Genomic DNA, 72,089 nt, shown 5'->3' with positions numbered 1-72,089 from the left:
GCCCTGCGTCGGTAGCATCATCATCACCATCATCACGCTGTCGTGCTGACGGAACTCTCCCTCGAAGCTCTGCTGGATCGGAGTTCGTGGGACGTCACCAAGCTGAACGTGTGTTGAACTCAGAGGTGCCGTACGTTCGGTAGTTGGATCAGTTGGATCGTGAAGACGTACGACTACATCAACCGCATTCTCATAACGCTTCCGCTTATTGTCTATGATGGTACGTGGACGATACTCTCCCCTCTCGTTGCTATGCATCACCATGATCGTGCGTGTGAGTAGGAATTTTTTTGAAATTACTGCGTTACCCAAAAATGAGTTCCTCTAATGAAGTCCATCTTGGCCATTTATTTGCACTTCATATGAACTTAATCTTGGTCATATTTGGTTTATTCATTGATCCCATTCTGCATGCCTCAAAGTTCTCTTCACTTGGTTCTTCTAGATCATAAAGTATTCTTGATCATAATATCCAAATCTTGTATGCCTAGACTACCTTACTTTATGGGAGTACATAACATCCCCCGTTTAGCCAGTCGAGTGCCTACTTTATAGCCTAATCAAGGTAGTCTAGGCATACAATATATGGATGCTAAAAATAAATGTGTGATTATAAAATAGTTGTTTAATTATATACAAATGAGAATGTATGGCCAATCGTTTATCCAAATTATTACTTGGGACAAAAAACAATTTTGTTGGTAAAAGCCCTTCCTTTATTTGAAGGATCTAATGCGAGTCCAAGAATCTTTCTTCTATCCTGGCTTATTTTGAGTCAAAGATGGTGAAGCAGTGAGACTCTGGGGTACATGCGACTAGTGGACATACAATTGTGCAATATGTAGCCTATTTGAAATCATCCGAGAGAAACACGACGTGGTTGCTTTCATCACCTGTGTGGCCTCGCTTATTTGTTGTGTCATGGCCACTGGGTGAATAAGTACTTGTGTTCGACTATTTTGGTTAGGGCTACAATAACTTTTGCTCCATTTGGTTACATCAGAATGATATGGTTTTTGGTGGACATAAAAGATCCAATCATGTGCGCAGATGTTGTTCTCATGTACCACTTGGTTATGGTTATGGTCTTACGGACTTTATTACGGCCATCCCAACACAAGGATTGGAAGGTTGACAGAGCTTGGTGCAAGAGCCTCGAATTGCTTGCCAGGGAATTTATATTTCAGTTTGGTTAGTGTGCATAATAGTCATGGCTTGTCCCATTGATAAGGTTACTTATTTATCGATTTGTAGTGAAGTATTCAATAATGTATAGTATACCTCATCGGTGCAAGGGCGGCGGGTGGTAATGGAAGATTTTCCTTTTAATCAAAATCAGTTTCCATCCCTCAGACATCATCATAGGGTGCTCAAGTTTCATCCCAGAGACTGCTTGCGCCACATATGTGCGTGTATTAAGTAAGATGGAGAAGTCCTTGCAACACGGATATCGCCCAAGTGAATAGAGGAGATTAAACACATGCAAATGAGGATACCACCACCTGCATAATGGCGCAGTGTGGAAGGTCCTTGGCACATTTTCATATATTTTTTATGTAAATGCATCATATCTGGTATGTTAACTTAGCCTATTTCCTCCTAATCTTCAGAGACGTTTTGTTCTACTACTAGGACTGTAAGAGCAACCCCAACACATGATGTATATAGGGCACTCAAAAAAAGTTTTAGGACATAAATAAAATTCTGTTGTACAGCCTTTCCCTACATTTCTATAGGAGGCTGTTTTCAGGACTTTAACCCGTGACCTTATGGTCACAAGGCAACAGTTTTACCACTGCGCCAAGGCTCCCCTTACTTATCTCAAACTCATCTCGAATGAATCCAAACCCATTATAACACAAATAGTACTTAATTATTACATACTCCTGATGGGGAACGTAGCATGCAATTTCAAAAAAATTCCTACGGTCACGCAAGATCTATCTAGGAGATGCATAGCAACAAGAGGGGAAGAGTGTGTCCACGTACCCTCGTAGACGGTAAGAGGAAGCGTTAGGTTAACGCGGTTGATGTAGTCGGACGTCTTCACGATCCAACTGATCTAGTACCGAACGTACGGCACCTCTGAGTTCAGCACACGTTCAGCTCGATGACGTCCCTCGAACTCTTAATACAGTGCTACCTCTTGAGCATGCGTTGGTTTTCCCTTGAAGAGGAAACGGTGATGCAGCAAAGTAGCGTAAGTATTTCCCTTAATTTTTTGAGAACCAAGGTATCAATCCAGTAGGAGACTACACGTAAGTCACCTAGTACCTGCACAAACAAACAAGAATCTCGCAACCAACGCAATAAAGGGGTTGTCAATGCCTTCACGGTCACTTACGAAAGTGAGATCTTATAGAGATAATAAGATAAATATTTTTGGTATTCTTTGTATAGATTTAAAAGTAAAAATTGCAAAATAAATAGTAAACTAGAATTGTAGATCGGAAACTTATATGATGTAAAGTAGACCTGGGGGACATAGGTTTCACTAGTGGCTTCTCTCAAGATAGCATATATTACGATGGGTGAACAAATTACTGCCGAGCAATTGATAGAAAGGTGCATAGTTATGATGATATCTAGGCATGATCATGAACATAGGCATCACGTCTGTGTCAAGTAGACTGAAACGATTCTGCATCTACTACTATTACTCCACACATCGACTGCTATCCAGCATGCATCTAGAGTATTAAGTTCATAAGAACAGAGTAACGCATTAGGCAAGATGACATGATGTAGAGGGATAAACTCAAGCAATATGATATAAACCCCATCTTTTTATCCTCGATGGAAAGAATACAATACGCGCATTGCTGCCCCTGCTGTCACTCGGAAAGGCACCGCAAGATTGAACCCAAACCTAAGCACTTCTCCCATTGCAATAAAGATCAATCTAGTAGGCCAAACCAAACTGATAATTCGAAGAGACTTGCAAAGATATCAAATCATGCATATAAGAATTCAGAGAAGAATCAAATAATGTTCATAGATAATCTTAATCATAAACCCACAATTCATCGAATCTCGGCAAACACACCGCAAAAATACTTGCATCGAATAGATCTCCAAGAACATCGAGGACAACTTTGTATTGAGATCCAAAGAGAGAGAAGAAGCCATCTAGCTAATAACTATGGACCCAAAGGTCTGTGGTAAACTACTCACACGTCATTGAAGAGGCTATGGTGTTGATGTAGAAGCCCTCCGTGATCGAATCCCCCTCCGGCAGATCGCCAGAAAAGGTCCGCAGATGGGATCTCACGGGTACAAAAGGTTGTAGCAGTGGAAAAGTGGTTTCGTGGCTCCCCTGGATGTTTTCAGGGTATAAGAGTATATATAGGCGAAAGAAGTACGTCGGTGGAGCTACGAGGGGCCCACGAGGGTGGGGGAGCGACTGGCCCCCCTGGGTGCACCGCCCTACCTCGTGGCCGCCTCGCTACTTCCTTGACGTCCACTCCAAGTCTCCTGGATTGTGTTTGTTCCAAAAAAGATCCTCGCGAAGGTTTCATTCCTTTTGGATTCTGTTTGATATTTCTTTTCTGCGAAACACTGAAATAGGCAAAAATAACAAAAATTTGCAATGTGTTTTTGGTTAATAGGTTAGTCCCAAAAATAATATAAAAGTGCATAATAAAGCCCATAAACATCCAAAACAGATAATATTATAGCATGGAACAATCAAAAATTATAGATATGTTGAAGACGTATCAAGCATCCCCAAGCTTAATTCCTGCTCGTCCTCGAGTAGGTAAATGATAAAAATAGAATTTTGATGTGGAATGCTACCTAACATAATTTTCAGTGTATTTCTCTTTATTGCGGCATGAATGTTTAGATCCGAAAGATTCTAGACAGAAGTTTAGTATTGACATAAAATAATAATACTTCAAGCATTGCTAACCAAGCAATCATGTCTTATCAAAATAACTTAGCCAAAGAAAGCTTATCCCTACAAAATCATATAGTTTGGCCATGCTTCATTTTCATCACACAAAATGCTCCCATCATGCACAATCCCGATGACAAGCCAAGCAATTGTTTCATACTTTAGCATTTTCAAACTTTTTCAACTTTCACGCAATATATGAGCGCGAGCCATGGATATAGTGTTGGGGAACGTAGCAGAAATTCAAAAATTTTCCTACGCAACACCAAGATCTATCTATGGAGAGACCAGCAACGAGTAGAAGGAGGAGTGCATCTACATACCCTTGTAGATCGCTAAGCGGAAGCGTTCAAGTGAACGGGGTTGATGGAGTCGTACTCGTCGTGATTCAGATCACCGATGATCCTAGTGCCGAACGGACGGCACCTCCGTGTTCAACACACGTACAGCCCGGTGACGTCTCCCACGCCTTGATCCAGCAAGGAGAGAGGGAGAGGTTGAGGAAGACTCCATCCAACAGCAGCACAACGGCGTGGTGGTGGTGGAGGAGTGTGGCAATCCTGCAGGGCTTCGCCGAGCACCTACGGGAGAGGAGATGTGTCACGGGAGGGAGAGGGAGGCAACCAAAGGCCTTAGGTCTGATTGCTCCTCCTTTTCCCCACTATATATAGGGGCAGGGGAGAGGGGAAGGGCGCAGCCTTGCCCCTTCCTCCAAGGAAGGGTGCGGCTAAGGGTGGGGAGGAGTCCATCCTCCCCAAGGCACCTCGGAGGTGCCTTCCCCTTTGAGGACTCTTCCCTCCCCAAGTTTCCTTGCGCATGGGCCTCTTGGGGCTGGTGCCCTTGGCCCATGTAGGCCAAGGCGCACCCCCTACAGCCCATGTGGCCCCCCAGGGCAGGTGGCCCCACCCGGTGGGCCCCCGGGACCCTTCCGGTGGTCCCGGTACAATACCGATGACCCCGAAACTTGTCCCGATGGCCGAAACAGGACTTCCTATATATAAATCTTTACCTCCGGACCATTCCGGAACTCCTCGTGACGTCCGGGATCTCATCCGGGACTCCGAACAACATTCGGTAACCACATACAAGCTTCCTTTATAACCCTAGCGTCATCGAACCTTAAGTGTGTAGACCCTACGGGTTCGGGAGACATGCAGACATGACCGAGATGTTCTCCGGTCAATAACCAACAGCGGGATCTGGATACCCATGATGGCTCCCACATGTTCCACGATGATCTCATCGGATGAACCACGATGTCAAGGACTCAATCAATCCCGTATTCAATTCCCTTTGTCTAGCGGTATTTTACTTGCCCGAGATTCGATCGTCGGTATCAAATACCTTGTTCAATCTCGTTATCGGCAAGTCACTTTACTCGTTCCGTAACACATCATCCCGTGATCAAATCCTTGGTCACATTGCGCATATGATGATGTCCTACCGAGTGGGCCCAGAGATACCTCTCCATTTACACGGAGTGACAAATCCCAGTCTCGATCCGCATAAAACAATAGATACTTTCGGAGATACCTGTAGTGCACCTTTGTAGTCACCCAGTTACGTTGTGACGTTTGATACACCCAAAGCACTCCTACGGTATCCAGGAGTTACACGATCTCATGGTCAAAGGAAGAGATACTTGACATTGGCAAAGCTCTAGCAAATGAACTACACGATCTTTTGTGCTAGTCTTAGGATTGGGTCTTGTCCATCACATCATTCTCCTAATGATGTGATCCCGTTATCAACGACATCCAATGTCCATAGCCAGGAAACCATGACTATCTGTTGATCACAACGAGCTAGTCAACTAGAGGCTCACTAGGGACATATTGTGGTCTATGTATTCACACGTGTATTACGATTTCCGGATAATACAGTTATAGCATGAATAAAAGACAATTATCATGAACAAGGAAATATAATAATAACACTTTTATTATTGCCTCTAGGGCATATTTCCAACAGTCTCCCACTTGCACTAGAGTCAATAATCTAGTTCACCTTGTCATGTGATTAACACTCACAGGTCACATCGCCATGTGACTAATACCCAAGAGTTTACTAGAGTCAGTAGTCTAGTTCACATCACTATGTGATTAACACTCAATGAGTTTTATGTTTGATCATGTTGCTTGTGAGAGAGGTTTTAGTCAACGGGTCTGAACCTTTCAGATCCGTGTGTGTTTTACAAATCTCTATGTCATCTCCTAGATGCAGCTACCACGCTCTATTTGGAGCTATTCCAAACAACTGTTCTACTTGGAGCTATCCTAAATTATTGCTCCATTATATGTATCCGGTCTCTCTACTCAGAGCTATCCGGATAGGTGTCAAGCTTGCATCGTCGTAACCTTTACGACGAACTCTTTTACCACCTCCATAATCGAGAAAATTCCTTAGTCCACTAGTTACTAAGGATAACTTTGACCGCTGTCCTGTGAGCCATTCTTGGATCACTCTTGTACCCCTTGACTGACTCATGGCAAGGCACACTTCAGGTGCGGTACACAACATAGCATACTGAAGAGCCTACGTCTTAAGCATAGGGGACGACCTTCGTCTTTTCTCTCTATTCTGCCGAGGTCGAGCTTTAAGTCTTAACTTCGTACCTTACAACTCAGGCAAGAACTCCTTCTTTGACTGGTCCATCTTGAACACCTTCAAGATCATGTCAAGGTATGTGCTCATTTGAAAGTACCATTAAGCGTTTTGATCTATCCTTATAGATCTTGATGCTCAATGTTCAAGTAGCTTAATCCAGGCTTTCCATTGAAAAACACTTTCAAAATAACCCTATATGCTTTCCAGAAATTCTACGTCATTTCTGATCAACAATATGTCAACTACATATATTCATCAGAAATTCTATAGTGCTCCCACTCACTTCTTTGGAAATACAAGTTTCTCATAAACTTTGTATAGACCCAAAATCTTTGATCATCTTATCAAAGCGTACATTCCAACTTCGAGATGCTTGCTCCAGTCCTTAGAAGGATCGCTGGAGCCAGCATACCTTTTAGCATCCTTAGGATCGACAAAAACTTTCTGATTGTATTACATACAACCTTTCCTCACGAAAACTGGTAAGGAAACTCGTTTTGATATCCATCTGCCAGATTTCATAAATACAACTAATGCTAACATGAATCCGACGGACTTTAAGCATCGCTACGGATGAGAAAATCTCATCGTAGTCAACTCCTTGAACTTGTGAAAAACTTTTCGCCACAAGTCGAGCTTCATGGGCGGTGACATTACCATCCACGTTCGTCTTCTTCTTAAAGATCCATTTATCTAAATGGCTTGCCGATCATCGGGCAAGTCCACCAAAGTCCATGGATCCGTTCTCGGATTTTATGGCCTCGAGCCATTTATCGGAATCCGGGCCCACCATTGCTTCTCCATAGCTCGTAGGTTCATTGTTGTCTAGCAACATGACCTTCAAGACAGAATTACGTACCACTCTGATGTAGTACGTATCCTTGTCATCCCACGAGGTTTGGTAGTGACTTGATCCGAAGTTTCATGATCAACATCACAAGCTTCCACTTCAATTGGTGTAGGTGCCACAGGAACAACTTCCTGTGCCCTGCCACACACTAGTTGAAGAGACGGTTCAATAACCTCATCAAGTCTCCACCATCCTCCCACTCAACTCTTTCGAGAGAAACCTTTCCTCGAGAAAGGACCCGATTCTAGAAACAATCCATATTGCTTTCGGATCTGAATTAGGAGGTATACCCAACTGTTTTGGGTTTCCTATGAAGATGCATTTTATCCGCTTTGGGTTCGAGCTTATCAACCTGAAACTTTTTCATATAAGCGTCGCAGCCCCAAACTTTTAAGAAACGACAACTTAGGTTTCTCTAAACCATAATTCATACGGTGTCATCTCAACGGAATTACGTGGTGCCCTATTTAAAGTGAATGTGGTTGTCTCTAATGCCTAACCCATGAACAATAGTGGTAATTCGACAAGAAACATCATGGTACGCACCATATCCAATAGGGTGCAACTATGATGTTCGGACACACCATCACACTATGGTGTTCCAGGCGGTATTAATTGCGAAACAATTTCCACAATGTCTTAATTGTGTGCCAAAACTCGTAACTCAGATATTCATCTCTATGATCATATCATAGACATTTTATCCTCTTGTCAAAATGATCTTCTACTTCACTCTGAATTTATTTGAACCATTCAATAATTCAGACTTGTGTTTCATCAAGTAAATATTCTCAACATCCACTCGAATCATCTGTGAAGTAAGAACATAACGATATTCACTGCATGCCTCAGCACTCATTGGACTGCACACATCAAAATGTGTTACTTCCAATAAGTTGCTATCTTGTTCCATCTTACTGAAACCGAGGCTTTTCAGTCATCTTGCCCATGTGGTATGATTTGCATATCTCAAGTGATTCAAAATCAAGTGAGTTCAAACGGTCCATTTGCATGGAGTTTCTTCATGCATATACACCAATAGACATGGTTCGCATGTCTCAAACTTTTCAAAAACGAGTGAGTCCAAAGATCCATCAACATGGAGCTTCTTCATGCGTTTTATACCATTATGACTTACATGGCAGTGCCACAAATAAGTGGTACTATCATTACTATCTTATATCTTTTGGCATGAAAATGTGTATCACTACGATCGAGATTCAATAAACCATTCCTTTAGGTGCATGACCATCGAAGGTATTATTCAAATAAATAGAGTAACCATTATTCTCCTTAAATGAATAACCGTATTGCGATAGACATAATCCAATCATGTCTATGCTCAACGCAAACACCAAATGATAATTATTCTGGTTTAATACTAATCTTGATGGTAGAGGGAGCGTGCGATGTTTGATCACATCAAACTTGGAAACACTTCCAACACATATCGTCAGCTCACCTTTAGCTAGTCTCCGTTTTATTCCGTAGCTTTTATTTCGAGTTACTAACACTTAGCAACCGAACCGGTATCTAATACCCTGGTGCTACTAGGAGTACTAGTAAAGTACACATTAACATAATGTATATCCAATATACTTCTATCGACCTTGCCAGCCTTCTCATCTACCAAGTATCCAGGGTAATCCTGCTCCAGTGGTTGTTCCCCTTTATCACAGAAGCACTTAGTCTCGGGTTTGGGTTCAACCTCGGGTTTCTTCACTAGAGCAGCATCTGATTTGCCGTTTCATGAAGTATCCCTTCTTGCCCTTGCCCTTCTTGAAACTAGTGGTTTCACCAACCATCAACAATTGATGCTCCTTCTTGATTTCTATTTTCGCGGTGTCAAACATCGTGAATACCTCAAGGATCATCAACTCTATCCTTGATATGTTATAGTTCATCACGAAGCTCTAGCAGCTTGGTGGCAATGACTTTGCAGAAACATCACTATCTCATCTGGAAGATCAACTCCCACTCGATTCAAGTGATTGTTGCACTCAGACAATCTGAGCACAAGCTCAACGATTGAGCTTTTCTCCCTTAGTTTGCAGGCTAAGAAAATCGTCGGAGGTCTTATACCTCTTGACGTGGGCACGAGCCTGAAATCCCAATTTCAGCCCTCAAAACATCTCATATGTTTCGCGACGTTTCGAAAACGTCTTTGGTGCCTCTACTTAAACCATTTAACTGAACTATCACGTAGTTATCAAAACGTGTATGTTCGATGTTCGAAACATCCACAAACGACGTTTGGGGTTCAGCACATTGAGCAGTGCATTAAGGACATAAGCTTTCTACTGTCCGCATAATCGCTACTTTCAACTTTCAACTATAATTTTTCTCTAGGAACATATCTAAATAGTAGAACTATAGCGCGAGCTACGACATAATTTGCAAAGGGTCTTTTGACTATGTTCAAGATAATTAAGTTCATCTTATGAACTCCCACTCAGATAGACATCCCTCTAGTCATCTAAGTGATTACATGATCCGAGTCAAACTAGGCCGTGTCCGATCATCACGTGAGACGGACTAGTCATCATCGGTGAACATCTTCATGTTGATCGTATCTTCTATACGACTCATGCTCGACCTTTCGGTCTCCGTGTTCCGAGGCCATGTCTGTACATGCTAGGCTCGTCAAGTTAACCCTAAGTGTTTTCGCTGTGTAAAACTGTCTTACACCCGTTGTATGTGAACGTAAGAATCTATCACACCCGATCATCACGTGGTGCTTCGAAACGACGAACTGTAGCAACGGTGCACAGTTAGGGGAGAACACTTCTTGAAATTTTAATGAGGGATCATCTTATTTACTACCGTCGTTCTAAGCAAATAAGATGCATAAACATAATAAACATCACATGCAATTATATAGTTGTGACATGATATGGCCAATATCATATAGCTCCATTGATCTCCATCTTCGGGGCTCCATGGTCATCTTGTCACCGGCATGACACCATGATCTCCATCATCATGATCTCCATCATCGTGTCTTCATGAAGTTGTCACGCCAACGACTACTTCTACTTCTATGACTAACGCGTTTAGCAATAAAGTAAAGTAGTTTACATGGCGTTCTTCAATGACACGCAGGTCATACAAAAAATAAAGACAACTCCTATGGCTCCTGCCGGTTGTCATACTCATCGACATGCAAGTCGTGAATCCTATTACAAGAACATGATCAATCTCATACATCACATATATCATTCATCACATCCTTTGGCCATATCACATCACATAGCATACCCTGCAAAAACAAGTTAGACGTCCTCTAATTGTTGTTTGCATGTTTTACGTGGCTGCTATGGGTTTCTAGCAAGAACGTTTCTTACCTACGCATGAACCACAACGTGATATGCCAATTGCTATTTACCCTTCATAAGGACCCTTTTCATCGAATCCGATCCGACTAAAGTGGGAGAGACAGACACCCGCCAGCCACCTTATGCAACTAGTGCATGTTTGTCGGTGGAACCGGTCTCACGTAAGCGTACGTGTAAGGTTGGTCCGGGCTGCTTCATCCCACGATGCCGCCGAATCAAGATAAGACTAGTAACGGCAAGCATATTGAACAATATCGACGCCCACAACTACTTTGTGTTCTACTCGTGCAAAGAATCTACGCAATAGACCTAGCTCATGATGCCACTGTTGGGGAACGTAGCAGAAATTCAAAAAATTTCCTATGCAACACCAAGATCTATCTATGGAGAGACCAGCAACGAGTAGAAGGAGGAGTGCATCTACATACCCTTGTAGATCGCTAAGCGGAAGCGTTCAAGTGAACGGGGTTGATGGAGTCGTACTCGTCGTGATTCAGATCACCGATGATCCTAGTGCCGAACGGACGGCACCTCCGCGTTCAACACACGTACAGCCCGGTGACGTCTCCCACGCCTTGATCCAGCAAGGAGAGAGGGAGAGGTTGAGGAAGACTCCATCCAACAGCAGCACAACGGCGTGGTGGTGGTGGAGGAGCGTGGCAATCCTGCAGGGCTTCGCCGAGCACCTACGGGAGAGGAGATGTGTCACGGGAGGGAGAGGGAGGCAACCAAAGGCCTTAGGTCTGATTGCTCCTCCTTTTCCCCACTATATATAGGGGCAGGGGAGAGGGGAAGGGCGCAGCCTTGCCCCTTCCTCCAAGGAAGGGTGCGGCTAAGGGTGGGGAGGAGTCCATCCTCCCCAAGGCACCTCGGAGGTGCCTTCCCCTTTGAGGACTCTTCCCTCCCCAAGTTTCCTTGCGCATGGGCCTCTTGGGGCTGGTGCCCTTGGCCCATGTAGGCCAAGGCGCACCCCCTACAGCCCATGTGGCCCCCCGGGGCAGGTGGCCCCACCCGGTGGGCCCCCGGGACCCTTCCGGTGGTCCCGGTACAATACCGATGACCCCGAAACTTGTCCCGATGGCCGAAACAGGACTTCCTATATATAAATCTTTACCTCCGGACCATTCCGGAACTCCTCGTGACGTCCGGGATCTCATCCGGGACTCCGAACAACATTCGGTAACCACATACAAGCTTCCTTTATAACCCTAGCGTCATCGAACCTTAAGTGTGTAGACCCTACGGGTTCGGGAGACATGCAGACATGACCGAGATGTTCTCCGGTCAATAACCAACAGAGGGATCTGGATACCCATGATGGCTCCCACATGTTCCACGATGATCTCATCGGATGAACCACGATGTCAAGGACTCAATCAATCCCGTATTCAATTCCCTTTGTCTAGCGGTATTTTACTTGCCCGAGATTCGATCGTCGGTATCAAATACCTTGTTCAATCTCGTTATCGGCAAGTCACTTTACTCGTTCCGTAACACATCATCCCGTGATCAAATCCTTGGTCACATTGCGCATATGATGATGTCCTACCGAGTGGGCCCAGAGATACCTCTCCGTTTACACGGAGTGACAAATCCCAGTCTCGATCCGCATAAAACAATAGATACTTTCGGAGATACCTGTAGTGCACCTTTATAGTCACCCAGTTACGTTGTGACGTTTGATACACCCAAAGCACTCCTACGGTATCCAGGAGTTACACGATCTCATGGTCAAAGGAAGAGATACTTGACATTGGCAAAGCTCTAGCAAATGAACTACACGATCTTTTGTGCTAGTCTTAGGATTGGGTCTTGTCCATCACATCATTCTCCTAATGATGTGATCCCGTTATCAACGACATCCAATGTCCATAGCCAGGAAACCATGACTATCTGTTGATCACAACGAGCTAGTCAACTAGAGGCTCACTAGGGACATATTGTGGTCTATGTATTCACACGTGTATTACGATTTCCGGATAATACAGTTATAGCATGAATAAAAGACAATTATCATGAACAAGGAAATATAATAATAACACTTTTATTATTGCCTCTAGGGCATATTTCCAACATATAGCACTATGGGTGGAATAGAATATGATGATGGAGGTTGTGTGAGAAGACAAAAAGGGAGAAAGTATCACATTGACGCGGCTAATCAACGGGTTATGGAGATGCCCATCAATTGATGTCAATGCAAGGAGTAGGGATTGCCATACAACGGATGGACTAGAGCTATAAATATATGGAAGCTCAAGAAAAGAAACTAAGTGGGTGTGCATCCAAGTTGCTTGCTCACGAAGACCTAGGGCATTTTGAGGAAGCTCGTTGTTGGAATATACAAGCCAAGTTCTATAATGAAAAATTCCCACTAGTATATGAAATTGACAACATAAGAGACTCTCTATCATGAAGATCATGGTGTTACTTTGAAGCACATGTGTGGAAAAAGGATAGTAACATTGCCCCTTCTCTCTTTTTCTCTCATTTTTTGGGCCTCTCTTTTTTTATGGCCTTTCTCCCTTTTTTGAAGAACTTTCCTCACATGGTACAATGCTCTAATAATGAAAACCATCACACTTTTATTTAATTACAACTCAAGAATTACAACTCGATACTTAGAACAAAATATGACTCTATGTGAATGCCTCCGGCGGTGTACCGGATGTGCAATGAATCAAGAGTGACATGTATGAAAGAATTATGAAGGTGGATTTGCCATAAATACGATGTCAACTACATGATCATGCAAGGCAATATGACAATGATGGAGTGTGGCGGAGCCAAGAATTTTGTGAAGCTTGGGCAAGTTTAAACCTAAGTGTCAAATTTGAGAATTGAAATCAGGTGTTTGGGTCAATTTTTTTCTTGCTACCGGCTTTCCCTTTAGGGGCTGCAAGAACCAGTTTAAAAAAATCAGAGTTTTTACCTAAAAGTATTAAATGGGGTTTGAGTCCTCCCTAATACACGACGGCCATATTTTTTAAAATGCTAACAACATTAAAATCAAAATCAGGCTGGCAAGATTGGTAGTCGATCCCATGACCTCGAAAGCACTTTCACCGAGTGAGGCGCTATGTTGTGTTACAATATGCATATGGGTTCTATTTGACACTACCTGAACATGTATAGCAAATAAAAAGTGTGGTCCGAGAAAATATCTGGTAACTAGTCGGTTTCTAAAAATTTCAAGCAGTAAAAAATGTTGGTTCAGATACACAACATGTAAAATAGCACTGAATCCTGTATCACAAATCTACATTAATAATAATGAAGTAAAATGATGAACATAATAGTCATACAATTGTAATTTCAAAGTGAACTACTCCATCCATAGATAAATATAAAATATTTTAGATCTCTAATTTACATTGTTTACAAAGGTAGTAATATATGACCTGATGAGTGATGACCAAGACCCCACGCTCTAACCTCAAAAATTAAACCCTAATAATTCTTTCAATCTTCAAATTAATTAGCAATCTCACCTAATCACCGAGGAGTGAACAAGCAGCGGCCGACCGATGATGCAAGTCATTGCTGGGATGGATCCGCTCCGGCTCAATACACCACCGGCCACGCGCCCAGCCAGGCGAGTGGAGCAGGCGAGCCTCCACTCGCCGCCGCCCCCCGGTCTATCTCCCATCTACCTAGGTGCCGCCGTCTGGAACAGCTGAGCAGCTACATCGTGGGGTTTTCTCAAAAAAAAAAAGATAATAAAAGCTACATCGTGGGGAGGTGGAGTGATCCACCGATCATGTGGTTCTTTTCGTCTGGGAGGCAACAACCGAATAGACTGCTTGCTAGGCCAGTAGCCCAGTAGTAATCCAACGCCAGGGAGGCTTGTCTCACCTAACTTTAAAGAAGCCCATTAGCTAATTAACCAGCGATAACTAGCCCAGCTGCCCGGGTAAATCACGATGTGGTGACGATTTTTCCCGCTGTAATGGATCCATCGTAGCTGGTGCCTAGCCAGCGAGCCCGGGCAAGTGCCCAGGCTCGCTGGGCGCTGGCTCCGCCACTGGTCATAATAAAAGGAACGGTGGAAAGTTTCATGGCAATATATCTCGGAATGTCTATGGAAATGCCATAATAGGTAGGTATGGTGGCTGTTTTGAGGAAGATATAAGGAGGTTTATGTGTGATAGAGCGTATCATATCATGGGTTTTGGATGCACCTGCGAAGTTTGCACCAACTCTCGAGGTGAGAAAGGGCAATGCATGGTACCGAAGAGGCTAGCAATGATGGAAGGGTGAGAGTGCGTATAATCCATGGACTCAACATTAGTCACAAAGAACTCACATACTTATTGCAAAAAATATACAAGTCATCAAAACCAAGCACTATGTGCATGCTCCTAGGGGGATAGATTGGTAGGAAAAGACCATCGCTCGTCCCCGACTGCCACTCATAAGGAAAGCAATCAAAGAACACCCCATGCTTCAAATTTGTCACATAACGTTTACCATACGTGCATGCTACTGGACTTGCCAACTTTAATACAAGTATTTCTCAATTTCATAATTACTCAACTAGCACAACTCTAATATTACCACCTTTATATCTCAAAACAACTATCAAGGATCAAACTTCTCATAACATTTAATGCACTCTATATGAAAGTTCTTATTATGCCCATCTTGGATGCCTATCATATTAGGACTAATTTCATAACCAAAGCAAATTGCCATTCTATTCTAAAAGATTCTCAAAATAATATAAGTGAAGCATGAGAGATCAATAATTTCTATAAAATAAAACCACCACCGTGTTCTTAAAAGATATAAGTAAAGCACTAGAGCAAAATTATCTAGCTCAAAAGATATAAGTGAAGCACATAGAGTATTCTAATAAATTCCGATTCATGTGTGTCTCTCCCAAAAGGTGTGTACAGCAAGGATGATTGTGGTAAACTAAAAAGCAAAGACTAAAATCATACAAGACGCTCCAAGCAAAACACATATCATGTGGTAAATAAAAATATAGCCTCAAGTAAAGTTACCGATAGATGAAGACGAAAGAGGGGATGCCTTCCGGGGCATCCCCAAGCTTAGGCTTTGGGTTTTCCTTGAATTTTACCTTGGGGTGCCTTGGGCATCCCCAAGCTTAGGCTCTTGCCACTCCTTGTTCCGAAATCCATCAAATCTTTACCCAAAAACTTGAAAACTTCACAACACAAAACTCATTAGAAAATCTCATGAGCTCCGTTAGTATAAGAAAACAAATCACCACCTTAAGGTATTGTAATAAACTCATTATTTATTTATATTTTTGTTAAACCTACTATATTCCAACTTTTCTATGGTTCATGCCCCCCGATACTAACCATAGATCCATCAAAATAAGCAAACAACACACGAAAAATAGAACAACATGTAGTAATCTGTAGGTTCTGAATACTTATGTAACTCCAAAATTCCTGAGAAATTAGGACGTCCTAAATAATTTGTATATTGATCTACTGCAGTTCGATTCAGTATTTTATCACTCTCTGGTTAAAAATGAAAATTATTCTCATGAGCGCATACTTTCTGTTTTTTCAGCAAGATCAAATAACAACCATCCAAGAAGATCCTAAAGGCTTTACTTGGCACAAACACTAATTAAAATAGAAAAGACACAATCATAACAGAGGATAGATGATTTATTTATTACTAAACAGGAACAAAAAGCAAGAAACAAAAATAAAATTGGGTTGCCTCCCAACAAGCGCTATCGTTTAATGCCCCTAGCTAGGCATAAAAGCAAGAATAGATCTAGGTATTGTCCTCTTTGGTAGGCAATTCTTCAATTGAACACTTATAGTCCTTAGTGTTGGGGATCGTAGCAGATATTCAAAATTTTCCTATGTGTCACCAAGATCAATCTATGGAGAGACTAGCAACGAGAGAGAGGAGTGCATCTTCATACCCTTGAAGATCGCAATGCAGAAGCGTTACAAGAACGCGGTTGGTGGAGTCGTACACGCAGCGATTCAGATCACGGTCGATTCCGATCTAAGCGCCGAACAACGGCGCCTCCGAATTCAACACACGTACAGCCCGGTGACGTCTCCCACGCCTTTATCCAGCAAGGAGAGAGGGAGAGGTTGGGGAAGACTCCGTCCAGCAGCAGCACAACGGCATGGTGATGGTGGAGGAGCGCGGTACTCCAGCAGGGCTTTGCCAAGAACTATTGATCAGGAAACCGTAACCATCTATTGATCAACAAGCTAGTTAACTAGAGGCTTACTAGGGACATGTTGTTGTCTATGTATCCACACATGTATCTGAGTTTCCTATCAATACAATTCTAGCATGGATAATAAACGATTATCATGAACAAGGAAATATAATAATAACTAATTTATTATTGCCTCTAGGGCATATTTCCAACACTTAGGGGGTTCTTTATTTTTGCAAATGATCAAACTCCTAGGTAAGAAATCAAGAAATTCACTTGTAGCAAAAGGTTCCTTAACGGTATCTAAAAAGTTGGGGTGAACACTTATTGATTTTAGATCTTCATTTTTCTTACTAGAAGATTCACCCTTATTCTTAGGAACATAGATAAATTTGGCAACTTTGGTAGGAGGAGGATTTCAGGTGTTTTTAATGGTAGAAAAAGTAGACCCCAAGTTGGCAATAATCTCTTCGAGTTTATCGATTCGAGTGGAATCTTGATCTATCTTTTCATTAACTATGGGTTCCTTTTCCCTAAGATTTTTTAGAGTAACTCCTACCTTAGATCCACATTGAGTAATTTGATTGTGGATCTTTTTATCCAAATTCTCAATTAGCTCTAAAGTGGCAATTTTATTTTTAATAATATCAAGCCTTTGCATCACATGTTCCAAAGTTAAGATAGTTCCATTGACCAAAAGAGGTGGCGGGCCTAACAAATCTATCATAGCATTATAAGAATCAAAAGTATGGCTTCCCAAGAAATTCCCTACGGTGATGGTGTCAAGAACATATCTATACCAAGGAGTGATGCCTATGTAAAAATTGCGAAGAAGAACGGAAGTAGATTGCTTTCTAATAGATCTATTTTGAGCATTGCAAATTCTATACCAAGCATCTTTTAAGTTTTCTCCCTCCCTTTGTTTAAAATTAAGAACTTCATTATCGGGAGTGTTAACAATAATAGGAGAACTAGCCGTGAGGGCAAAATAAACGATCTAACACATGGACACACAAGAGGCAAGCGAAAGGAGACGAACGGAAAAAGGGCAAATGGAAAAGAGGCGAATAAAACGGTAAGGGTGAAGTGGGGGAGAGGAAAACGAGAGGCGAATGGCAAATAATGTAATGCGAGGGGTAAGAGTTTGTGATGGGTACTTGGTATGTCTTAACTTGGCATAGATCTCCCCGGCAACGGCGCCAGAAATCCTTCTTGCTACCTCTTAAGCATGCATTGGTTTTCCCTTGAAGAGGAAAGAGTGATGCAGCAAAGTAGCACAAGTATTTCCCTCAGCTTGTGAGAACCAAGGTATCAATCCAGTAGGAGACTACACGCAAGTCACCTAGTACCTGCACAAACAAACAAGAATCTCGCAACTAACACGATAAAGGGGTTGTCAATCCCTTCACGGTCACTTACAGAAGTGAGATCTTACAGAGATAATAAGATAAATATTTTTGATATTTTTGTTGTATAGATTGAAAAGTAAAGATTGCAAAATAAATATTAAACTAGAATTTTAGATCGGAAACTTATATCATGTAAAGTAGACCCGAGGGCCATAGGTTTCACTAGTGGCTTCTCTCAAGATAGCATATATTACGGTGGGTGAACAAATTACTGTCAAGCAATTGATAGAAAAGCGCATAGTTATGATGATATATAGGAATGATCATGAACATAGGCATTACGTGTCAAGTAGACCGAAACGATTCTGCATCTACTACTATTACTCCACACATCGACCGCTATCCAGCATGCATCTAGAGTATTAAGTTCATAAGAACAGAGTAACGCATTAGGCAAGATGACATGATGTAGAGGGATAAACTCAAGCAATATGATATAAACCTCATCTTTTTATCCTCGAAGGCAACAATACAATACGTGCCTTGTTGCCCCTGCTGTCACTGGGAAAGGACACCGCAAGATTGAACCCAAAGCTAAGCACTTCTCCCATTGCAAGAAAGATCAATCTAGTAGGCCAAACCAAACTGATAATTCGAAGAAACTTGCAAAGATATCAAATCATGCATATAAGAATTCAGAGAAGAATCAAATATTGTTCATATATAATCTTAATCATAAACCCAAAATTCATCGAATCTCGACAAACACACCGCAAAAAGAATTACATCGAATAGATCTCCAAGAACATCGAGGAGAACTTTGTATTGAGATCCAAAGAGAGAGAAGAAGCCATCTAGCTAATAACTATGGACCTGAAGGTCTGTGGTAAACTACTCACACATCATCGAAGAGGCTATGGTGTTGATGTCAAAGCCCTCCGTGATCGAATCCCCCTCCGGCAGATCGCCGGAAAAGGTCCCCAGATGGGATCTCACGGGTACACAAGGTTGCAGCGGTGGAAAAGTGGTTTCGTGGCTCCCCTGTATGTTTTCAGTGTATAAGAGTATATATAGGCGAAAGAAGTAGGTCGGTGGACCTGCGAGGGGCCCACGAGGGTGGGGGCGCGCCGCCCTACCTCATGGCCGCCTCGCTGCTTCCTTGACGTCCACTCCAAGTCTCCTGGATTGCGCTTGTTCCAAAAAAATATCCTCACGAAGGCTTCATTCCGTTTGGATTCCGTTTGATATTCCTTTTCTGCGAAACAGTGAAATGGGCAAAAAATAGCAATTTGCACTGGGCTTTCGGTTAATAAGTTAGTCCCAAAAATAATATAAAAGTGCATAATAAAGCCCATAAACATCCAAAACAGATAATATAATAGCATGGAACAATCAAAAATTATAGATATGTTGGAGACGTATCATCCATCAGAGTGTCGAGGGAGAGTTTCGTCAGCACGACGGCGTGTTGACGGTGATGGTGATGTGATCCACGCAAGGCTTCGCCTAAGCACTACGACGCTATGACCGAAGGAGTAAACTGTGGAGGGGGGCACCGCATACGGCTATGAGAATAACTGTTGTGCTTTGGGGTGCCCCCTGCCCCCGTATATAAAGGAGGGGAGGAGGAGGACGGCCACCAAGGGGCACGCCAAGGGGGGAGTCCTACTAGGACTCCACTCCTAGTAGGATTCGCCCCCCCCCCTTTTTCCTTCTCATGGAGGGGGAAAGAGGGAAGGAGAGGGAGAGGGGGAAAGGAAAGGGGGGCCATGCCCCCTTCCCCTTGTCCAATTCGGATAGCCCATGGGGGGCGAGGGGCGCGTGCCACCCCTTGTGGGCTCTCCTCTCTTTCCACCTATGGCCCATGTTGGCCCATTACTTTCCTGGGGGGGTTCCGGTAATCCCTCGGTACTCAAAACGTCCCAAAACCAATCTGGTGTCCAAATACTATAATCCAATATATCAATATTTACCTCTCAACCATTTCGAGACTCCTCGTCATGTCCATGATCTCATCCGGGACTCCGCTTCGGTCACCAAAACATATAACTCATAATACAAATCGTCATCGAACGTTAAGCGTGCGGACCCTACGGGTTCGAGAACTATGTAGACATGACCGAGACACATCTCCGATCAATAACCAACAGCGGAACCTGGATGCTCATATTGGTTCCTACGTATTCTATGAAGATCTTTATCGGTCAAACCGCAATAACAACATACATTATTCCCTTTGTCATCGGTATGTTACTTGCCCGAGTTTCGATCGTCGATATCCTCATACCTAGTTCAATCTCGTTACCGGCAAGTCTCTTTACTCGTTTTGTAATGCATCATCCCATAACTAACTCATTAGTCACATTGCTTGCAAGGCTTATAGTGATGTGCATTACCGAGAGGGCCCAGAGATACCTCTCCGATACTCGGAGTGACAAATCCTAATCTTGATCTATGCCAACCCAACATACACCTTCGGAGACACCTATAGAGCATCTTTATAATCACCCAGTTACGTTGTGACATTTGATAACATACAAGGTGTTCCTCTGGTATTCGGGAGTTGCATAATCTCATAGTCAGAGGAATATGTATAAGTCATGAAGAAAGCAATAGCAATAAAACTTAACGATCATTATGCTAAGCTAACGGATGGGTCTTGTCCATCACATCATTCTCCTAATGATGTGATCCCGTTCATCAAATGACAACACATGTCCATGGTTAGGAAACTTAACCATCTTTGATTAACGAGCTAGTCTAGTAGAGGCTTACTACGGACATGGTGTTCTGTCTATGTATCCACACATGTATCAAGTTTCCGGTTAATACAATTCTAGCATGAATAATAAACATTTATCATGATATAGGGCATATTTCCTTCAGTCTCCCACTTGCACTAGAGTCCATAATCTAGTTCACATCGCCATGTGATTTAACACCAACAATTTTCATCACCATGTAATTAACACTCATAGTTCACATCTCCATGTGACCAACACCCAAAGGGTTTACTAGAGTCAATAATCTAGTTGACATAGCCATGTGATTAACACCCAAAGAGTACTAAGGTGTGATCATGTTTTGCTTGTGAGAGAAGTTTAGTCAACGGGTGTGCCACATTCAGATCTATATGTATTTTGCAAATTTCTATGTTTGCAATGCTCTGCATGGAGCTACTCTAGCTAATTGCTCATACTGTCAATATGTATCTAGATTGAGACTCGGAGTCATCCAGATTGGTGTTAAAGCTTGCATCGACATAACTCTTTATGATGAACTCTTTATCACCCCCATAACCAAGAAATATTTCCTTAGTCCTCTAAGGATAATTTTGACCATTGTCCAGTGATCTACTCCTGGATCACTACTGTACACCTTTGCCAGACTTTGTGGCAAGGTACACAATAGGTCTGGTATACAGCATGGCATACTTTATAGAACCTATGGCTGAGGCATAGAGAATGACTTTCATTCTCTCTTTATCTTCTGACGTGGTCGGGTTTTGAGTCTGACTCAACTTCACACCTTGTAACACAGGCAAGAACCCTTTCTTTGACTGGTCTATTTTGAACTTCTTCAAAACTTTATCAAGGTATGTGCTTTGTGAAAATCCAATTAAGCGTCTTGATCTATCTCTACAGATCTTGATACTCAATATATAAGCAGCTTCACCGAGGTCTTTCATTGAAAAATTCTTATTCAAGTATCCTTTTATGCTATCCAGAAATTCTATATTATTTCCAATCAACAATATGTAATCCACATATAATATTAGAAATGCTACAGAGCTCCCACTCACTTTCTTGTAAATACATGCTTCTCCAAAAGTCTATATAAAACCATATGCCTTGATCACACTATCAAAGCGTATATTCCAACTCTGAGAGGCTTGTACTAGTCCATAAATGGATCGCTGGAGCTTGCACACTTTGTTAGCACCTTTAGGATCGACAAAACCTTCTGGTTGCATCATATACAACTCTACTTTAAGAAATCCATTAAGGAATGCGGTTTTGACATCCATTTGCCAAATTTCATAATCATAAAATGCGGTAATTTCTAACATGATTCAGACAGACTTAAGCATCGCTACGGGTGAAAAAGTCCCATCGTAGTCAACTCCTTGAACTTGTCGAAAACCTTTCGCAACAAGTCGAGCTTTGTAGACAGTAACATTACTGTCAGCGTCAGTCTTCTTCTTGAAGATCCATTTATTCTCTATCTTCCCAATGAACTTTAAAGTAGAAAAAATACTTCTCTCTCATCACACGGTAATCAAGACCAATAGCAATCTACACATGGTCTTCTTAATTTCTACATGCACTTAGCTCATTGGGGGTTGGGTAATTAAAGAGGAGAAAGATGGTGTCTTGCACCTTTCCAATGCATTTTTTACTTAACTCCATAATTTGTCCTAAAATTTCTAGATGTACACTCTTCACAGAACGAAGGGAGTAGTTCATCAATCCACAACATTAAATTCAATACAAATTGTTCATCATCACACATACATGAAACATGGATATGAAACTAGTGGGCTTGTTGCCCATGCCATGCCCACAACTTCTCCATGAAATCTTTTTGAAGATATTTGTGCTTATCAGAATCTCGAATGTCATGTTACACTCAGTGTCGGTTTCGGTCTTCCCTTCTACGCGGCTACACCGGTTGTCCCATGAGTCTATAGAAGGTGTAATCCAAATCTTCCCCACCCTCATTCTCAATGATCGTGTTATGCAAGATCACGCTGGTTGTGATGATGTACCAAAGGATCTCTTATCCCAAAACCTACCTAGCCACTCCTTGCACAATTGCAAATTGGGATTGCAAAATCCCAAAAGGCCCTCTCCACATCTTTCTAGCAGCTGCATGAGCATTATGGAAGTAAAGTTCTTTCTTACCTTGGGCTTGAAATTGGCTTCCAAAGGTAGCCCACTTCGGATATATCTCATCCGCAAGATAGTAGCCCATGTTGTATGTGTGGCCATCTGGTTGAAACTCCACCGATGGTGATTCGTCATTGGCTAATTGTGCAAAGAGTGGTGACCATCGAAACACATTGATGTCATTGCAAGATCTAGGCATCCCAAAAAATGCATGCAGTTCTTCAACCTCTTGTGCATGCAATCAATTGATCCAAGCTTGGAAAACCACGTGTTCTCTGAGTATCCTGAGCATTCGATGCTCTCAAATACTCTACTCCGAACACTTCAACCGACGCCTTTGCAAAAAAAATTGACGCACAAGATTGAAGTGCTCTCTCCCATTGTAAGTTATTGTCAATGAAATCGGCCGTGACACCATATGCCATCATGCACAATGTGGCATTCACCTTATGGATAGTGTTATGGCCAAGATCTCCGATGCAATTCCTCCTCTGCTCAAAGAACCGATCATACTGCTTCACACAATTAGCAATGTGAAGGAACAAATCCCAAGACAACCTATGCTTGCATCGAAGTATCACTTTGGATACACCGCATTTGAAACAAAATTGTTGAGCATCAATCTATTGTGCCCATCTTGCCTAATCCTAGGAATCACCTCACAGCCGAAAACAGAACCACCATGCTTGAGGCTCTTACTTTCTTATGCACCATCAAAACTAAAGCAATGTCCTCCTCTTCATTCATGTCATATTCCTCTTCGAACGAGGAATCATCCCACAAAGAGGGTTCAAATGAACTCATCTACTATACAATAATTTCCATTACAATCTACTCCTTTGTGCAGAACAACAAAATAAGAAGTGAAAAAAATTACCTTCTAGGCAATTCCTCGAACACCTAGCCTACAAGGAGGAGGAATCCGACTGGCAGCTTATGGGAGTTGAGGTGGTCGCCGTGAAGGGTAGAAATGGCTTGAGAGGACCTTGTTGACGCCACGGAGGTCGAGCTTGCAACCAAAAATGGTGATCATGTGCCATTGACGCCATCATGGTCAACAGCGACACTTTGGCGGCCACTAGTCCACGTCTACATCCATCATCAAAGGGGCGGCGACGGCTCGGCCGAAATAGCCTCGAATCAGCGCCGAGGGCGTACTGCGAACTGACAACGGTCGCATTGGCGGACAAGATCAAGCCAGCGGCGGTCGAGGGGATAGGCACGGCACTACGGGATGAAGTTTCATCATGTCAGAGCATCTCCAACCGTTCGGTCTCTTAGGGCGTCGAAAAAGAGCCGCCTAGGACGAGCCGGCGCTAGATTGGTCTCTGGGGCGATCTAGCTCCCAGTCATCGGTCAGGATGTAAGTGGCGCTGGGTCCCATTAGTCCCACATATGCCATCCACCAAAAAAACGTTATGTGGCATTCGTGGACACCCAGAAAAATTAAACGGTGCAAGTGGATAGCCCAGAAAAGCCCATCGAGCCAGCGGCAGTCCACAACCCCCCCTTCGCGTCCTTCCCCGGTCACGTCATGCCCTAGGCTAGGGCGCCATCGCCGCCATCTCCACCGCACCAGTGGTGCGGCACCACCTCCCGCTTCCAATCCCATGGACCCGCCGTCGCCGTCGTGTTTCTCGAAGAGGCCGTCGTCCAAGGACATCGCCGGCGACCGAGCCAAGCCTTGCGAGGATGACTCCTCTGCTCTCTCCCCTATCCTGCCGACGCCCTCTTCAGCTCCTACTCCTCCGCCGCCATCAAAGGGGATAGCCGGGGACCAAGCTGAAACTTTATCGAAATTTGTAAAAAACACACGAACACATGCAAACTACGCCTGAACAACGCCTAAACTATGCCAAACTACGTCGAGCCGCCACCGCCATCGCCGTCGCCGTCGTCTACATGCCGAAGAGCCTGTAGAAGCGGGTGTAGTCGCCGCCGCCGCCGCCGTCGTTGTCGCGCGGCTGGCTTGGGCCGGCCCCGTCCCTGCTGCAGCCCTGGCCCGGGTCGCCAAGGCGCGGTGGTGCACTGGACGGCCCGGCCTCGCCCTCCTCGTCGCTGTCGAGGACGATGACGCCGCCCTCCTCGCGACCGCGGCGCCGGACCTGGAGCTCCGCGTACGCCCAGCGCTGGCGGCGCACCTGCTCCCGGACGTAGTCCTCCTTCGCCCACTTGAGGGCGGACTCGTCGTCGGGGGCCGCCATCTCGACGTGCTCAGACTTCACCCTGAGCAGCCCCGGCTCCGGCTTCGGCCGGAGACAGTAGGATCCGCGTGGGGAGGACCGGGCACCCTCGTTGATGACGAGGGAGCCGCTGCGGGTGCGGCGCCCAAGCGGCATCTCCTCCAACTCAGGTTTGACGGGGCAGAGCGCGGCCGGCGAGCCGGAGCTCGACGACAAGGACGACCCCGACTCCATCCGTCGCGATGTCCAGGAGCTACCACAGCGGCGAGAGAAGGACGGCCGCTGCGGGTACTCGAGCCGCGGCGCGTTGCCGGTCTCGATGTGGTCGAGGACGGCCTCGAGGGTGCAGCCTGAAATGCCCAAGCACTCGCGCCGCCCGTCGGCGTTGTGGCGGCCCCGCGGGATGACGCCGTTGGTGGAGGCGATCTACTCCTCGCGGCGGCGCTGGAAGTACATGGTCTAGAGGCCGTGGCTATCGGCGGCGTAGCGCGGCTCATTCCGCTTTTCCTCCGTTAGGGACGAGCGAATGCAGGCGATCTCGGCCCGCCGCGCCGCCCCTTCGGGCACCGATGGCACCGGGACGCCGTCAGTGCTCAGCTTCCACGTTTCCGGCACCTGCATGTCCGAGGGCGCTGGGTACTCCGCCTCGTACAGCAGCCGCGCCTTCGCCTCTTGGAGGTGGCGGCGACCGAAGCCGTTCGCCGCCGCGTCATCGCCTGGGTACCTCTCGGCCAACTTTCTCGTCGGCGGGAAGAAGGGAGAGTGCTGCTTTCTACGCTAGAGAGGGGGGAAATAAGAGCTGTGACATCCACCGACGTGGAGGTCGCTTTTTATAGCCGTAGCTGGGCGGCGATGGGCTGCATACCCGGCGACGCGCGGTTGGACGCGCGTCGCGGCGCATTCACTGCGCCGCCCGTGAGGCATCAATGGAGGTTGACCGACGCGACAACGTGGCAGCCTTCACATTAATTCCTACAGGAACCGAGGCGATGAGGCCGACGAAGCGGCGTGTTGCTAACTCAGCGGGCCATCCATTTTCACGCCTAAACGTCTCGCCCTGGCGCCCCTAGCACACCGGGTTTGGTCTGGGTCCGCCGGGGCCAATTTCGACCCAAACCGGCAAAAAACAGGCTTCTGAGGACTTGACTGGGCCAATTTTTGGGCGCCGACGCGGAAAAACACCTGGGAAGGACCTGTTGGGGACGCGGCTGGAGATGCCCTCAGTTGGCTCCGGCTAGGAAATTGTTTTACGGCAACAGGCCGGCTGCTACAAATTTGCAGCACTTGGGGGTAAATTTTAGGGCTGCCCAGAACTTGGGAGCATCATATTTTGAATCCGGCTGTTGAAGATAAGTCGGAAACAGCCTCATCTTTTGAGCATTTGAGATAGAACTGCAGTGGAAATTTACCAGGAAATTTCGGCTAATTCTTTCTTATTGCTTGCTAGTTTACTCAACCTGAACAAAATGAAGGTCTGACACCCCCAAGGCACCTAGGACTGTACTAAGCCTACGATGTGTGTCCTAGCTATCACAACTTATTTGCATAAAAAATGTCACCTTCCCGTAGTCAACGAACATTCACAAAACAGTCACTTCCGTGGCAATGTTACTGATTGTCTTCCCAGGTAGGATTTTCATTTACATTAACCTGCATCACGATGAAGCCCCATAACCATAATGATTAACAGCAACGGTTGCACTTGACCTGTCCCTGCATGGAAAGCTTCTAGTTCAATGCATCTCCTTGTAGAGATAATCCGCAGCTCTGTTCCACTGGGAGAGGCGGTACGGGTTCCTGTTCTTCGCCTGACCCATGTCTATTTACACTAGGTGATCTGCAGCCTTTTTAGCCCTGCCTGCCTTCCTCTTCGTCTGCGTTACAGTACGTGTTAATTGTAAGCTTGTTAGATCAACGTTCATGCAGAACATTATCCAGTAACTATAGAGCGGAGACTTACCTCGGCGTGATGATTTCCAACAAGGCTTGAAATAGGCCTGGAGAGGTCTTACAGGAACAGGAATGAATTTCCCTAGATAAGCCAAAGGCCAGCTGGAACATCACAGAGAAAAGGGAGGTCAAAACTTTACAAAATGACCATGATGAGATTACAGTCGGAAAGTACATGATAAATGAAAGCAAAAAAAAAGATGTTAGAACACCCTGGGAATGTCTCGAGTGCAAGTTAATATGAACCTTAACCTAGTCGCACAGAAAATGGGGGACAAACGGCATCTGAATTCGTAAAATAACTGTATGACACATTGATTACATAACCTTAAAACGTCGGATAGTGTACTAATTGCAAACCTTGCATAAATGATAAATTTTGAAGTGTGTACCTTACGACGCCAATGGCAACTGAAACTAACCATAGACTCCAGTTAAGTCTCACAATTTTAAAGAACTTTCCCAGGAATTCAACTATTAGTATCTGGCAAAGGAGACAGCAACTTTATCAGCACTTCATGGACAAGAATGATAGGACATTCAGTGCAACAACCATGCATGTCCTGTTACCTGAAACACGGTAGTTACACAAACTATTCCCATGAAGAGGTGGTTCTTTGTTACTCCTTTGAAGACATTCCTTTCCTCAGGCTTACGCGCATTGAACTCATTGAAGATCTGGTATAAAACGCAAATCAAGTTTAAGAAATCTTTGTTCAGAACTACATAAAGCTAATATTAGTAAGTACAGTGTGAGGCAATTTCTTGATTCTTTTTTTTGGTAATGATAAGTTTACATAGATCATAATGCACTCGGGTGATTTACCTCAAACTGGGACCGCCACTGCATTTGACAAGATCGCACTTGTTGATTCCCAAACTGGGACCAAGCTAATAATAGTGTCTAGTAGTATGTATGGCCAAGGTTCCAAAATGGCATCAGACTGCTTATAGGCTGATTCCCAATCAACTATCAGGAGTGACAAACTAACGATACATTTGCGGCCTACACGATGTTTCATAGGACATTAGCACTTGTTGATAATTAATCAATGATATTTCAGCATTTACCCGAGCAATGTTCTGGGCATCCTGCTTTCTCTGGTTTCAGGAGAGAAACATACGTAACTAGGCAACTACCGGTGGTACTTAACTAGGGCTAACTTAAATTATACATGTATTGAAACCTTAAGACCAAGCAACTGAAGTGGCTGGTTTAAGAAAAAACCACACGGTAATTGACAATAAGGACATATGCCCCTTTTCACATCATGAAGACTTTTTGAACGACTGGAGGAATTTTATTTCATAAGACCTCGGACCCTTGACACAAGCCCTAGAATAGCATACGCTCTCGCAGTCACAACTCAGAGTTACACCATGGAGCATAAGTAGCAATGCTTTTGTTACCATGTTAGGTCAGATACAAGCTAGCCAGTCACTATTCATGGTGTCAGCTCCACAGCAAGTCTAATATTTACAGAGTGCAGTTTACACTATTATAAGGAGTAACTTGAGTTTACATGGTAGGTCAGTTTATTTAAGATGGCAACCACTGCCACTATACTACCCTTAACATGAACATTTATTAGATAAATCAAATACCAATATTAGTCTATCTAAAGAACAACGTAGAATTTAAGTAACACCCTGTTACAGTTGTAGAATCAGAAAATATCCAACCAACCTGGCAAAATACAAATGTATTGAAGATAAATGTGTTCTTCATTTTCTCGGCGTTATCTGGACTTTCATTCTGCAGCCGTAGAATCTTTTTTCCAGAGAAATTAAAGATAAGAAGGATTGCTATTTGGTAAATGGCCTGCAAAAATTCCATGTAAATCAGAACAGAAGAATATGGAACAACAATTGTATGCTCTAAGAATACAAATGAGTCACGCAAATTCAACCTGGACAAACAAGTTTCTCCACATAATATTGGTCACAAGTGGCTCCCTGAAGTAGAAAACAGGGAGAAATATTGTAAATTATGTAGAAAACAGTTCAACTCATTTCATGAAACATATAATGCAATACTCTAGACAGGTAGGGTGATATTACATGCCTTCGACCAACAGGCTGTCTCTTCATAAGGTTGTCTGTTGGTGGTTCAGTTGCTAAAGCAAGAGCTCCCAGTGTATCCATGATAAGGTTTACCCAGAGAAGCTGCAAATTAGGAACATAGTGCATGAGAGCCAACCTTGGCATACAAGTGTTTGTACTTACAATTAAGATTTCGGCACATCTTTCATGCACAACAAAAGTGGCAATGGCAGTAATGAAAATATTAGAGATTGAAAAATAGTTGGAAGAAAAAAGGAGAGGTCCCGACCTCAACAGCATTTAGAGGCACATCACCAGATGACACAGCTGCAATAACATTAATCACAAGTGCGGCAACATTAACAGTAAGCTGGAACTGGATGAATTTCTGAATATTTGCATAGACAGAGCGTCCCCAGCGAACAACCTAAAAAAGAAAGAGAGATAAGAGGTGTAAGTGCACAAAATCACAAGAAGGTTGAGCAGCCAGAATTTGTGCCTAAGCACAAACTACAAAGGATCTTGCATATACACTATGTTTAAGTCTTAACATGCCATAGCTATTCAGCAGCATAAGGCAGCATATCAGAACATTACGGGCTTATATGTGCTTCTCCATGAACTGTACTCTCTACACACTGTCAACCAATAGCATTTTTTCTCTCTTTTGGCAATGATGAAGCTGATAGCAATTAGCACAAAACATGATATCACTCACAGGTTACTTTGATGGTATATTGCCGTCAAAGCACCATGCCAGTTTGTTACAGAAGAAAAAGTCCATCATGATGTCCCTTCAGGGACATCACGAAAAAAAAACTCCACAATTGCTAAGAACAGTTATCCTTCATAAGAAAGATCTCTTCCAAAAAAAACATAGAAAACACTAACCTTCACAACAGATGTGAAGTCATCATCCAAGATTATAATGTCAGAGCTTTCTTTAGCAACTTCTGTCCCTGACATGCCCATTGCAAGACCTATATCAGCCTATACAACAGATCAAGCATTAGATATAAGAATAAATCAGAAGCTTCTGCAATATCAAAGATAAATGGCCACTAATAGCTTATCATAAGTTACACATGACACCTCATGCAATGCAGGGGCATCATTTGTGCCATCACCAGTGACAGCCACAACATGGCCTTTCCTTTTCAAAGCTTGGACAAGCAAAAGTTTGTCATTTGGAGATGATCTTCCCATGACCTGAAATTCAAAGTTAATTAGTTGTAGAACAATCAAAAGAATGTCAGAAACTTCAAAGAAAATGACTTCCTGAGAAGGATAGAAAAACTAGAAGTTATACAAAAGAATTCACCACTTCAAATGACTTCAAGTAAGTCATAAGAATCATTGTGTTTAGTACAGATAAAGGTTGTTACTTCAACACAGTATAACATATATACACAAGGGACTTAAGAATGGAGAGAGTTACAGTTATCTTGTCAGCAATCTCTCCTCTTGCAATTTCAGACATCTCGCGGAACGCTCTTCCCTCTATTACAAATGGCTCTGAAATAACACCATTTGCATCTAGTATTCCGCACTCCAACGCTATTGCCTTGGCTGTTTCAATATTATCTCCTGTGACCATGCGCACCTACATGTACAAATGTAACAAATATTAAAGCCAACAAAAGAAGCAGTGACATTCAAAATGAGGAAATGATGAAAAAAATCCATTTTAAGGAAAACAAAAACTTCAAGAAACTAACATGTTTTGTAACGATTGAGAAACTAACCAACAAGGTCAAAGTTTACAAAGAGTCATGTTTTATGGATAGGACACAAACAATTGAATGTCCCAAAATACAAAATAAACTATATGAATAGCATCATGGCATAGGAAGTAAAGAAACTGAAAATGGCTAGAAACCTTGCCCAGCTACAAACATGACGAGCCAATCCTGTGAGAAGTAAAAGACTAGACCTAATTGAGAACATGAGGAATACCGTGGAGGATTTAGCTTCACAGTTCATTCCGTCGATGACTAATGTAGATTAGAGGTGAAACATTTCCAATGAGAACAAGAAAAATAAGAACACAAGTAGGATATACCTTTACACCAGCATTTTTGCATAATTGTACAGCATTCCTCACTCCTGGGCGACATGGATCCTACAGGTGAAGAAACTCTTTATAGCAGGAGTAATAGATGGATATTGTCATCAAGTAATGCAGTATGACTAACCAGAAGAAATTATGCTTGCAAATTATGATGCCTCATATAAATACAAAAGGCGATGAATCATTTAGAGATAAGTATGATGCATACTGGTATATTTCATGTTTTAGCAAAAGCCAGAAAGCATGGATAGATTGGAGAGAAGTGCATATTTCAACCCCGAACTCTTGCCCTAGTCTAATTTACAACCCCGAACTTCAATACCGTCTAAACTACAACCCCCAACTCTCAAAACCGGTCAGGATTCAACCCTTCTCTACCTCATGACCGGTTTTGACCAAGTTGACCGGTTTTGACCCGTTGACTGGTTGAACAGTAAATTAAAAAATTATTACTATTATTATTATTTCACCTGGTGACCAGTAATTTAAAAGAAGTTGCAATTTTTTTAGCTTGTTTGGATGATAGAGTAGCACTCAGCAAAAAAGACAAATGTGGGGTCTGAAACATTTAACTGTTCATGCACTGGTCAGGCTGATTTTATTTTTTTGGCTGAGAGCTACTCAGATGTCCGAACGCGATGAAAATTGGCACGGACCTCACGCATTGATACATCTTCCATGTAAAAAATATTATGATTTTTTTACTGTTTAGCCAGTGAAAAAATCAAAATTATTTTTTGAAATTTTACTTTTGTTCCACTTATGATTTTTTTTAATTTATTGTTCACCTTGTGGAAAAAACGAAGTTATTTTGATTTTGATTTTATTTTTTTCAACTTTATTTTTAATTTACTGTTCACTAGTCAACGGGTCAAAACTGATCAACAGAGAGAGAAGGGTTGAATCCTGACCGGTTTTGAGAGTTGGGGGTTGTAATTTAGACGGTATTGGAGTTCGGGGTTATAAATTAGACTAGGGCAAAAGTTCAGGGTTGAAATATGCACTTCTCTCGATAGATTGTGAATCATAAGACGATGAATCAGATCAGCCATATACTATCTGTCTATCTGAGCAGACATATAGCTGCAAGCTGATGCATCAGTGAAACATATGTTTGATTAACTGAATACCCTATGTTCCCAGCACAGGCACTATAGAGCATGGAATAGGACACTGTACACAGGGCTATCCTTTGGGTATCGGAAGCAACCCTAGTTATTTGTGTCAAACTCAAAATTAAGAGAACACAATCAATCTGAAAGTGAATCTACCGAACAATAAGGACCAACCTTTATGCCCACAATACCAAGCAGAGTCAGATCTTCCTCAGGTAACTTCCAATCAGCTATGTCTTCCTTCGGAATTTTTTCAATATCACATAGACAATATGCAAAAGCAACACATCGTAGTGAACTCTTTGCCATGTCTTCAATTGACTTCTTGTACTCATTACGCTGTAAACATTTCAACATTGTAAGAGTGCATAAGAAATTGAGCAGGTGGCAAATTATGCATGGCAGTTACCTTCTGTGCACCCATTGGCTGAACTGAACCATCCAGAGAAAGCCAACTTTTGCAAGATGATAGCACTAACTCAGCTGCACCTTTCCAATGGATGTGGACCTCGGTATCTGACTGCAATCAGTAACCAAACATCCTTGAGGTAACATGAACAAAAACTGGGATACGAAACAATAGAAAACAGGAGTTTTTATCAAAACATCGTACACACTGCGTAATTCAAATCATAGATCTGTGCATACTAAAAGACATAAGGTCCAAGGAACACTCTGCTGATGCTATAATCAGAACAAATGCTCAATGGCATCCAATGCTCATATCGAGAACTACTTGCCAATAACAGTCATCTGTGCCATCAAAAGTAACTGGTCATTACGAAGGGGAATCTCAAAACCCTTCTGGTTGGTATAATATTAGACTTAAACAAGTTTGAGAAACTGTTTGCCACTGGTAGATAACCCTACTTGAGTACTTCAAATGAGAAATTTGGCTGGTCCTTTAAGCCAAGCCCGGGAGATATCCAGCAGGAAAACAAACATCAGCCTACCAGGAGCCAATAGTCCTGAAGCTGTTAAACTTGATAGCGTTAACTCTCACAACTCACAAGCACTGATAACCAAAACATCTATTGCCAACTACATGTGGTAAATTACAAGGGATTGGAATAATGAAGCACCCAAATATAAATAAGCCTGAAAAGTGGTTAAATTCTTCATGGATACACTCGTCTAACTCACGAATTTAGATATACCAATGGTTCTAGATACATATGTGCCTTACTACCTGCACTGCAACACCACCTCGCTTCTTCTCTGAGTTAAATGGAAATACATGAAGAACTGAAGATTTTGACCGAACATTGTTGAAATCCATCCCTATCTGTGCAAGGTGCAACTGTGTTAGGCCAAGCCAACAAAAGAAGCTTAAAGGAGACACTCTGTATGAAGCAAAATCAGTCGTACCTTAAGGCCCCAAGAAAGAATGGCTTTTTCAGTTGGTGAACCTGTAACATCAGCTGCTCCCCCATCCTATACATTGAAAAAAAGACGGATGAAATTTTGTGGAAGCAACTGATATATGTAGATGACAGTTAGCATAGCATTCTCCCTAGACTGCCTCCAAGCATCTGCCCAGTTCTGATTTCTGTCTGGTTAATGGCAGGAAATAATAAAATTGGGGTAATTTTATGAGATCATATCTTAAACTCAGACAGTGCCTTTACAGGTAACCAGCTCGTTACCACCCAATTTCCACACTGCTAAGAACCTCAAGTGAGCATAATTTTCATGGATTTGGTGGAACTGACAAAGTGTTGACAGCTGATACATTATTCTGGACTCCACTGGATCTCATTTGGAATGTGATTCAATCTCCGGTTGCCAGTTTCAGAAAGTAGTTAGTAATCTCCAGCCTGATGCTTTCCCAGTTTATCGACATGCACAAGCAAGTGAATAGGAGTACTGCAGAGAAACTAGAGAACGTGCATGTTTCTAGCTGCAAGTGGAGGCCAGTTGCTTGGAGTCCACTGTTGACCACTTATATTTCAAATATAGCAGGATCACGTGCAAAGTTCACTCACTCCCAGGCGATTAGTACAGAAAGAACGCTAAGTTGAACTCCTATAATAAAAGTAAAAAATCCTGAAAAAACATTAAAAATAAAGATCGGATGGTGAAAACTGAGCTATTACCATCTTCAATGTTCCTCAAATAGCATTATGGACCACCATGTTTTACATAAAAAGTAAAAAAACAAATCTTTACAAAGTGGCTGTAACCAGTCATAACTTAATCAAAATTGCTGATCTTTTCAATTAAATCTAGGCTAGCTGGGTTATACATTACAGATTGGTGACCTGTATGCTATTGCTTTTCTGGACAATGGATAATATAATAGATAATTCAGGTACCTCTAATATAATAGATAATTCAGGTACCTCTAATATTATTAAAAGAAGGAAGAAATAAAGTTGATATTACCTCTGGCAAAAATACAGTTCCTGTAGTGTTTTGTGCAATTCCTTCAATAAGCAGTGCCGCTGAACTGCTTGAGATTGCCCTAACATCATCACAAGGATCCAACCTTGTCCCGATAAAGTGTGCCTCCACAACTGTCATCTACATAATCAATAATATAAAGATTACAAAACGAACCACGATGACAGTCTTTAAAAGGCCACAATTAAAGACAGAATTAGCAGAAGATGTGCTCGTAACTGACAACAATAAAGAAATGTATTATCAACACCCAAAGATCCTGGCATCAAATTGGTGCTGTTTTTGTGTTAATTTTGGTTCTGCGGTGCTGACAGGTATATTCCAAGACTTAAAGTAAATGGAAAGAATTAGCCTCTTGTCAGGGCAGCGTATTGGGACTTGGAATAGCATCATGACAGATCTTCAAACGGTGTTTCATAGCACAAGCACCAGATTGATTCTACAAACCTTATTCAAGGTGAGAGTTCCTGTCTTATCACTGCATATAGTAGTTGCTGATCCCATTGTTTCACAAGATGAGAGCCGCCTCACCTAAATAAAGGAAATAAGGATGATAAAGTTTCCTATCATGTGAATGTTTTATACAGAAATAGGATTGTTTTTTTACCAGCGCCTTGTCTCGCATCATCTTTCGCATTGAATACGCAAGTCTGAAACCACAAAATATAGATAGTCATGTGACTGAAATTTTCATGTAATTTGCACAGTAAGGAGATCCATACGTCAATGTTACTGCCAGTGGAAGTCCCTCAGGCACAGCAACAACTACGATGGTTACCTATAGATAGTATTACACAAAATCAGGTCACCAAAAGATGAAAATGATTCAAGATATTAGCTGTATACTTGTACAAAAAATACATACGGCGATTGTCAAAATTCTGATTGCACCCATAAATCCTTGTTTGAGACCAGTAGTTCCAGCCCGAAATTGAACAGTCCCATCCGGATTCTTGGTATGTCCAGTAAAATATCTGTAGTTCAGTAAGTGGTTATAAAGAGTATATTTGTTTGTGCTGCATTATCATGCAAAATACCTTATCGCAAGCACGCCAAGTACAACACCAGCTACTGACAGACCCACCATGCCAATAAAAGTAGCAACACCATTCAAACGCACCTACTCCATGGTTGAAAGGGTCTCATCAGTATTCATTCATGCAAGAATATAGATGAGCCTGAACAGAGATTAACCTGCAATGGGGTTTCTTCACCATTATCTTCAGAAAGGTTAGCCATCAACTGGCCCCATTCAGTGTTGATACCCACACCTGTTACCTTTGTATTTGATAGGCAAAGTGGATAAATATTATGATATATAAAGTCTAACCATTAAGAACCAAAATATAGAAAAGCACAAATAAGGGAGAGAAAAATGCTATGTGTTGTGACACCGAAAACAGTAAGTTAACCTAACATGTTGCTTAACACTTAAGATAGTGGTACTCACCAACATAGAACCATAGCCATCTGCAACCTTGCAACCAGACATCAAGAACGGAGCCTTTTGATCCTTGTGAACCTAAAAAATAATATGACATCATGAAAATCCGAAGAGGTGTGCTTGAGTCTCGCCGCAAAAAAAGAAGTGTGTTTGAATCGCCACAAGAAAGAAGTTTTGCACCGGAACTCACAGTTTTTGATTCCCCAGTCATACTTGATTCGTCTATTGCAAGAGAATGGCCAGATATCAGGATGCCATCAGCAGGAACCTAAAATGTGAAATAATGAATGTAAGCAAATTATTCTAGGATGAAAAAATAAGCAGAGTTGACAAATAATATACCATCTTACTTGGTCACCAATATTCAGTGGAACCACATCACCGACAACAAGGTCAAATATTGAAGTTCGAAATCTTTTACCACCTCTAAGAACCTAATTAAAAGATATAGTAAATCAGGAATGTAAGCAATGAATGGGAATTCATATCTGGAAGTGCACCAAAATATAGTTACACATGATCATACTCACCTCCACTTGTATGTTCTGTTTCTCCTCATTCAGATGTTGAAACTGAAGTGATTGCCTGTAATCACTGGTTGCTAGATAGATCAAAAAACAAAACAATTAGATCGCAGCAAGCTAAAGGTGAAGCCAAAAACAAAACAAATATAATAGGAAATGTGCAAACTCAATCAATTACCGGTGACAAGTATCACAAGAAAAACAGCTAAAAAAATACTTCCCCCCTCATACCATCCTTCCTCGACACCCTAGATAAGAGAAAAAAAAACAAATGCAGTTATAGTTATCCTTAAAGCATGACAATTATTCAAGTTCAAAACTACCATGGCTAAGGAAGATGACATAATGAAAGGCTAATTCCAAGGAAACAATTAGTGAAGAGGTAGAAAATACCTCTGTGGCCATGCCCAACGTAAGAGATATGGCAGCAGCTACCATTAGAATGATGAGAGTTAAATCTTTGCATGCATCAAATATAAAACGCTGCAATACCAAAACTCAGTATGGTTAAAATTTGATACCAAATATGTTGAAGCATTGAAATTGATTTGATGTTGTACTGAAAGAAAGTCTCATAGGACTACTTCGTAATCAACTCTTCTAATATGCAGCATAAACGCACTTTAAATTTTCCAATAGTGACCTTAGAATTTTGTAAGGAGCTTATGCCAAAATACAAGTTTTATGTAATTGGAAAGCTTAACCCTGCTCGGACACACAAAAAGCATACACTAAAGAAGGAACGGTGAAGAGATGTAGATACTAGATAATGAAGAGAACAGATGTCCCATAAGGAAACTGAAATTGCAAGTGGCTAGAAACTTGCAAGATTGACCTTGTGCAATTTACTTACAGAAATCTTCTATATCTAAATAGCTAGCCCCCACTAACTATTTCTCTCAACATGCAAGCATGACACATCATCGCACAACATGCATGAGAATAGGCCCACCCCCACTACCATGTCTGCCAACATGCAAGCATGCCACTTCATCGTGACATGCATGAAAAAAAAAACTCATCTCAACATGCAAACATACATGAGAATTTTCATTCTATTATACTATATATATATAGTTAACATATTATACAACTATATAGTGACCAAACATAATAAATTATATGTATTTTAGTTTCAGTTTTTCACATTATTACTTCAAATATTTATGTTTCATACAATGAATCCCATTGAAATATGTTGCAAAATATTCCCGCAACAACATGCGGAGAATCATCTAGTAACATAAAAAAAGCTATACCAGTATGTTTTTTCTTTTCTTGCGTGGATATGTATTTGCACCGAAAACATCCCTCCTTTGTAACAATTCATCCTCAGTTGGATTAATTCCCATTTCCAAATTACTCTTTAATAAATCTGACAGCCCCTTAACCTGAAAAGAATAGTGTCATTACACACAAATGAATAGCAGCAGGTGACAAGGTTAAGAAATAAATTCTAGCTCAGTGTTAACTTACTCCTCTAATTTCCTGAAGAAGAACACTATCATGATCTCTGTTTAAAGTTTTAAGCTTTTCCATTTCAATTGGAAAACTTCGAGAGGCAGTTGGAAGTTGTATACCAGTATAAGCTTCTGCTCAGATGAGGAACATTGAAAATAGCACAAGAATATAAATTACATTGTATGCAAAATAAGCACGGATACAATAGATAGATTAATTGCAAGTATAAACTGAAAAGACAGCCCTTTAAAAAAATACAACTGAAAAGGCAACAATAAGACAAGCAAAATGAGCAGGGAAAATGTGGAGAATAGGCTGGTAAGACAAATAAAAGATAGCAGCTGCATTGCACAAAATAAATGAGCTGGAAATTTTGCTGTAATATTGCACATTCAGAAGTAGTGATCAAATTAAAGAAGGCAAATCAGAGACATGAATGACTACGGCTACCAATGAAATTTGGGAACTGCTTTGTTTCATAATGTTTGCATATAACCCCACCATTTGGTACATTGTGGCTAAGAGGCACATATGCAGTCTAGGAAGGAAATGTAGAAAACCAAAGTTATTCTACCAAAACACAGATACAATGTGTGGCTATTTGCAGCTTTGGCGGCCGCTTAGCCGCCACCAGGACCGGGACGCCATCAACATCATCGTTGCTGATCTTCGGACGATGGCTCTTCGCTTGGCGCCGCCGCTCCCTCCTCCACCACCTGAGCCGGATTAGAGTCTTCACTTGCGGTGCTACCGCCTTTATTTTTTAATTGCAGGGCTTGTTGAGCTGTGCCCCAGCAGAACCCTCCCGTACTTTGTTGTGCTACCATGTGTGTGTGTGTGGACTCATGTTGAACCTTGTGGCTGTGGTGGTTTGCTTTATATATAAAGCAGGGCGAAAGCCTTTTTTTGGTAAACATGGCATAAAAGAAGCACTTGGGTTAATGGTATGAATGAGTACCTCTGGGATCATTTTCTCCGGCTTCTTTGAAAAGAAATACTGCCTGGAGAATTCAAAATTAGAATGAACAAAAGAAGACAGCCGAAAGAGAAATAGGGTGCATAAGGTGCAAAACGACACGTTACCCGTATCACTTGTGCATGTGATCGGATCGTTCTTCTTATTATCTCTTTCTCTTCCTCCTTTTTAAGGTCTAGAGTGTATCTAAAACGACGTGAAGCATTCAGCACAAGAGCAGCTTGCTGAAAGGAGAGAATAACCATATTTATCAGAACTAAATAATAAGTAAGGCTTATATTTGTCTACCCCGAAGGGTCCTTCACCTGTAGCCACAGCAAACTGTAATGAACCCAACTCACAACTATTATGCAAAACAAGTGCCTGGTTAGCTGAAGTATAAGTGTGGTTTTATAGCTGTAGTAAAAGTATTACTGTTTGCTTCTTTCTGTAATGTCCCCCAATACATGAAGGATACATGAACTACCCAAACCTGTGAATACCACAAAGACCAGTATTGTTTGAATGAATGAATGACAGACCTCTGGTTTCAGTACTTTGCTTGTGTTTTCAGTTTTATTATGAGAAGTTGTCTGCCGCTCTGTGCATGTGCACGGCAGTAAAAAAGGTAGTGTCGCCAAACAGACTCCAATGCCTTGACTTAGAGGAAACGCGGACAAAAAATGAAGGTAATATGTAAACCATCGGGTCAATGACATGTCAGTAAACCTCAGTGCAGTGTATCCACTAGACCAAAAACATTAGTGTTTGATTATTCCTCTCCTACCCCCTCTTCTTCCTAGCACGTCCCGACTCCAGCCAGGACGGAATCAACACCAGAATGGCGATATTTTGGGCATTCTGCGAACCAGCAGAGCCCTGCCTAGATCACGGTCTGACGGGAAAGGGTGAGTGGAGGAAGGATCCCGTACCCTCCATCGGAGCAAGCTGTCGTGGGATGCGTTCTTATGGGGTATATCGAAGGCGTCACCGAACTCCTCCTCCTCCTCCTCCCCCTCCGCGCCCGCCGCATCCTCCGGCCTGTCCCGCTCCGGCGAGCGGATCTCAGGCGGCGTCGGCGAGCTCCCGACCGCCATGCCCGACAATCAGACACCAGCCAGCCGCCGCGTCCGCGGCAGCGCTCGCAGGAGAGATGACACCGACACCGACGACGACGACGACGACCAGAAACCCTGCAGGCACACACACACACACACACAGGAGCACTCAGACAACCAAATCACCACGGGATGGATCGATCGAACACCTCAGGGGTCACTCGCCTCACCTGCCGCCCCAGCCGTCAAGACTCTAGAAGGTTCCACGGGCGAGGCCGGCGCAAGTACGTTGCAGCTTCGCCACTGTGGTGCGGTGCGGAGCGGAGCTTGGTGATTTGTTTTGTTTTTTCTCCCTCTGCGGCCCGGATTTCGGTCGCGAATGGGGACTCGTTCTCGAGGATATTGTTCGGGGGAAGCTTCCACGAAGCTGCGGCCGCCCCGCGAGGTCTCTCTCTCGCTTCCACGTGGGCCCGGAAGAAACCTCAGAGCGGCCGAGCTCGTACCGGCCTGGCGGGGTAACGTGGTGGGAGCCCGGCTGTCAGTGAGAGCCGCGGCTCGGCGCGGGAGGCTCGGATCGGAGGAGGAAGGCGGGGTTTGGCGCGGGCGCGGCGGGGCGTGGGCCGGCCGGTTTGAAATGAGAAGGGGAGGGGTCACCGGGAGCCGTTGGATCGAGCCGATAGACGGCCAGGATGTGACGAGCCTTCGTGCGTGTCAACAACTTGCTTGACACGTGAGAGTGGGAGAAAGATGTGATGATTTTATGCCTTGGTTGCGGTGTGTTGAGTCCAAGGGAAAAGTTAGAGATGATTGTTGCCTCTTGCATCTCCGAGTGGCACAAATTAAGACACAATCATTTTTGTATGATTTTGTATCTTGGTTATTGATAAGATGGTTCTGAGTTCAAAACAGATATGAAATCAAAGAGACGACACGACACCCTTGCATCGCCCCTAATGACTTCCCAATGTAGGAGTAGGTGGCATGTTCTTCCTTTTCTTTCTTTTTGAAAGGGGGCATGTTCTTCTTCCTTATTCCTTAAGCTCCATGCATAGTCGCCACACTGCTAGTTGGCCACTAGGCGCTCACAAACGAAACATGCCGCGGGATACGATGGATCTGTGGTCAAGTGGCCAGCGTGGGTCACGGGCAGCTTGTCACCTTCCCAACAGGAGAGTTGGCCGGCGGGAACGTGGAATTTGTTACCCTTTCCCCGATAGATTCGTTGCCGGTCAACAATAGAGACCGGGGCCTGGCGAGTACAGAGGGTCGGACACTGACGCGACGGCCGTACTGTATGTAGTAGTAGTATTTTCCCTCAGAAAAAAAAAGCGTACTGTACTGTATTGTTTGTTCGTACGCCCAAGTCCACATCGCACGTTTTCTGTTGCATACGACGCAGTCCACGTCGCTTTGTTACCAACTACGCTCCCAAAATCTCGGCCCTACGCTAAAAAAACACTCTTGGTCAGAAGCCCTGATGATGAGCCGGCCAGTGTTACTAGCCCGTAGCGCAGCGGCCGTCGATCTTGCACGTCGACGACTGCGGATATATTACCTGAGTTTACCGTGGATTCAACGACCCTGCAGAAGCCAGTAGCTCTCTCGCGCATGTCCAGAGAGCTGCACATGGTTTTCCAGATTCAGGCCAAAGCGTACAGACTGGAACGGTCCGGAGTTCCAGGAAACACAGCTTGTGAGCAGTTTTGACCAATCAGGGTTCCATCTACCAACAGTTTTCCTGTATATAAATTACAGATTGCATACACGGTGAGGAATATCTGTTCTGGAATTCTGGATACGGCAGCAGAGACCTCTACTCTCTCTCTCTAGATGGTGAAATTTTTGAAAAGCTAAAAAATTCTGTTGGAAATACACACTCCACAACCGTGCTTTCAGTGCGCCAGTTGCTTTGATTTCATGTGGTTCAGTTTTAGAAGCACCAATCAGTATAACATAGCTCACGGGACGGAGCACCGCAGCCGTGTTCCTCCGCCACGGTCAAAACTAATGGAGATGAGCAAGGTCCCGTTGCGGTGGTGGTATCGTCCACGGCTTCAAAGATTAAAAGGTCGTACAGCACACGCCTACAGGCTCCGGTAGTCCAAAACGGTCACTTCATCTCCAGGAGCGTCGAGATCTTGATAGCTGCAGGTGAATGACTGAAATAATGAGGCAATGGGCAGGCAAAAGGGACGGAACTAGTACTAGGAACATGGTTTACAATGTTTCAAACTGCAGATGCTTAATTTAATGTAACCCTTGGTGACCTTCGTCATAATTCTTAAGGTATGCAAAGTTACAAACTCTGAACTGATCTGAAGTTAGATAAACGTGTGAACTTTGTTGATCAGCTCAACTGTGCTAAAAAATCAGAATAATTCCATACTGAACTTCAGAGAACAAGATATCAGAACATGCACATCAAGACAATGAAACATAATGACGTGGAAGAGAAATCCAGAGATAAATAGCAGTGACCATTATTGTTTAAGATATATCATAATCCTTTTTTTTATTTCCACGTACATATGTAAGTCTAATATTTTTAAAAATATGCAGTACAAATTCCTACTGTTTCTCACCAAGATCATTGAGTATTATTTAACAACAAGCATTTATTCTGTCGACAGCTTTTCAGAACGTCGAAAATAAACTGCTACATATTCCATGGCGAGAACCATTAGGGAACAAAAACGCAACGAGATTGAGATTCAAAACTTTACCTTCGTATTTTACGGGGATCCTGCATGCGTGGATCTTGCATACGTGGATCATGCATTATAGGAAGTGGAGCATTAAGGATTGGTGATGGACCACCCAATGGGGGACCACCACCCCTTCCTGCTTTCCTAGGACGCGGACCAGCATTCGGCTCAAAAGGTGGTGGCCCACCTTGCTCCCTCAACATACGCATTGCAACTTCCGGTGGTGCAGGAATAAACGGCCCAAGTGGGCTGCAATAACAAATGAAACAACAATAAGAACAACATTATGCAAAATAAACAGAAATTGCAGACTACTTACCCAGCACCAGGCACAGGCATCAGCATTGGAGGAGCAGGAATATCTGGAGGAAAGGCACCATGTACAGACGGATCACCATAAGAATCATACATTGGATCATCAGGGTTTTCACTGGATCCATCAGGGTTTGATGAATCAGCATTTCTGTCAAATCTACGGCCACGTTCATCTCTCAGCCGACTCTCAATTGGTGGCCGCTGTCTGCCCTTTTCCCTCTGTAAAATTGACCAATACAAACAAAAAGACATGAGCTTAATTGCTGGCTTGCTGCCGATTTGCAAGTGAATATAAACCAGGCAATGAGGCTTACTGGAGCAGATTGTTGCATGATCGGTGTCCCCCCAGGCGCCTTGGGATCACTGCATCCAAGATAAAACACTCCATAATCTAATTGCAATGTGAAACATTATTTTGCTAAAAAAGAACCAAGATGCAGAAAACGTACTTCATGTAGTTCTCAAAATAAATATCCTCTCTCACTTTTGAAGTCAGCTCCACCACAAAATCAGTATGCTTGAGTTTGAGATGCTTCGTGACGAACTCAGAAGCATGGAAAAGCTTTGTGCACCCCTTAGCTCCACAACCATATTTCCATCCATACTTCTCATCCCTTATTTTCCTGACATGTGGATCCAACACTTCACTAGCAGCTGCATCAATCTTGTCCTTTGCTTTCAATATTTCCAATGGATCCTGACCTTGAATCCTGTCTTGCCAGAATGAATCAAGTTTCTCCTCCCATTCAGCTGTATTTGAGCTAGGCCCATCATATGTCCTTGAGTCTGCTTTCACATGCCTTAGGCCTTTTGGCTCATTTGTCTCAGACATGCCATAATAATCCACACCATGGATACGCCACAAATAAGTGACAAGAGTGTCCAGCAACTCAACACCTTCAAGACCCTTCACAGTAGATGCACCCCGTATTATTACAATTGGGCCCATTGAACCATGTGATCCGCTGCCTGCTTTGTCATCATCACTACTAGATAGAACATTGTTCTCAATACCCTTCTCAGAATCAAGTTTACAGATGAGAGCTTGAGCTTGTTCAATGTCAATGCTAATTCGCCGAGGCTCAGAACTGACTGGATGAGCCTTGGGAGCAGAATAATATAAATCATCAGGGTCCTTTCCAAGTTTCCCCTTTTTTCCATTTACATTCACGTCATTATTTCCAGATTTGTTCGCTGCCGAACTCGTTAATCCTGGACCACTGCACGATGGGAGAAACAGAAGGTAAAACACATACTTTCAAAGGGAGGAGGGCATGGGGTTGGGGGGTCTTACGTGTCAAAATTTCCGCTCTGCAAATCTTGGAAGAATTCATTTGCAGTAGCTCTCGCAAGTTCGTTCCGTCTGCTTGTGCAAAGAAAGATAATAACTATCACCTAAATGGATTCCCAATAAATAGTAACAAAGGAGATAGTTCACTACATAATTGTGGAAGTATATTAAGAAACTAGCTAACCTTTCCATAACAGATTCAAGGTTAGTAGGATGGTACTTGTTTCTCAACCTACAACAGAATGAAGAAATGGGCCAGTAAAATGTCTGGAAAAAAAATGGTCACTAGAGGGCACATCAAAAGGATGCAATGGAAAAAAAAAGTAATACCAATCTTCATTCTTATGAAGGTCAAAGTAAGCTTTCTTCTGAGTTGTGATGTACTCTGACTTGTACTCCTCATATCTAGTAAAATGAACAGAATTATGTCAGATAAACCCTACTGAAAGTATACTGCACAACAAAATTGAAGTTCTATCACTATAAAGGAGATAGACTAGTTGTAGTTGAATTATAAGTCTGACACCACGAAGAGCGGTTCAGCATAGCAGACCTGCTTTGAGCTTCAACAGGAGAAACGTCATCTTCAAGCTCCTGCATGAACTGCTTGTAAGACATCAGACCTTCCCTGTGAAGCATCAATGTTGGTCATGTCAATACAAGGAAAAGGAAACACAAGTACGGCCAAATATATCTAAGGAAAAATGTAATCATCCCTGTAGTTTACCAATGGGCTCGTTTCGCCCCTCTGCTTTATAATGTTCAAGTTGGTTCCTATAATTTCAAAACTGCTCACAGTTGGTACTCTTCAAAGAAAGATGGATACGGACAAATTAAGCACAACATAGTGCTGCTTATACTTGAAAGGAGATGGTGTCAAGAATTACGAGTCGAGGAGTCAATGAGTCGAGCCGAGGTTGAGACTCGTAGACTAATCGTGACTAGTCTAGACCACTGCTGGACTAGTCGACATGGTACTGTAGTACTCAACTTACAGTAATCAACTACTAATACCTAGTAAGTAATTAAAAAACAGTATAACTAAGCGACCTACAAGCCTCCACAGCGATTTAACGTTCTCGGCCGTTCGATCACAATATTGGACGTTCCACGATCTATCCACCGTACCATGAATAGCCTCTGCCCGTTTTTCACCTCATCACCTGCGAGGCCCGCCTGGATCCGGGCCGCTACTCCACAGGCCGACCTGGGGATCCGCTTATTAATCGGACCAACGAACCATGATAGCCGTATACAGGCCCATGGTTTCTGGCCCGTACTGTGCATCCCCTGCCTCTCTTGCATCCGTCGTGGGTTCCTCACCGCCGCCGCCGTGGCGTGCAATGTGGCAGTCCTACTTCCGCTTCAACGCTTCCACGCTGCTTAGTTTCATCCCTTCGGTAGGGGCACGTGCCGTCAGCGTCGTCGGGCCTCCATTTCGTTCCCTCTCCTACCCCTTGCTTGCTTGAAGGCCATAATGAGCGACCTGAAACTGCCGTCATTGCCGTAATCATGGTGGGGTCGACCGTCTCCCTCTTGCAACAATTGTGATTAATTTCGCCATCACGGCGTTACTTCCTCGTCCCTCGTCCCATTGCTCACATGCATTATGTTGCACACAATTATCTTCCTCTCTATCTTCCGTCTCATCTCCAATATCCAGTTCATCAGCCATGTTTCCTGCTTAGTTTCGTGGTAAGCATGAGGGTAAGGATTAAGGAACCACTTGATTTGTTCAATTCGATTAGGTTACCAAAAAGAACAAGTATGTCAATAGTCGTCTGTGTGTGGACCACTGCTGGTTCGTGTTAAGCATGATTGTTTCGATTAATGAACCACTTATGTGATGACAAATAGTTTCGTGTTAAGCATGATTGCTCGTTGTCTTATCTACTTGTTTTTCGTTCCCTTGGTGGCCCCTGCTGTGTGCTGTCATACAAAATACGAGATGAATTCTTCCATGTATACTCTGTCGTCTAGGAGCTGGGAGTGCCTTGGTGATGAAACAACGAGCAGCAAAGCGGTGAGCGACATGTCCACTTGACTTCCCTCCCTTATTTTATTTTCTTATGTTGGTTCTTCTCCGTTGCTTCACTGCCCATTGAGCTTTTTCTTGTATTATCTCAGTCCCCTCTTGGATCTTCAAATGCGCCTTTTTGCAGGTTTCAGGAGACGCTTAATAATATAATTTTCTCTGTAAAGATGGTATGTTGTTTACATTGTTCATTTTATTCTACAGATTCTTACTTACAGATTGGATAATGAAACTAGGAAGGGAATCGAAAGTTTGTTCTCCTGTTTCTTGAATTAGTTGGAATTCTGAATGAAAAAAGCCATTCAAGGGACATAATCATGGAAACTAACTGTTTCGCAAAGGAATGAATGGTAAGCTACGTATGCATTTCCCATATCTGTACTAGCTCCATTTAAACTAGAACCAGATGACAGGTTATACAATTAAGTAAAACTGTAATTTACATTTGTATATCTTTGAAATATATGAATGGTTCCGTCATTTTTTCTGACTTTGATTAATTTAGAATTTATGATTTCTGTCATTATTCACCCAATCACTTTGTTTCCATGCAAAAAAACATATACCATCAAGCAGTTACAGAACAAATTTATAAACTATAGTGAATACCTTTTATTGCCACAGTAAATTGTTTTATCTCTTTCTGAATTGGAATATTTATTTATTACTTAATGAAAATTCATGCTGCAATTTCAGAGTTTAGGTGAGGATGAGTTGATCATGTGGCGAGGATTTGGGAATCTCTGGTGCAATCTAGCCTGTAGTGTAAGCTCTTTGTGCTTGTCACTTAATATATCATGTTGCTAATAAACTGCAAGTTACAAGAAGTATAACTGCTTGGATTATTGACCATTTGAGGATTACGCCGGTGAAGAGGGATCTGGTACATCTCTACCTAATATTAAAGGGACGATTGTTTCTCCACTATTTTTTGTCATCAGGTTTTTTGTTTTTCGTACGTCGTACATTTATGACGTGTTTCCGTTTTTGTTTAAAAAAAAAACTGTGCTAATGAGGCCTCGAACCATGGTGGCCGGGAATTGAGCCTAGCAGGCTAACCAACTCCACAAACCAACAACTTTGCTTGAACAAAGGAAACTGCCTCTATATTATAGGATGAGCGGTTTTTCAATAAATAAATAAATTGAAAGGCAGACCGGACCGCTGCTCACTTTAAATGCAAAATACTAATCTCCGCACAATGGCTGCCCCATGCACGTAAAAAAAAGGCTGCCCCATGCACGTAAAAAAAAGGCTGCCCCATGTGTAACGGATGCCCCATGGACCTAAAATAAAGGGCTGCCCCATGTGTGGCTGATTTAGTTGGGCCATGCATTACTGTTTTGTTCTGAACTTCTGATGATTTTTTTAGGGGTAATGACTTCTGATGATATAAGGGAAGTAACATAGATGCATATTTTCATCATACTTGCATCCTTTATAACAATGATTTTATTATGATAAATTTATTTTAGTTGATGGGAACCCTTGCTTCTGTTCTGAAACATACTTTGATTGAAAATATGCATCTATGTTAAGAGATGATGGATAACTAACATTTGTGTTAATATTTTTATTAGTTTGTGCTATTTATCAGTAAAAAAAGTTAGCCTTTATTCATTAATTTCCCATAATAATTTTTTCACCAGGATGACAAGAAATGACCCAGTTCGAAATGCGCTTCTGGTCTGATCCATAATGTGCAAAGTTTTAATGGGTTCATATGGATTTAATTAGAATCAACTCACATTGTGGAAGTTCCATCAATGATTAAAGACGGTTGAACTCACTGACCATATTACATATGCTTATTCTTTTTTTCCGTTGCAACGCACGGGCATATTTGCTAGTATTTACTAGATTGAGAAAAAAAAAGGCACAACGACTGCCTCTTGAAGTGCTATCTTTATGTACGAAGTCTGCTGGACGCATGGAACATGCCCAAGGGTCCTGATCTTGAGTACTGTTTGTGGTCTGCTGCAGCATGCCCATTTTATTTGAGAAGATAACCAACTCTATGGAGACATTCCACTGTCGAACTCCTCTGGGAGAGTTGAATTATGTGCAAAGATCAGACAAGGCTAGCCTCCGGAAGATAAAATGTTGTACAATTTTTTGTTATGTGTATTTCTCGATCATCTCTTCGGATGAACGTGCTATAGGGAAAATGTGAACACAAAAGGATTTTTGTGATTAGTGGATTGATTCTAATTAACAGTTGACAGTTATGCTGCACCACTTATATTAAAAGATTGTAGTTTGAATCGGTCAATATTTAATCAAATGTATTTATTATCCAAATTTTCTTAATATTTCTATATATTTTGTTTAGTATGAACGGGTGTGGCAACGCGCGAGTATATACAACTCCCTCTAACTCTAGTACTAAGCTTGAGACACTTATTTTGGGACGGAGGGAGTATATATTATACAATAAAAATTGAGTTGATCCAGAGGAGGATCATATCAGCATAGGAGAGCATCAAGGGAGGAGCTCAACAGCAGAGGGGTGGATCCAGGGAGGAGCAGAACCAACAAAGGGAGAGCATCGTAATGCTCCTGGCCGCCGCCGCGGCGGCGGCAGTGGTGGGTAGCAGCGGCAGTGGCGGCGGCCTGGTCCCAGGTGAGGCGTCTCGTTGTGGAGCAAGCCTAGAAAGCTAGGGTTGCAATTTTTTCCCTCCCACGGGCTGAGCTCTGCTCACTTATGCCTCCCAAATTGAGTCGATGGACTCAAACAACCAGACTAGTCTAGACTAGTTGATGACTAGTCGCTCCACCGTTCGACTCAACAAGCTAGTCTACACGAAGAAGCTAGTCAACAATCAGACCGAGACTACTAGACAAGTCACAGTTTAGACTCGTAATCATTGGATGGTGTGCACTTGTTTTCTATCTCTTATCTGTGGAAGCATTTATTTATATGCTAATCAAGCAAAGTAACCATATCCTTTTACATATTGTACATAATTGCCCAAGAGATCCAGGATGATTGCATCATTTTCAATTATTTAATCCTCACATTGATTTAAGAAGAAAATCATAAGTGTATTACTTCAAGTGGTTTGCAACAATGGTTGTTCTTTTATCCCTCAACATTGAGCACTTAGTTCAGGTCCTGTATAGTACAATAATCTTTTCAGTTACAATGCTTGCACAAGGAAACAGCAAGTACTTGGAAATACGACAAGCTTGAATGCTCTCAAGTTTGTAAATGGACCCCCACAAAAACTCAAAACAGAATGCAAAGCATGCACTCATAATCATTTCATTTAGCAGGTATAATTAGTCACTGATTTCATCTTAGCAGGTATAATTAGTGACTTAATAACGTCCAACGTGCATCACCAAAATGAATGAAGGTTGTTCGGAATTACGCCCTCCATTGCAGAATGTAAGGCATATTATGTGACACAAAAGTTCTATCATTAGAAAATACATTCAAATACAAAAGCAATGATATGTTTTTCTGTTACAATGAACCACATTTTATTGACCAAATCGTTTGGTCGAACTTGAATCTTGGGATGTTCAGGCACGTTACATTTTTCAATGGAGGGAGAACATGCATACCTACGGGAGTTCCCTGATCCTTCATTCCATCCACCATGTCCAGAATCATGCCAATCTATAGAATATGTTGGACGCAAACCAAAATGCACGCCATTAACAAACAATTACATCCATAAGATACTAAAGTAGACAAGAAATAATTTATGTGCCCATATGCCATTCATTTTTTAAATGACTTCTCTTCATACTCTGCTACTCCCTCCCCGTCTGGTTTTTTATTAGGCCCATCGACCGGATTGGCAGGACCAAGGCACCCACACGCTTTACAGATATCAGTAATTGCTTTGGAAGGAAAGTAATTTAATGACATTCATTTACCCCAAAACTATTGGGCTAGCTAATGCCACCCCAGGCCCACGCCTCGTGCACTCGGAAACTGCATGAACAATCAGAAGGCAGTTTCCATATCATGCACGCCTCTGTTTTAATCTTTGTGCATGCTAACCGTTACCTAATTAATAGCATCGAAAACGAAATGAAGAGAGATGATCGAGACAACAGCGGCCAAATTTCGAGCCATTTCCTCGAGTGGCCTTAGAATGAAGGACGTCGCTGTGTTGCCCTCCAGCCTAATAAACCCGGACAGAGGGAGTAGATCCTAATAAGGTTAAAAAAAATATGCCCTGTCTTTGCTTTGATTCATGGTCCAGTATGATGACTACATTAAGTATGGCTCGCTCATAAGTCTTGACGTAACTCACGAGGCAAATGAACTCAAGCCAGACTTTCGATCTATCTGGAACTTAAAGCTACTAGTTTTAAATATGATAGCGACCGTACCATATGAATAATTATTGAATACTGCATGACCCTCCTCCACTAATGCATACCTGGTGCACGATTGTTGTGTCGACCTTGGCCACCATGATCATTCCCAAACCTAGGAAATAGAAGCACAGAAATTTTAGAATCTGCAGCAGCGCTCAACCAAACTTGTAAGCACAAAAACCAGACACTGGTAGACACCCAAACAATCAGATAAATGCATCCTTTATGTTCATTATTTTAACAAATAGCAACTCGGGGGTCAAAACAAAGTGCAGCACCTAAAGCCACTTAATAAGCTCAGTCAGTGTAGTAGCTCAGGATTTTTATGGTGTTACTGGGATTCAGGAACTAAGAAGCAATTGCGAGACCATAACCAACCTCGACGTCTTCACTCACTTGGAAAACCACAGTTAGAAGAAATACAGCAGCATGCCTTGGACAGGCTTGTTGCGCACTGCAAATCCACAACGCTACACCTAAATAGTTCTAACCAATACGGCGACACCAATCTAAGACCGCGATCTCTAATCAGCAACGAACGATCTCAGTGACAGCAACAAAGCAAGGGTCCAAGCAAGCTCTGATTTGTTTGGTCCGGCTACCAAGCTCGCTGAACTCCCTCCATCCCTGCCCCAACCCCGCACCAAACTTTCGAAAGGCTCTCACCTCCTGTCGTCCTGCCCGCCACCAAGACGGCGCCGGTCGAACCCACCTCCTTCTGTCCGGTGCCGCTTGTTTTGCGCCGCCGGCGGAGGGGGGCCGGGGGGAGGCGGCGGGAGCACGGGCGAGGAGCGGCCGCGCTTGCGGTCGCCGCTGCCGCCGGCGGAGGAGGGGGGAGGGGGAGGGGAGGAGGAGGCCCCAGGCGCCGCGCGGCGGGGCGCATCGGCGACCTCGGCCATGGGTGGTGGGTGGGTGGCAGCGTGGCCCTAGGCTAGGCGGCTTGATCTGGAGGATCTCCCGGTTCGGGTCGTGTCGGGTCGGGAAGGGGAAGGTGCGCGAGGAGGGAGGAGAGATGGTTGGGTGAAAAGAGGAAACGTCAAGGGAAACGAAGAAAATGTGTGATGTGTGGGACCGGTTTGACCTGTCATGCGGATGTATGTTTTTTTTACAGAAAAAAGCCATGAAAAATACTGTGATTGTATAAGAGTGATGAAGTACTCACAAAGGATTTGTACTTCTACAAAATATTGATTGCATACCATATATTTTTTCTCTATAGATCACTTCTTCTTTATGAAAAATGGTGTTTCCAGAACAGGAGACGTTTGTGGAATGCCGCTCATGCTCGCCTCTCCTCTCTGTTGCGCCGCCGAACCACTACTCCCCGCTGCCCCCGCCCACCGCCAGTGTCGTCGCCTCCGGATTGGGATCTTCCATCCCGCCCCTACGCTTTGTGCCCACTCCTCGCCTTGGCGTTGAGAGAAAAAGGAAGCATGCATGCGAAGCAGAGGAGGACTCCAGATCCAGTTCAAGCGTGAGCCCGGAGATGGGATCTTGGCGGTGGTGGAGGCGCATCGGAGAGCAGTCTCCAACGCCGCCATCGGGTGCATCCATATTGGTGTCGCACCCGTTGGCCCCGTGGGCGGAGACCACGGCGGAACGTGCGGAAGAGATCATGGCAAGAAGACGATGGACGGCACCTCGGTGCTCGATGGGAAACTCACGCTCCACAATTACACGTCTGGACATGCTACGGGAATCAAATACGGTGGCTGCCCTTCGGGAGAGATTCAAGTGGCACCAAATTGCTGCAAACATGGCTGAGCTCAAGGCAATCACAGAGCGAGACTTGCTCGCGATAAAAGATCAGATCCTTCAAAGCACGTGTGCGAAGTCGAGGCAACCGAAAGATAAGCACAATCCCTCTCGCCAGTAAGAGATCAAATTCTCGATTGTTAGTGACTGAGGTTTGTCTGCTCTAGCCCGTGAAGACTGTTCAGATTCATCCCGTGATCCCTTGGATTTTTCTACTCCTGTTCTAGATGTTTGGCCACCTACCGATGTTGCGGAGACTCACTCCACTACATGAGTGCGTGTGTGCAGTTCCATCCAGACTCCCCCTACGAGCCATCCTCCTCGCATGAGCCTGGGGCGCACGAAGATCACGTACTACAAGCTTTTGACGTCGGAGTGTCGTGCCCAAAGGTCGCACCGTGGAGGCCAGGCTCGTGCCCCGCATTATGACCGACCTTCCTCTGACCTCGGACGAGGAGGGGGAGCCACACACTCAAAGGAGGCAATCTTGGCGGTTGATCCAACCGGCTTTGGGTTGGAGATGGCGGGTGCCGCCGTCGGTGGGTGTCGGTGTCAAAACCGGCGGATCTCGGGTAGGGGGTCCCGAACTGTGCGTCTAAGGCGGATGGTAACAGGAGGCGGGGGACACGGTGTTTACCCAGGTTCAGGCCCTCTCGATGGAGGTAATACCCTACTTCCTGCTTGATTGATCTTGATGATATGAGTATTACAAGAGTTGATCTACCACGAGATCGTAGAGGCTAAACCCTAGAAGCTAGCCTATGGTATGATTGTTGTTGTCCTATGGACTAAACCCTTCGGTTTATATAGACACCAGAGGGGCTAGGGTTACACAGAGTCGGTTACAAGGGAGGAGATCTACATATCCGTACTGTCAAGCTTGCCTTCCAAGCCAAGGAGAGTCCCATCCGGACACGTGACGAAGTCTTCAATCTTGTATCTTCATAGTCCAACAGTTCGGCTGTCCGGAGACCCCCTAATCCAGGACTCCCTTAGTAGCCCCTGAACTAGGCTTCAATGACGATGAGTCCGGCGCGCAAATTTGTCTTTGGCATTGCAAGGCGGGTTCTTCCTTCGAATACTCCATAGAAGATTTTGAACACAGGGATAGTGCCCGGCTCTGCAAAACAAGTTCTACATACCACCGTAGAGAGAATAATATTTCCACAAATCTAATTTGCTGACACGTTTGACAGCATGACATCATACCACGGCCCGGTCATTATTCGAACCGTTTTTTCCAACCAGCTACTGCACATATCGCGAGGTGGTTTCCTTGGCACATCTTGTTGAAGCAGAGATCGTGTCCCCTTATCACGGGATTCCCATCAATACGGATGTGGGTAACCCAACTGTGCCATCAATTACGACGCTTGGGGAATGAGAGGTTTTACCAGGTGAGTGGGGAGGTGCATCGCCTCTTCCGCCCTTATAAGGGGACAAGAATTCACTCTTTTCACCCACGCCTTCTTCCCGATTCATTCCCTTCTGCTCAGGCTCCAGCGCCCAAGCGTTCACCTTCTCTACCCCACAAAAGGTCTTCCAAAGATGCCCGGATCCGGAGCAGGAGGCAAATGGATGGCCTTTACCGTCCGAGAGAAGGATATCAAAAAGCTTCGGGAAGCCGGGTATCTGGCCAAGAAAATCAGCCACCGTCTCTGACGGCGGGACAGATCGTCCCCACTCCGGAACCCCACGAGAGGGTTGTATTCCTCCCTCACTTTGTCCGCGGGCTAGGGTTTCCCCTCCACCCGTTCATTCGCGACATCATGTATTATTATGGGATCGATATTCATGATATGTCCCCTAATTCCTTCATCAACATCTCGACATTCATTGTCGTGTGCGAGGCTTTTCTCCGCATTTCGCCGCACTTCGATTTATGGCTGAAGGTTTTTAATGTGAAGCCTAAGGTGGTGGGCGGCGAGCACGTCGAGTGCGGGGGCGCTATGGTGAGCAAGATGCCCAACGTCATATGGCCAACAAGAACCTTTAATGATTCTGTCAAGGTGTGGCAACAGCAGTGGTTTTACATCACTGAGCCGTGCGGCAAGGAATGGGCTGCCTCTCCCGATTTTCGATCCGGCACCCCTCTGCGGCTTACATCCTGGGTTAAGAAAGGCCTGCACTGGTCCTCGTCCGATGAACTGTCGGTGCTCCGGACGCGCGTTAAAGATATGGGAGATAAGAACATTGAACTTGTCAACGTAGTCCAAGTGATGTTAGTCTGCCGGGTACTGCCTTGTTAACACCAGACTTGCAATCTATGGGAATTCGATCCGGCCAGGCACCAAACCTTGCGAGGGTTCTTCGGCTCCTCACACAAGGACATTCGGAAGGTGCTTTTCAAGTCTAGCAAATCATGGCCGGACTCCGCCGAGGACCGCGGGTACCAACTGTCCCGCCCTGCAAGTTCGGTGAGTTTATCCAACTTTTCTATCCGCATGACCCAAAGGAAGCGCTTAACGCGTGTTACTCAACTCTCCCAGGGCTGGACAAAGAAGGTGGAGCGGATCCGTTGTCCGGCCCCGCTACCCGAAGACCCGACCATCCCACTTCTGACGAAGATGATGGTCCCGGCGCCTTACAAGGTGCCGAAGAAGACGACTGAGAAGGATGCCAAAAAGACCCGGGGCGGCCTTCATGCCGCGGCACTTCGGACACAATATCCGAAGGTTCTGATACCCATTCCGCCTCCGAGGAGGACGAGAGGAGGAGGAAGATGAATCCCCTGCGGGGGGGAAGAAGGAAGAGGACAGCCTCCGCACCCTTGGAGGCCGAACTGCCCAAAAGGGGAAAGGCTCCTCTTCCAGAGGAGTCCACTGCCGCCGCCGACAGCGGCCCGGCATGGGATCCCAGGGCCCAGCCCCTGGTGAACTCATAAGTATATAAAATCCGAGTACGTTTAAGCGTCCAGACTCATCGTGGCTTAGTATTTTAACCTGAGCATATATTTTTTGTAGTCCGGCGAGGTCCTGTACCAAACAATCCTCATCAGAGGACCTGCTGAGCTCAAATGCTATGGAGAGCGAGACGCCCCCAAAGGACCCTTCCTCCAAACAGGTGCATAACACCGAGGCTTCGTCCCAGAAGGACCCCGACCAAGGAGGAAAGGAAGAAACCGTGAAGGCGGCGCCTGAAGGTCAAACCGCAGGGGCCGGACATGTGGGGGAAAATATTCCCATGGGGTCTGACGGCGGGGGCGATCCTGAGTTCGGCTCCCCACAAGATGCGATTCCAGAGACCTATACAGCTCCAGAATCAAGAAGGCAGCCTCCTTCGGCTGGAGGGGGCGTGCCTGTTCCGCCGGCGACCTCTGTCCATCCAGAAGTGTCGGATGCTTTGTTGGTGGCGTTGCAAGATGCCTCCATCGTTGATGAACACCGTGCCCTTATGGGTGCGGTGATTGAGAAGATTCAGTCAACTGAGAGTGGACTGAATGAAGCCTGTATCAGCCTTATAAGAGGCTTTGAGGTATGTTTTATGAGTTGTCGAAGAGTGTCATAGTATAGATAGTAGCCCATGATACACTATTCGGTGAAAGAAAGAACCGGACAGGGGATCGAATTGATGATCGCGGGAAGACTCATTGAATGACATTGATTTCTCTTCTGTTTCAAGCAGGTACCTGTAGCGGCTGCTGCCTCTCGTACTGCGGAGATCTCCGAACTGAATCAAAGTCTGGAGTGGGCCATAGAAGAACTTGGCCAATTGAAAATGCAGTTGAGGGATAAACAAGGTATGCACAAGCGTTGCGCGCATTTATTGTGAAATAAATGTTCAGTATGAAATAAGTCACATAATTTGCGCTAGGGGTTATGACCGAAGTCGAGGCCCTCAAAAGGGTCGTTGCCGAGGCCGAGAAAAAGGCGGCCACAGAGCGGACTCTTCGTGAGAAACACGAGGCCAGAGTTATTAAAGCTGAGCAGGAGCTGCAAGAGGCCATAAGTAAATGCGAGACCTTGGAGCAGAGTTTAACGGAGAAGGAGTCCGAACTCACCAAGGCACGTCAAGCCACGAGCGATGCCCGGGGGGAACCCAAAGCGCCCTGCAATGGATCCAAGAGACGAGAAAGATCGCGGCGGGTAAGGCTTTTCCCATGTAAAGCAAGTATTTGAAGGGAAAACTGTGTTTTTGATTTTGAATCCAGATTTCTCAGGTGTATTTGCCGAGCTACCTTGCAGCATATCAGATGCCGCCCAATTCTACCGAGCCGAAGAAAGGAACACCGCAGATAAGCTCTTCTGGTCACAGTATTTGGCGCCGAATTATCCGGTGCCTTTTGCCGATCAACTGAAACAGCTGATCGAACTGCATAAGGTGGCAGAACTAGCCATGAAAGATATGGTTATCCGGCTATGGCCTGCCGAGCCGATTCCAAGCAGCTACTTCGGGCTCGTGAGGCGGCTTGTAAGCGCTTGCTCTCGACTTGACGTCATCAAGCGGTCGGTCTGTATAGAAGGAGCGCGAATGACCTTCGCCCGCGCAAAGGTGCACCGGGGGAAGATGGATGCCAAAAAGCTGATGACCAGAGGACCACCAGAGGGGAAGGAGCACCGCAAGCCCGAATTATATTATGAGAGTGTCCTGAAAGGATCCTACCTTGCAGTGGAGCTATGCACCAAGGACATTATATTTCCATGAATGCCAATCATGTTGTCCTTTGTAATGTTTGAACAAGGTCATTTATTTGTCGCCTGTTATATAAAAGTTTACCCTCCTGTGCGGCCGTTTTTATATTAAACCTGAGAGTTGGCCAGTCGTCGGCTTCTGCCCCACATAAGAAGTACGGGGGTGTTCGGGATAAACTTGAGCACTCTTTATCCCAGTTTTGGGTCCTTCGAAGGAGGTGCTCAGCACAACGAACCAGGCAATCGGACTATAGGGCTTTATCACTCTCACTTAGCCATAGGAGCTTTAGTATGGTCGGCGCAGCCCCTTGTGTTTGGAAGACCGTACTAGGGGCTCTATAAGCGCCTGATCGGAGAAAAAACCGATCCATCACACGCTGCATTGGTTATGGCATTATGCAGGAGAAATCCTTAAAGATTTTGTAACCGCTCGAACAGCTGACCAGCTCTCGCCGTATCATGACAGTTAGTTTTCGGCTTTTTCTACTAAGGTGCTCATCCGGAAGAACCGGTACATAATCGCAGTAGTTCTCCCAGTGCTACCTTAGCCGATATAGCGGAACGTAAGGTACCAAAACATGGGAGCCGGGCAAACCCAACTATTGACCCAAGACATGATTCGGAGTTGATGCATATAATGCTATAGGTTCAGGGTGCCGAACTTCCATGAAGGTGTTCGGACTTTTATTGCCGTGTTACGGGAAAAACGACGCCCCTGGCATATTTGAGGCATATCGCTGTGTACGGATGCCACTTGACAAAATGATTTCGATAAGAAATAATCAGCAGGTAAACGTCATATAAATCCACATGTTGTATTTGAATAATACGCCTATGCGTATGGGTACAAGTAATGTGATAAAAAGGGGTTGTGATAGCCGAACCTGCCGTGACCAGGGGGAAGAGGTTGAGTGCGGATCCGTAATATAGCCGGACAGTCATTGCGGGGAATATCTAAGGATTCCCTAACGCGTTCAAGTTGCCTCCATGTAGTCCGTCCTGGTCGGTGCAAAGGTGAACATGCGAAGGAAATATAAGAAATGTTTACGTGCCGGAGGGCGGTTGAACCGCTGAGTTCGGCCTGTCATGGCCTTCGCCGGAGTGTTTAGCTAAGCTCTGGACGAGCCGAGGTATCCTTTCGTGAAGTAGTTCGGAGCCCCTTGACGGTGTCCGGGAGCCTGGACGTCAACTCAAGGTTCAGCTGCAAGGTGTTGCTCGTTGTTTCTGCTACTAAGGCAGTGGTGTATTTGTTGGTGCCAAAGGAAGGTTCGGCCTTGCCATGAACCGTGATTACGCCGCGTGGACCGGGCATCTTGAGCTTACGGTAGGCATAATGTGGCACCGCGTTGAATCGAGCGAACGTGGTTTATCCGAGCAGTGCTTGATAATCACTGGTATGATGCCTCTAAAAGTGGCTTTAGTGGGTTTGGTCGCCGAATGATCGATGCCCATCTTGCGCACTGTGTCCTGGTAAAGCAGATTTAAACTGCTACCTCCGTCCATAAGGACTCGAGTGAGGTGGAACCCGTCTACTATTGGGTCGAGGATTAGTGCGGCTGGATTGCCCTGATTGGCGTTAACCGAATGATTTGTGCGGTTGAAGGTGACCGGCCCTAGTTTATATTGTGGGACGGCTAGTTCCGTTGAGTCGCCATCCCTAAAGGTGCATATCTGGTCCGAGTTGGCAATTTGGGTGGTATTTGCCACATTCACCGATTGAATATGGGGGGGGGGGATTTCTTTTGCCCTCCTGTGTTCGGTGATTTGGGCTCTTCATCGCTATCGTTGCTTTGAGACCCCTCTTCGTCTTTGGCGCCTGCCTTGCCGGCTTGTTTGAAGACCCAGCATCCTGTGTTGGTATGGGTGGCTGGCGTTTCTGTGGTGCCATGATTTTGGCATTGGCGATCGAGTATGCGGTCCAGACTAGATGGACCCGGATTTTTATTTTTGGGTGACCCTTTCTGCTGACCGGACTTTGAGCCCCTGAACCCGGCATTAACTACCGTATTTTTGGCATTTTTACCATATTTGCGGCGCTTGTGTTTGTTGCGTCGTGGTTTGCCGTTGCTATCCCTGGCTTCTGATATGCCAGGTTTGCTTGCCGTATTGGTACTACGAGCCAACCAGCTATCTTCGCCCGCACAAAAGTGGGTCATAAGTGTCGTGAGGGCTGCCATGGATTTTGGCTTCTCTTGGCCGAGGTGCCGGGCGAGCCATTCGTCACGGATATTATACTTAAATGCCGCTAAGTCCTCTGCATCCGAACACTCGACAATTTGGTTCTTCTTGGTTAGGAACCGGGTCCAGAATTTCCTGGCCGATTCCCCTGGCTGCTGAGTTATATGACTTAAGTCGTCAGCGTCCGGCGGTCACACATAAGTGCCCTGGAAATTGTTCAGGAATGCCTCTGCTAGGTTCTCCCAACTTCCGATGGAGTTTGCTGGCAAGCTATTGAGCCAATGCCGAGCCGGACCTTTGAGTTTTAGCGGGAGATACTTGATGGCATGTAGGCCATCCCCGCGGGCCATGTGAATGTGGAGGAAGAAGTCTTCTATCCATACCGCGGGCTTTGTAGTACCATCGTATGATTCAATGTTTACGGGTTTAAACCCTTCTAGGAATTCGTGATCCATTACTTCATCAGTGAAGCATAAGGGGTGTGCGGCGCCTCTGTGCCGGGCTATATCACGATGCGGTTCATACGAGTATTGTTTGCCGTGTTCGGCTCGTCCGGATTTGCTTTTAGTGTATCCGGCGTAACGATCATCGTCGCATGTTGGTGCGCGCCCCCGTGATCCATAAATCGATCTTGCATGTTTTGCCTTGTTTTCCAATACGTCTCGCAGGTCCCGCATGTTGCCTCAGGCCTTGGCATTTTTTTTTGATTGGCGTCGGGGTGCGGGCTGGACTTTGGGCTGAAATGCCTCTCTGTCTCGGCCACGAGGTGGCCCGTCAGCCGCATCATACGCTGGTGATGTAGGTTTCAATGCTTCCTCCTCGAGGTGAGGTAGCAACCTGCGCTTTGGGTAACTCTTGGAGGGGCGCTTGAGTTCGTATTCCTCGGCCGCAAGGACTTCAGTCCATCTATCTGCTAGCAAATCTTGATCAGCTTGAAGCTGTTGTTGCTTTTTCTTCAAGCTATTTGTTGTGTCCATAAGCCGGCGCTTGAAGCGCTCCTGCTCGACGGGATCCTCAAGCACGATAAATTCTTCATCGCCGAGGCTCACCTCATCTTCGGAGAGAGGCATGCAATTGTCCTCCTCCGATCCTCCATCTGCTGCCCGCTCTGGAGGGCTAGCTTGTTCACCCTCCCGCTCTAAATCGTGTTGGAGGGGATTGTTGTCGTCTTCGGCACTATCCGGAGTGTTATTGTCTCTTGTGCCGGTATCACTACTATTGCTATGGCGGGACTTAGAGCGGCGCCGCTGACGTCGGCGCTTGGGTTGCTTCTTGGAGGGGTCATCCTCCGCTGTCTCGTCGCCATTGCCTTCTTTGGGGGTGTCCACCATGTATATATCATATGATGAGGTGGCGGTCCAGCGCCCTGTGGGCGGTGGTTCCTGTTCGTCTCCTACATCGTCGTCCATACCGTCGATGTCTTCGGAGTTGAAGTTGAGCATGTCGGTTAAATCGTCGACAGTGGCTACTAAGTGGGTGGTGGGCGGGGAGCGAATTTCTTTGTCGTCCGCATCCCATTCTAGCCAGAGGTTCTCCCGACAAGGAGAGAGACCTTAATGAATTTAGCACGTCGCCAAAAGGTGAGTGCTGAAAGATATCCGCGGAGGTGAACTCCATGATCGGTGCCCAATCGGATTCGATAGGCATGGACGTAGGCGGCTCGGAGTCCGTGGCCGGAGACAAATCCAGTGGTTCAGCAACACGGCTCTCGTAAGGGGTGAAGTCAGTATCCGGCTCTATCGCCACTGAGAGTGCGGCCTCCATGGCGGGGTCTATCCACCCGTCCTCGGATGGCGCAATTTTCTCCAGATTGAAGGCCGAAGTAGTTGCAGGTGTGATCTCCCGAACACTGTCCGACGAGAGAGCTAAATCATGCTCGTCGTGATTGTGCGGCACACCTGGTATAGGCTCGAATCCATCGAAGATCAAGTCTCCACAGATGTCGATAGTGTAGTTCGAGTTTCCGAACCTGACCTGATGGCCATGGGCGTAGCTCTCGATCTGCTCCAGATGGCCAAGCGAGTTGGCCCGCAGTGCGAAGCCGCCGAATACGAAATCTGTCCGGGGAGGAAAACCTCACCCTGGACCGCATCGTCACGATGATCGAAGGAGCCATCAAGCCTTACGGTGACGGCACAGTGGAACTCTTAATGAAAGCACCAATGTCGGTGTCAAAACCGGCGGATCTCGGGTAGGGGGTCCCGAACTATGCGTCTAAGGCAGATGGTAACAGGAGGCGGGGGACACGATGTTTACCCAGGTTCAGGCCCTCTCGATGGAGGTAATACCCTACTTCCTGCTTGATTGATCTTGATGATATGAGTATTACAAGAGTTGATCTACCACGAGATCATAGAGGCTAAACCCTAGAAGCTAGCCTATGGTATGATTGTTGTTTTCCTACGGACTAAACCCTCCGGTTTATATAGACACTGGAGGGGGCTAGGGTTACACAGAGTCGGTTACAAGGGAGGAGATCTACATATCCATATTGCCAAGCTTGCCTTCCACGCCAAGGAGAGTCCCATTCGGACACGGTATGAAGTCTTTAATCTTGTATCTTCATAGTCCAACAGTCCGGCTAAAGGATATAGTCCGGCTGTCCGGAGACCCCCCAATCCAGGACTCCCTCGGTGGGGTCGACGTCATCCTCCACCTCTCGATGGAGGAGGCACCGAAGCAGTTCTGCATATTGATGGAGGAGGATCACCTCACCGTGAAGGTACATCTTAAGGCGAAGCGCGCAGACGTTATCACCCTTGCCGACCCGGACCTCATTGCTGAAATCGTGCCATCCTCGAGGCCATAGAGGATGGGCAGGTGGTGAAGGAAATATGCCCTAGAGGCAATAATAAAGTTATTATTTTATATTTCCTTATTCATGATAAATGTTTATTATTCATGCTAGAATTGTATTGATCGGAAACCTAAATACATGTGTGAATACATAGACAAACACTATGTCCCTAGTGAGCCTCTACTTGACTAGCTCGTTGATCAAAGATGGTTAAGGTTTCCTAACCATGGACATGAGTTGTTATTTGATAATGGGATCACATCATTAGCAGAATGATGTGATGGACAAGACCCATCCGTTAGCTTAGTATATTGATCGATCAGTTCTATTGCTATCGCTTTCTCCATGTCAAATACATATTCCTTCGACTATGAGATTATGCAACTCCGGATACTGGAAGAATGCCTTGTGTGCTATCAAACGTCACAACTAACTGGATGATTATAAATATGCTCTACAGGTATCTCCGAAGGTGTTTGTTGAGTTGGCATAGATCGAGATTAGGATTTGTCACTCCGAGTTTCGAAGAGGTATCTCTGGGCCCTCTCGATAATACACATCATAAGAAGCCTTGCAAGCAAAGTGACTAATGAGTTAGTTACAGAATGATGTATTACGGAACAAGTAAAGAGACTTGCCAGTAACGATATTGAACTAGGTATGAAGATACTGACGATCGAATCTCGGGCAAGTAACATACCGATAGACAAAGGGAATTGCGTATGTTGTCATAACGGTTCGACTGATAAAGATCTTCGTAGAATATGTAGGAGCCAATATGAGCATCCAGGTGCCGCTATTGGTTATTGACCAGAGAGGTGTCTCAGTCATGTCTACATAGTTCTCGAACCCATAGGGTCCGCACGCTTAACGTTCGTTGACGATATAGTGTTATATGAGTTATATGATTTGGTGACTGAATGTTGTTCGGAGTCCCGGATGTGATTACGGACGTGACGAGGAGTCTCGAAATGGCCGAGAGGTAAAGATTGATATATAGGATGATGATATGTCACCGTCATATCTACTTTTCCAAACTCTTTTGCCCTTGTTTTGGACTCTAACTTGCATGATTTGAATGGAACTAACCCGGATTGATGTTGTTTTCAGCAGAATTGCCATGGTGTTATTTTTGTGCAGAATAAAAAGTTCTCAGAATGACATGAAACTTCACGAAGCCAAGTTTTGGAATTAATAAAAAAATGGTGAAATAATCAACAGTAGGGGGCCCACACCCTAGCCACAAGGGTGGGGGCGCGCCCTCTGACCTTCTGGCCCCTGGACCTCCACCGACCTCAACGCCAACTCCATGTATTCTCTTTCGGGGAGAAAAAACCAAAGAGAAGGATTCATCGTGTTTACGATACGAAGCCGCCGCCAAGCCCTGTTCTTCCTCGGGAGGGTAGATCTGGAGTCCGTTTTGGGCTCCGGAGAGGGGAATCCGCCGCCATCGTCATCAACAACCATCCTCCATCACCAATTTCATGATGCTCACCACCATGCATGAGTAATTCCATCGTAGGCTTGCTGGACCGTGATGGGTTGGATGAGATTTAACATGTACTCGAGTTAGTTTTGTTAGGGTTTGATCCCTAGTATCCACTATGTTCTAAGATTGATGTTGCTACGACTTTGCTATGCCTAATGCTTGTCACTAGGGCCCGAGTGCCATGATTTCAGATGTGAACCTATTATGTTTTCATGAATATATTTGTGTTCTTGATCCGATATTGCAAGTTATAGTCACCTACTACGTGTTATGATCCGGCAACCCCGGAGTGACAATAGTCGGGACCACTCCCGGTGATGACCGTAGTTTGTGGAGTTCATGTATTCACTAAGTGCTAATGCTTTGGTCCGGTTCTCTATTAAAAGGAGGCCTTAATATCCCTTAGTTTCCATTAGGACCCCGCTGCCACGGGAGGGTAGGACAAAAGATGCCATGCAAGTTCTTTTCCATAGGCACGTATGACTATATTCGGAATACATGCCTACATTATATTGGTGAATTGGAGCTAGTTCTGTGTCACCCTATATTATAACTGTTACATGATGAATGCCATCCGACATAATTATCCATCATTGATCCATTGCCTACGAGCTTTTCACATATTGATCTTTGCTTCGTTACTTTTCCGTTGCCACTGTTCCGATTGCTACAAAACTGTTACTGTTACTTTTGCCACCGTTACCGCTACTTCCATACTACTTTGCTACTAAATACTTTGCTGCAGATATTAAGTCTTTCACGTCTGGTTGAATTGACAACTCGTCTGCTAATACTCAAGAATATTCTTTGGCTCCCCTTATGTCTAATCAATAAATTTGGGTTGAATACTCTACTCTCGAAAACTGTTGTGATCCCTTATATTTGTAGGTTATTAGACGATAGTATTCGGACACCGGAAGTGTTCCGGAGTGTATCGAGTATTTATCGGAGTACTGGAGGGGTTACCGGAACCCTCGGGGGGAATATATGGGCCATATGGGCCATGAGAGGGGAGCACACCAACCCACAAGGGGTGGAGCCCCCCCTATGGCAGGAGGCCGAAATGGGAGAAGGAAAAAGGGGTCCCCCCTTTCCTTTCTCTTTTCCCCCTTCCCTTTCTTCTCCGGTGAAATAAGGAAGGGGCGCCACTTTGGAAAACCCCAAGTAGGATTCAGATCCTACTTGGGGCACACCTAGCTGCCTCCCCTCTCCCTCCCACCTATATATATGTTGGGGCGCCCCTAGCACACCCCAGACAATTGCCTAGTCGTGTGCGGTGCCCCCCTCCACAATTTACACCCCTGGTCATATTCTCGTGGTGCTTAGGCGAAGCCCTGCGAGGATCACTTCACCATCATCGTCACCATGCCGTCGTGCTGATAGAACTCATCTACTAACTCAACGTCTTGCCGGATCAAGAAGACGAGGAACGTCACCGAGCTGAACGTGTGCAAAACTCGGAGGTGTTGTATGTTCGGTACTTGATCGGTTGGAGCTAGAAGAAGTTTGACTACATCAACCGCGTTGTCAAATGCTTCCGCTTATGGTCTACGAGGGTACGTAGACACACTCTCCCCTCGTTGCTATGCGTATCCATGGATAGATCATTGCGTGTGCGTAGATTTTTTTCATGCAACGATTCCCAATAGTGGCATCAGAGTCAGGTCTATGCATAGATGATATGCACGAGTAGAACACAAAGAGTTCTGGGCGGTGATAGTCATATTGTTTACCACCAACGTCTTATTTTGATTCGGCAGTATTGTGGAATGAAGCTGCCCGGACCAACCTTACATGTCCATGCACATGAGACTGGTTCCACCGATAGACATGCAACTAGTTTTGCATGAAGGTGGCTGGTGGGTGTTTGTTTCTCATACTTTAGTTGAATCGAAATTGACTACAACCGGTCCTTGAAGAAGGTTAAAACAGCAAACTTGACGAAACACCATTGTGGTTTTGATGCGTAGGTAAGAACGGTTCTTGCTAGAAGCCCGTAGCAGCCACGTAAAACTTGCAACAACAAAGTAGGGGACGTCTAACTTGTTTTTGCAGGGCATGTTGTGATGTGATATGGTCAAGACATGATGTGATATACATTATTTTATGAGATGATCATGTTTTGTAAAAGTTATCGGCAACTGGCAGGAGCCTTATGGTTGTCTCTTTATTGTATGAAATGCAAATGCCATATAATTGCTTTACTTTATCACTATGCGTTAGCGATATTTGTAGAAGCAATAGTTGGTGAGACGACCATGACGCAACGATGGAGATCAAGGTGTCGAGCAGGTGACGATGGAGATCATGACGATGCTTTGGAGATGGAGATCAAAATCACAAGATGATGATGGCCATATCATGTCACATATTTTGATTCCATGTGATCTTTATCTTTTATGCATCTTATTTTGCTTAGTACGGCTGAGGGAGTCCTGGATTAGGGGGTGTTCGGATAGCCGGACTATACCTTCAGCCGGACTCCTGGACTATGAAGATACAAGATTGAAGACTTCGTCCCGTGTCCGGAAGGGACTTTCCTTGGCGTGGAAGGCAAGCTTGGCTATACGGATATTCAGATCTCCTACCATTGTAACCGACTCTATGTAACCCTAACCCTATCCGATGTCTATATAAAGTGGAGGGTTTTAGTCCGTAGGACAACATACACATCAACAATCATACCATAGGCTAGCTTCTAGGGTTTAGCCTCTCCGATCTCGTGGTAGATCTACTCTTGTACTACCCATATCATCAATATTAATCAAGCAGGACGTAGGGTTTTACCTCCATCGAGAGGGCCCGAACCTGGGTAAAACTTCGTGTCCCTTGCCTCCTGTTACCATCCGGCCTAGACGCACAGTTCGGGACCCCCTACCCGAGATCCGCCGATTTTGACACCGACATTGGTGCTTTCATTGAGAGTTCCTCTGTGTCGTCGCCGTCAGGCTCGATGGCTCCTACGATCGTCAATAGTGATGTAGTCCAGGGTGAGACCTTCCTCCCCGGACAGATCTTCGTCTTCGGCGGCTTCGCACCGCGGGCCAATTCACTTGGCCGTCTGGAGCAGATCGAAAGCTACGCCCCTGGCCGTCAGGTCAGATTCGGAAGTTTAAAGTACACGCCTGACATCCATTGAGACTTGATCTTCGACGGATTCGAGCCACTGCTGAGCGCGCCGCACTATCCCGACGAGCACGATCTAGCTCTACCGCCGAACAGTGCCCTGGAGGCCGCACCCGCATCAGCCCCGACCCTTAATTCGGAGCCAACTGCACTGATCGAGGATGGGCGGTTGGATGCCACCTCGGGGACTGCGATCCCAACGACGATTGAGCCGAACACCAGCCCCATACTCTACGAGACTCGTGACTCCAAGGAGCCGGACTCCTCTCCGGACTCCGAACCCCCCGCGCCCCTACCGATCGAATCCGATTGGGCGCTGATCATGGAGTTTACTGTCGCAGACATCTTTCAGCACTCGCCTTTCGGCGATATCCTGAAGTCGCTGAAGTCTCTCTCTTTATCAGGAGAGCCCTGGCCGGACTACGGTCAGCAAGGTTGGGGTACGGACGATGAAGAAATTCAAAGCCCACCCACCACCCACTTTGTAGCCACTGTCGATGACTTAACCGACATGCTCGACTTCGACTCCGAAGACATCGACGGTATGGACGCCGATGAAGGAGATGATGAAGAACCAGCGCCTACTAGGCCCTGGAAAGCCACCTCGTCATATGACATATACATGGTGGACACCCCAAAAGAAGGAGATGGCGATGGAACAACGGAGGATGACCCCTCCAAGAAACATCCTAAGCGCCAGCGTCAGCGGCGCCGCTCAAAATCCCGCCAAAACAAACACGGCAATTCCAGCACGGGAGATAATAATACCCCGGAAAGTGCCGAAGAAAATCCCCTCCAGCAAGATTTAGCACATGAGGATGGAGAACCCAGCCCTCATGAGAGAGCGGCTGGCAGAGAGGTCGAGGACGATAATTACATGCCTCCCTCCGAAGACGAGGCAAGCCTCGACGACGACAAATTCGTCGTGCCAGAGGATCCCGTTGAACAAAAGCGTTTTCAACGCAGGCTTATGGCCACGACAAGAAGCCTCAAGAAAAAACAGCAACAACTTAAAGCTGATCAAGATTTGCTAGTCGACAGATGGACTGAAGTCCTTGCGGCCGAAGAGCATAAACTCGAACGCCCCTCCAAGAGCTACCCAAAGCGCAGGTTGCTACCCCGATTAGAGGAGGAAGCACTTGATGCGGCCGACCGGCCACCTCGTGGCCGCGACAGAGAGGCCTCTCGGCCCTCCACACAAGCCGCACCCCGTACCAAGGCACGGAAATATGCGCTGGACTTACGAGATATGTTGGAGGACAAGGCAAGGCAAACAAGATTGATCTACGGATCGCGTGGGCGCCCCACGGCTCGAGACGGTAACCGTCACGCCGGTCACAAATTCGGCAGGGCCGAACACAGTAGACAAAGCTCATTGGAGCTACGTCATGATATAGCACAGTACAGAGGCGCCGCACACCCACTATGCTTCACAGACGAAATAATGGGTCATCAAATCCCCGAGGGTTTCAAACCCGTAAACATCAAATCATATGATGGCACAACAGATCCTGCGGTATGGATCGAGGATTACCTCCTTCATATTCATATGGCCTGCGGCGACGATTTCCATGCCATCAAATACCTCCCACTCAAGCTTAAAGGACCAGCTCGGCATTGGCTTAACAGCTTGCCAACAGGATCAATCAGTTGTTGGGAGGTCCTGAAAGCCGCATTCCTTGACAATTTCCAGGGCACTTATGTGCGACCCCCAGACGCCGATGACCTAAGCCACGTAATTCAGCAGCCAGATGAATCGGCCAGGCAATTCTGGACACGGTTCCTAACAAAGAAAAATCAAATAGTCGACTGTCTGGACGCAGAGGCCCTAGCAGCCTTCAAGCACAATATCCGTGACGAGTGGCTGGCCCGGCACCTTGGACAGGAAAAGCTGAAATCTATGGCAGCACTCACGACACTCATGACCCGCTTTTGCACGGGAGAAGACAGTTGGCTTGCTCGTAGCAACAATTTGACCAAGAACCCTGGTAATTCGGATGCTAGGGACAGTAGCGGCAGGTCACATTACAACAAGCAAAAGCGTCGCATTAACGGCGACAATGCTGAGGATACGGCAGTTAATGCTGGATTCAGAGGCTCTAAATCCGGTCAGCGGAAAAAGCCATTCAAAAGGAACCCTAGGGGCCCGTCCAGTTTGGACCGAATACTCGACCGCTTGTGCCAGATACATGGCACCCCCGAAAAGCTGGCCAATCACACCAACATGGATTGTTGGGTGTTCAAGCAGGTAGGCAAGTTAAATGCCGAAAATGAAGACAAGGGGCTGCATAGCGACGACGAGGAGGAGCCTCGGCCGCCGAACAACAGTGTACAGAAGGGTTTTCCCGCACAAGTGCGGACGGTGAACATGATATATGCAACCCACGTCCCCAAAGGGGAGCGGAAGCGCGCGTTAAGGGATGTATACGCGGTAGAGCCAGTCGCCCCAAAGTTCAACCCATGGTCCTCCTGCCCGATCACCTATGATCGAAGGGACCATCCCACTAGCATTCGTCATGGCGGATTCGCCGCATTGGTTCTAGACCCAATCATTGACGGATTTCATCTCACTAGAGTCCTTATGGACGGCGGCAGCAGCCTGAACCTGCTTTACCAGGATACAGTGCGGAAAATGGGCATAGATCCCTCGAGGATTAAGCCCACCAAAACGACCTTTAAAGGCGTAATACCAGGTGTAGAGGCCAACTGTACAGGCTCAGTCACACTTGAAGTGGTCTTCGGATCCCCGGATAATTTCCGAAGCGAGGAGTTAATCCTCAGTAGCTATCACGCACTGCTCGGGCGAACCGCATTCGCTAAGTTCAATGCGGTACCGCACTACACATACCTTAAGCTCAAGATGCCAGGCCCTCGAGGAGTAATTACGGTCAATGGAAACACCGAACGCTCCCTCCGAACGGAGGAGCACACGGCGGCCCTTGCAGCGGAAGTACAGAACAGCCTCTCCAGGCAGTTCTCCAGTCCGGCCATTAAACGGCCGGACACCGTCAAGCGCGCCCGGAGTAACCTACAACAAGACCGCCTGGCACGTTCCGAGCAAGTGTAGCAATGCGGCCCCAACCCCAGCCCTCGCAACAATGCGACATCAGTGCTTCGCGTACATAACTACGCTCTAAAAATACCATGGGTACAGGGGGAGGGGCACCATCACGGCACGCCCGAAATGCGGCTTGAACCGCACAAGGGGCTGCCGATTTTTTAATTTTCTCTTACTTTCAGGACTCCATTCTTCGGAAGGCCTGTTCGGCAGTTCAATCGCCGCACAAACGATGCAAGAACCAGGGAGGCAGACAAGCCATGCCGCATTACGGAACTCACAGGTGGTCTCTATCACGAGCAGTATACCTGTTTCGCATACTATTCCGCAACTTGCCCCTGGAGCAGACATGTTAAATAGTCCAGCCTTTTGTTTATTGCATTATATGTATTGTTCTGCTCTGATCGCAGCTATTTTTAATACACAATGCATAGCTTTTGTCTATTTTTGCATTACCTTTTTTTATAAATATATGTTCCTTAATGACATGTTGCTCCCGTACAATTTGGTACGGCCAAAATACGCCAGGGGCTTCAGTACCCCTCAATATGGTGTGAGAAGTCCGAACACTTTCACAAGTGCGGCACCCCGAACTCATAGCATTATATGCATCAGCTCCGAATCATGTCTTGGGTCAATAGTTGGGTTTGCCCGGCTCCTATGTTTTGGTGCCTTACGTTCCGCTATATCGGCTAAGGTAGCACTAGGAGAACTACTGCGATTGTGCCCCAGTTGAGCTGGGTCGAGCACCTCAGTGGAGAAAGCTAAAACTGACTGTCATGATGAAGCGAGAGCTGGTCGCTGTTTGAGAGGTTTTTTCAAGTCCCTAAAGACTTATGTCGCTTAGGGCGAGGAGTCGCTCTGTCCGGCCAAGGCGTGGATAGCGCCCCGAACCCGGTCTTCCGAATACCAGGGGCTTCGCCGAAATTTAAAATTATAGAGTTCTATGGCTAAGTGAGAGTGTTCACGCGTTATAGTCCGATTGCCTTGTTCGTTGGGCTGAGCGCCTCCCTCGAAGGACCCAAACATGGGAAAAAGAGCGCTCAGGTTTATCCCCGAACACCCCAGCACTAGCGGCATGGGGTCAGAAGCCGACGACTCGCCATCTCTTAGAATTGATAAACAGCCGCACAGAAGGTAATATTTTAAATTCAAACAGCATTTCTCAGCGCATATGAACAAGTTTTCAGCACACAGGACAAAAACGAGCAAGTTTTACTCGAAAATTACATCCCTAGAACATTCATCCGCCACAAGGCGGGCACCCTTCAGAACATCCTTATAGTAATTTTCGGGCTTGCGATGCTCTTTCCCCGGCGGTGGCCCGTCCTTCACAAGCTTCTCAGCATCCAGCCTGCCCCAGTGCACCTTAGCACGGGCAAAGGCCCTACGGGCACCTTCAATGCAGGCAGAGCGCTTGATGACTTCGAGCCTTGGACAGGCCTCCACCAGCCGCCGCACCAGCCCGAAATAGCTCCCAGGCAGAGCCTCTCCAGGCCACAGCCGAACTAGGAGGCCCTTCATGGCCTGTTCGGCCGCCTTGTGGAGCTCGACCAGTTGCTTCAGCTGGTCGCTCAGGGGCACGGGGTGTCCGGCCTCAGCGTACTGAGACCAGAACACCTTTTTCTGACGAGCTACCCTCCGTGGCTCGATAGAAGGCGGCGACATCAGATACACTCCGGGGAAGATCTGCAAACGCTCCTGGAGAGCTCCGGATTCGGGTAAGTATCAAGTAACTCACGTTTATGTGTTTACTTTGCATAAAGAATGCCTTACCCGCCGCTATCTTCTTCACCTCATCCAACTCCTGGAGGGTCTTCTGGGATTCGGTCTTGGCAGACTTGGCATTTTCAATAGCCGCAGCGAGCTCGGACGCTCGCGTCTTCGAGTCAAGCTCCAAACTCTCATGTTTCCTCATGAGAACCTGGAGCTCTTGCCGCACCTTGCCAACCTCGGCCTCATACTTCTCCCGCTCGGTGCGCTCCACGGCCGCACTCTTCTCGGCCTCGAGCAGCGCTTGCTTAAGGGTCGCCACCTCAGACGTGGCCCCTACAATAGCCATGTTAATCCTGT

The 72,089-nt window shown here is 45.1% G+C and overlaps 2 protein-coding genes across 7 annotated transcripts; both read right to left on the bottom strand.

Moving 5' to 3' along the window:
- Window positions 1–26,690: 26,690 nt before the first annotated feature.
- Window positions 26,691–40,768, bottom strand: LOC123151519 (calcium-transporting ATPase 5, plasma membrane-type). 6 transcript variants are annotated; one of them, XR_006475685.1, is made up of 35 exons: window positions 40,529–40,768; window positions 40,173–40,433; window positions 39,369–39,485; window positions 39,244–39,286; window positions 38,301–38,416; window positions 38,084–38,215; window positions 37,218–37,307; window positions 37,003–37,072; window positions 36,831–36,901; window positions 36,651–36,734; window positions 36,491–36,568; window positions 36,307–36,378; window positions 36,051–36,134; window positions 35,894–35,976; window positions 35,722–35,830; window positions 35,579–35,634; window positions 35,464–35,506; window positions 35,304–35,387; window positions 34,839–34,976; window positions 33,822–33,887; window positions 33,643–33,738; window positions 32,863–32,973; window positions 32,628–32,792; window positions 31,330–31,389; window positions 30,706–30,870; window positions 30,360–30,476; window positions 30,159–30,257; window positions 29,557–29,694; window positions 29,286–29,390; window positions 29,135–29,180; window positions 28,912–29,046; window positions 27,795–27,902; window positions 27,617–27,708; window positions 27,235–27,326; window positions 26,691–27,148 (listed from the first exon to the last, which is right to left on the bottom strand). XR_006475685.1 is itself a non-coding variant. In XM_044571213.1 (35 exons), the coding sequence occupies exons 2-35, from the start codon at window positions 40,335–40,337 to the stop codon at window positions 27,123–27,125; spliced, it is 3,252 nt and encodes a 1,083-aa protein (XP_044427148.1). In that variant the 5' UTR covers window positions 40,338–40,433; window positions 40,529–40,767; the 3' UTR covers window positions 26,691–27,122. The 6 variants fall into 6 exon arrangements, 4 of the variants coding, with proteins under 4 accessions (XP_044427148.1, XP_044427149.1, XP_044427151.1 ...); XM_044571213.1 differs by having other exon boundaries at window positions 29,290–29,390; window positions 40,529–40,767; XM_044571214.1 differs by having other exon boundaries at window positions 29,290–29,390; window positions 40,524–40,742.
- Window positions 40,769–41,992: 1,224 nt separating this feature from the next.
- LOC123151521 (serrate RNA effector molecule) lies at window positions 41,993–51,992 on the bottom strand. Its single transcript, XM_044571217.1, has 12 exons — window positions 51,649–51,992; window positions 51,045–51,094; window positions 50,215–50,269; window positions 45,163–45,237; window positions 44,940–45,014; window positions 44,794–44,841; window positions 44,613–44,681; window positions 43,768–44,538; window positions 43,633–43,681; window positions 43,323–43,537; window positions 43,022–43,252; window positions 41,993–42,443 (listed from the first exon to the last, which is right to left on the bottom strand). Exons 1-12 carry the CDS (start codon window positions 51,879–51,881, stop codon window positions 42,383–42,385), a joined length of 1,932 nt encoding a protein of 643 aa, XP_044427152.1. The 5' UTR covers window positions 51,882–51,992; the 3' UTR covers window positions 41,993–42,382.
- Window positions 51,993–72,089: the final 20,097 nt, after the last annotated feature.

Source organism: Triticum aestivum, chromosome 7A, assembly GCF_018294505.1.
Source record: "Triticum aestivum cultivar Chinese Spring chromosome 7A, IWGSC CS RefSeq v2.1, whole genome shotgun sequence".
Lineage (NCBI taxonomy): Eukaryota > Viridiplantae > Streptophyta > Magnoliopsida > Poales > Poaceae > Triticum > Triticum aestivum.
The sequence above is the reverse complement of the archived record's forward strand: the minus strand, read 5'-3'. Positions and strand labels throughout refer to the sequence as shown.

Excerpts from the sequence above, each read along its gene's own strand:
- LOC123151519 (XM_044571213.1), bottom strand. The coding sequence starts at position 40,337 with ATGGCGGTCGGGAGCTCGCCGACGCCGCCTGAGATCCGCTCGCCGGAG. Across the intron at positions 35,388-35,463 it reads TGATGCGAGACAAGGCGCTG|GTGAGGCGGCTCTCATCTTG; the intron begins GTAAAAAAACAA and ends TCCTTTATTTAG. Across the intron at positions 33,888-34,838 it reads GAACTGTATTTTTGCCAGAG|GATGGGGGAGCAGCTGATGT; the intron begins GTAATATCAACT and ends TTCAATGTATAG.
- LOC123151521 (XM_044571217.1), bottom strand. The coding sequence starts at position 51,881 with ATGGCCGAGGTCGCCGATGCGCCCCGCCGCGCGGCGCCTGGGGCCTCC. Across the intron at positions 43,682-43,767 it reads TATTTTGAGAACTACATGAA|TGATCCCAAGGCGCCTGGGG; the intron begins GTACGTTTTCTG and ends TCTTGGATGCAG. Across the intron at positions 43,538-43,632 it reads TCATGCAACAATCTGCTCCA|AGGGAAAAGGGCAGACAGCG; the intron begins GTAAGCCTCATT and ends TCAATTTTACAG.